This window comes from Vicugna pacos, chromosome 14 (assembly GCF_048564905.1).
Source record: "Vicugna pacos chromosome 14, VicPac4, whole genome shotgun sequence".
In the NCBI taxonomy this organism is placed as follows: domain Eukaryota; kingdom Metazoa; phylum Chordata; class Mammalia; order Artiodactyla; family Camelidae; genus Vicugna; species Vicugna pacos.
Window position 1 is genome coordinate 30124795 of NC_133000.1, and position 72089 is coordinate 30196883.

At 41.2% G+C, this 72089-nt stretch overlaps 1 long non-coding RNA gene across 2 annotated transcripts; it reads right to left on the bottom strand.

Annotated features, from left to right (window-relative positions):
• Positions 1-2232: 2232 nt before the first annotated feature.
• On the bottom strand, positions 2233-42236 carry LOC116283280 (uncharacterized). Of its 2 annotated transcripts, none has more exons than XR_012080167.1 (3): positions 33806-34030; positions 27021-27147; positions 2233-2481 (listed from the first exon to the last, which is right to left on the bottom strand). It is a non-coding gene; the product is annotated as an uncharacterized lncRNA (long non-coding RNA). The 2 variants fall into 2 exon arrangements; XR_012080166.1 differs by lacking the exons at positions 2233-2481; positions 27021-27147 and adding exons at positions 33441-33621; positions 42050-42236.
• Between the last annotated feature and the right edge of the window lie 29853 nt (positions 42237-72089).

Sequence of the window (72089 nt, forward strand, 5' to 3'; positions counted from 1 at the left end):
GAGTTTATTACATCAACTATTGCTTTTTGGGAAACCCATGTGCCTTGTCACTCTCTTTCATGAGATTTCCTGTGGAAATTTCAATCCCTCATTCAGGAAAAGTCTGGGCAAAATATCTGATGGAAAACTTTCATATACTGCAACACAAGAAAATGAAAATGACTGTGAGCAGCCCGTGAAGCCGGCAGACACACACAGCTCATGGCTGTGTTCCCGCCTCGATTTTCTGCAACCAGCAGGGAAAATGTGCATTTCAAGAAATAAACATAAACAATTTTCAGGACCTGATCACACAATTTCCCTTTCAGGGTTTAGTGGGCTTCCATTTAATTCTATGAGAAATATTTAAAACAACAGAACAACAGCTGAGATAGGTTTTAAAGTAGCTTTTATGTCTTAGTGAAAATAAAGCCAGCTGTTAGTTATCATTTTTACTTTATTTGATCTCAGTCTGTTACTTTACCTCCCCAACCTCCTCCACAAAATGATGCTGAACGTCCTCTCCTGGATCAGAAGTCTAAGTAGAAAATACCAATCAAATGGAGGTGTGCTTTGTTGTTTTATTTTTCAAAAGAAACATGTTTCATTCATGTTATTTAATAATTAAGATCAAGAAACAAACTCTATTCAATAAATGATAGCCAACACATGTCATCATAGCTACTCATTAGTTTTGACCCCACGTTACACACTTTTACATGGACATGTGCCATGTGCTGTCATGGGACACGGTGAGTGGGGACAAGGCCTCTGCTCTCACAGGGAACACAGCCTGGTGGGGGAGGCAGTGTTCAATCATTGCCCTTTTTCTTTTTAATGTACTTACAAATTATGGGAAATGCTATTTAAAAACAACAAAATGAGTCAATGAAAGTGAAAAATACAGGACTGTATTTAGGCTGAGGGAAGACAGGGAACCTCTCTGAAGAGCTGACACTCCACTGAGACCAAAAGGACAACTCCGGTGCTGCAGGTGAAAGGCAGGGACACGCTGATAAAAGGCTGATATCCGGAAGATACCAAAATCTCTTTAAACTCAACAAGAAGGATGAATAACCTGATTAAAAAAATGAGCAAAATGTCTGAACACACACCTCATCAAAGAAGGAATCTAGATGCCAGAGAAGTCTATGGAAAGATGCTCCACAGCATCTGTCATCAAGGGGATGCAGACTGAAACAGCGAGGTACCACTGCACACCTGTCAGAACTGCCAAAACGCAGAACACTGATAGCACCGAATGTTGGTGAGGATGTGAAGCGACAGGAATTCTCATGCATTGTTGGTGGGAATGTAAAATGGCCCAGATACTTTGGAAGATGGTCTGGCAAGTTTTTACAAAACTAAACGTACTCCTAACATATGATCCGGCAACTGTGCTCCATGGTGTTTACTCGACAAAATGGAAACTTATGTCCACACACAAATCTACATACAGATGTTAATAGCAGCTTTATTCATAATCACCAGAACTCAGAAGCAACTAAGCTGTTCTTCAGTAGGTGAATGTATAAATAAACTGTGGTCCAGCCAGAAAATGGACTATTATTTGCTGCCAAAATGAAATGAGTTATCAAGGCATGGAAAGACATGGAGGAACATTAAATGCATATTACTAAGTGAAAGAAGTCAATCTGGGAAGGTTCTGCAACTGTCTGATTCCAACTGTATGGTGTTCTGGAAAAGGCAAAACCACAGAGACTAAAAGATCAGTGGCTGCCACAAGTTAGAGGGGAAGGAGCAATGAATGAGTTGCAGCACGGAGCATTTTTAGGGTCACTAAGACAGATTACTCTGTATGATGCTGTGATGGTGGATACGTGTCATTATACATCTGTCCAAAGCCACAGAGTGCACACCACCAAGTGTAAATCCTAGTGTCAACTATGGGCTCTGGTGATGATGACGCGTCAGTGTAGGTTCACCCACTGTCGCAAATGCACGCTCTGGTGCAGGCGTCAATAGTGAGGAGGCTGTGGGGACAAACTGCAGTTCACACACCCAATCTGACCACAGCCACCGCTGTGAATAAAGCTCTGTGGGTGTGTGGATTGTCCGGCTGCTCTGGCGTCTGAACAGCAGAGCTGAGCAGCTGCATCAGAGATCAGGAGGTTTGCAGACCCTGAAATATTTACTCCCAAGCCCTTGACAGAAAAAGTGTGCTGAGCCCTGTTCTACACGAATCAGAATTCACCCTGATGAGACAGGACAGCAGGGCCCAAACCAGCATGGTTAATGAGACTGAAGTAATGTTTTATTTCCAACACCTTTGTTGAAGTCCTGCAGGTCCAGCGACAGACTGTAGCCAGGAAGCGTCTGCAGGAGGAGTCGGTAGCAGGCCTCCCCGCCAGGCTCCGGGATGCCAGGGGACGCGCGCTGCACGGGGGCCACCCGCTTGAAGAGGGCGGACTTGCAGTGGAAGCCGATCAACTCACAGAGCTCAGAGAGGATGCTGCACTGCTGAATTCTCTCCTCGGAATGCTGAAGCACAGGGAGAAAAGCAACAAGCATCTGAACGAAACATGTAAGTGAAAAAAGATACATAAAAAATGGTTTCCCATAAAACAGAGACCCGATGATACGGGAAGGAAGAGGAAGGCTGACTTAGTGCACTGACGGGACCGGATGCAGAAACACAGGGAAGCAGCGCTGTGCAGACGCTCCAGACCCCCTCTGGGCCCCACCTCACCGCGTTCAGCCTGTCCTATTACTAGAAAGGCCCGTATTCCCTGAAACAGAGGAATCTGCTACCTACATATGAGACACACAGAAGGGAAAGAGGAAAAGGAAGGGAAAGTAAAGAAATAACAGTTCATCTAGACCCTAGGGTTTTGGCGGGACTTTCACCAAACACACAACTTCTCAAAGCACAGAGCACACAATGAGAGGTTGACAGAATGACTGCGACTTCTGCTCCTTAAGCACCAGCTACCTGCCAGCACATCCTGCACCCCTTACTGAATCATTACAATCATCTCAGAAACTATTACTACCCCGGCTCACAGGCAAGGAAATCTGAAACTCGGGGAGGATTTGTTATCATCCTGGACAAAGTCCCACGGCCCAGAAGTGTCAGAGCAGCCGGCAGACCCTGGACTAAAATGCTCCTCATCACCACGGGCCCTGAGCCTCAGTCTGAGGCCACGTCAGGGCTGCACAGGCCCAGAGCATGAGTCTGTGGGACAGGGAATGCTCCCACTAGAAGTGCCAGGCCAAGTCCCTCAGGAACTATGAAATGAAACCAAATCCCCAAACTCATTTCCAACCCACTGCCCTGTCCGGGAGGACTGCTCAGCACATCTGCACTGTCACCTGTGCACAGGCTAAGCAAGGGGCCCAGTGACGTGACGTCCCAGTGGAAGTGGCTTGGAGTCCACTTCATCACAGGACAGACTCTCTTGGCTTCCAACGTTAACTCTCCATTCCATTTCTAACTGTAAAGTAAGTTTTCACTTGTTTTCGTCTCCTAGAAACAAAGAGAGTGGTAAAATCAGCAGGAAACTCAAGACAGCGGAAGAGTCTCCTGGCCATCTGGAAGGATAGGCCGCGGAGGGAACAGAGACAGAGATCAGAAAGACCCATGTTCCAGTCCAAAGTCTGCACGTCACTCGATTTGGCAGCTTCCTTATTAATACAGGTGATAAAATCTAATTATGATTGTTGGGAAAAGTAAGTGAAATAAAGTATGCCACTAGCATAGGTCTAAAATCCTCCATGAGTGTTCCAGAAATGGAAGTGATCGTGGTTAGTTACTGTCTGCCAAGTCTTAGGTGCTAAGCCCACATCAGCCAGCCAGAGATGTGCCAGAGAATGTCTCACCAGCCAGCAGCCTTGTCCAACTTGGAAACTCACAGTGTCTGAAGAACAGGCAATGGTGGATGATTTGGGACACTCTGGAGGTAGCACTCCAGTGATGACTTTAAAAAGCTGGGGAGAATTTAGGGGACCATACAGTTCAAATACAGAAAACACATTCCATGTCTACCCAGATTGATCTCTAGCCATGATGATTCAGAGAGAAAATACATATTCAAACTTACACCAATTTCCCACATAAGTGCATCAAAACAATTTGGAAAGAATGTAACTTTCTTCTCTAGATCACAAAGCGGGGATTACAAGGTTTGTTCTAAGAACCCTACTTGTAAAACATCTGCTAACATAACTGGGTCAACTATCAGTCATCATCATTTGAAGAGAAGGATGGAAAAGAACAAAGCCAAGCTAATACGCTCGTGTCTTTTGTAGGGTTACGATGTCACAGAGGAGACGGACAGGTCAACAAGGAACCACTCTGCCGTGATCACGGAGCCAGGGAACGGGATAGGCAGCAAGATGTATGATGCAGACCACAGCCATGCCCGCGCTTCTAGGCAGGTACCCAAAGTCACCTCAACAAAGTGTCAAACGCTTGTGCCCACGTCCTCATCATCTGACATGTATTTAAGAGAAATGAAAACCTATTAACGGGCAATACCCTTGGTGGGTACACCGTCCAAAGAGCAAAGTCACAATTTGACAACTGGCCATCTCGGTTCCCTGGGATTCATTCTTGGAGAACCTTAAAATCCACTCCTATGTCCTCAAGAAGTGCTGCCTACTTGTCCTATCATTGGCTCAGGGATACAGCACATTCACGTGGACTTTAATGTCTGCACAGATTTGACTGTCTTTCTCCAGGTTCACTTCTCAATTCTGAAGAGGCCTGAGTTAAGTCCATCCTCAGTAAGATCAATTCCCTCCCGTGATAACTCATTGAACCTGCAATTAAAAGCCAACTGAACAGGACTGTCCTCAGCTAAAAATGTCACCCACCCTTCACTGCTTTCTTAATCTCCTCTCCTGGCTAATTGCAACAGACAAACACCTCCCTCCACCAAGTTCCCCAACTATGTCAGTTTGTCTTCCCAAAGAGAAAGTAAGGTCCATAAAAGAGGAGACAACTCCATAGTCACTTCTGAATTCCTAGCATATAGTAATGTCAATAAATAGAACTATAATTATGGCTTATTTCCTTTAAAATCTTTCTGGTTATTTAAATGAAACCTTGGAAGAGAGGTGTTTGGGTCCAGTATCTTGATCCAGAAGACTCTGGAGGCCTTTTTCGGAATGGCTGTTCACTGATCCATTCAAAACACAACTTCTCATTCCGGGAGGAGCTGTGCTTTTCTGCCAGGAGTTTGTGGTCACTCTTATGACACAACAGCTTTAAACTAAATCCTTACTTTGGATTTGTTATTTTTCCCCTCTTCCAACAAAATAGAGTTTCCTTACTTTCTTGCCTTGAGGAATTTTTTTCTTTCTTTCTAACTCACCCTTTAGTAAAGCAGGCTTCTCAGGAAGTGCTTGACCTTACATAGGATCAGCCATCCAACTCCCGTGTGGGAGGCCTCGGGCTCACCTCCTGCCCTCCTGTCAGGGCAACTGAAACTCAGTTCAGGAGCCAACCTGCACCCCAGGGCTTCTTAGGCTCATGTATCTCCCAGAATCCCTGCTTTCTGGTTTCTCTTGGCTTCTGAGGATTTCCCCTCACTTTCTTGACTATTAGCTGTGTAGCTTGAAAGATGAGGAAGGAAGATTTTATTTCTTAATCAGCATTTTAAGGAACTTGTGTAATGAAGGTTTTCACGAGTTTCTAGAACCCTCCATTGCCGAGATAGAAAACACACTAGATATTTTCAAAATTTAGGTATCATGTACATTTTTTTCTTTTGTTTTCTTAACTGCTAACAGACAATTTTTAATTAAAAAAAATAAGTCCCCGAATAGGATAGAACCTTGAAGGGGCAAACAAAATTAAAGGGCAAAGACAGAAGAATGATAAGTACTCTACAAAGTTAATAGAATACATACACTAAGGATCAGATCAGCAGTTCTCAGTAACAGCTAATTGAAATATGACCATGTGGTAAAACTTCTCTCCAGTCAGGAGATGGCCAACAGAAAATAGAATTAAAACAACAAACTAAAATTCTAAGTCTGGCAATGTATAGAAGGCTACCAGCTAAATGTGTCTTCTTCTGGAAAAGAGGGAGGCTCACCAGGTCTTTACTGTGGAGCCTGAGCCCAGGAGAGGGTGGTAAAGTGAGCTCTGTAAGTACCCAATTAGCAAAGTGAGTGATGAATAAAGAGACGTGAGCTTTGATGACAGCAATGATACTACTATTCACTTGTCCTTAAAGTATGTTTTCACATTCCGTGATCAATACCTCAGGGTCCTCAGGGATTGAGATTATAGGAAAATGCACAGCCCGGTCCCAGACCTCCTCTGTGAGCTCATGATACTGCACTTAGATGTCTCAAGGGCACCTCCAACTCCACTTGCAAAGAGATGACTTCACTGTTCTCCTCCCATAGCCGTCCTGCCCAGGGCCCCTGGTCGGGGGGCAAGGTCTCCCTGCCTCTCCCAGCTCAGGCCCATCACTCACAGATGTGACTGGACCCCTCCTTCAGGGCCCAGATTTCCTCAGTCACCGAGTCCCACCACCCACACCTATCCTACCAGGTACTCATTGGCACTCACTCAGCACTGACTCTGTGCTGGGGTCCATGCTGCACACTGTGCACACGTTATCTCACTGGATCTCCACAGCAGTCCTGGGAAGTCGGTACATCACTGCTTTAATTGATTAGATAAATTGTTTCACTTCCTTGAGTGCGTCATCCAAAGTGACACGGTTACTGAGCCACAAAACTGGGACTGAAAACCACTTGAAAATTGAACACTGCTACTCCTCACATCCACCCTACTCTGACTCATCACATCACCTCCTGCCCAGCCTTCTAAATGTTTCCAAGCATTCTACAAGACAAAAGTGATCTACGAGAGCACCCCACTCCCCTAATTAAAATCTGTCAATGACGGTCCAATGTTCTTTAGAGAAAGCCCCACCGGGCCTCAGCACAGCCCAATGGCCTGGCATCCTCGTTCCCTGCACGGCCGCTCCGCCTCACCCACCACGCAGCTCTACAATTGCCGTGTCCAGGACAGGGATGCTGACTCTGTAGAACCCGGGGTTCGTCTCACTCGAACAATGATCAACCTCTTCAGTGGTCACTCTCTTCAATGCTGACTCTCCGAAAAATGTTTTCTCGGGATGAATCAGTATCTTTTTCCTTGCAACTTCCAGTCATTGATAATGAGCTCCCCACAAAAGAGAGAAGAGCTAATCCTCAACCTCCTTATCTGTAAAGTGTGAATAACGAGGAAATGTGTGAGATCTTAAGAGAAATAATATTCATTTGAGGCTGAGGGACAATTCCCAACATACAGTGGGCACTCAATATGTGCTTAATATCAATAAGAATAGATTCCATTCCAGCAACCTTAAATCAATGTTTTATGGCTTTGTCCAACAGACTAGAGAAAAACTGTTGGGCCAACCCCTTTGATAAGATCAGCAGAAGCTTACTGGGATAGATAAGCACTGACTCCAGTTATAGCTGCAGCCAACCAGCACTACGGGGCAGGGGCAGTTTGCTCAAACTCTTGCATGTTGTTTGAGCATTTAATTGTAGTTATTGAATAAAGACAGGTGTTCTTTAGTCAAAGCTCCTGAAACATAAATCTTCAGATTGATGCAAATTAGGTTTCAAGTACAACACTCTCACTATAAATTATTTGAAAATGATAGTCTTACCTCCTCTGCACATCAAAAGGGCATGTTCTTAATGTATCAGACTATATACACTGAAAGGATTGTTTAAAAGAAATTAAGATGAAGCCATCATGAATAAGCTCTCAGTATTATCTGCACAAAGCCCCACCCAAGGGTCTCATTTCTCACTTCCACATATGTGGAGCCAGCCGACAATCGATCAGGTCCAGAAATCTGTGCTGCAGGACTGAGAAAAGAAAGACAAGACTAAAAGGAAGACAAGACTAAAAGCTAGGGGAGAGGGTCTCACTCTAGCCCGCAAGACGCTAGGTCAAGAGTGGACCTCGTGTTTATTTCCAGCAGTTAATTTATATGCTTTTAACCCATAGGCAACAGTATCGTAGGTAACGGATTGTTTTTATGATCTCTTAACAATGTGTACTAAAATCAGTAACTTGTGCATAGTTACATACATCATTATTGTTTATATTTCTCATCAATCACGACTAACCGTTCCCCATGAGCTAACATTATTGATTACTGTTATTGTTCCTCTAGGCTAAGATTTGTGTATTGGTAACTCAGGTAATTGTCACTAAGATCACTAACTTATGTAACTTGTGTATAGGTAACTCAGGTGATTGTCACTAAGATCACTAACTTATGTAACTTGTGTATAGGTAACTCAGGTGATTGTTACTAAGATCACTAACTTGTGTGACCTGTATCTCTCTTTCCAGAAGCCCCTGTTCTTAATAACTCAATGGCATCAAGATGTTTTTCCGACTCCAAATGCACCTGCTGTTTTTCTAACAAAGGGGTGGCGGGACAGAGATTGTCTTTGCTCAATCAACCTTAGAGCCTGACGCCCTGCACTCTGGGAGTTTAGGCCCAGTTTCTGTGCTCGGCAGCCCTCAGGTCATGAGTGACCCCCCGCACACATAGGTGTTCAGGTAGCTTAACCTGAGTCTTGGTTTCTTATAGCACTGGGGAAGGAAGAGTTGTGGATAGATTTATGTAGTAACTATAAACCTGGTGTAATTGCTGAGAAGAAATCCTAGAAATAAACAAACTGATATATAGTCCCACCCTTAAGAAGCTCAGCCTTTCCATTTACAACAGCATTAAAAATAAAATGAGAGATACATTTAACAAAAATTTACAAGATTTGTACATTGAACATTTTGAAGTATCAATGAAAATATTTAAAAGATCTACATATATGGAAGACATCCCATGTTCATGGAATGGTAGACAATATTGTTAAAAATGTTAAGACTCCCCAAGTGATCTACAAATTCAGGGGATACCCTACCAAAATTGCAGCTGACTTCTTTGGAAAAATTGAAAAAAAGATCCCAAAATTCATATGTAATTGCAAGGTCCACAGGTCAGCCAAAACCATCTTGAAAAAGAAGAGCAAAGTTGGAGGACTCACTTTAAAATTTACTACAAATCTATAGTACTCAAGTCATTACGTTACTGGCATAAGTTTGGAAACATAAATCTATGAGACACAATAAAAAATTCAGAGGGGGGAAGCTTACATTTACAGTCAGTTTTCCACAAGGGTGCCAACAACACTCCATTGAAAGAATAGTCTATTCAACAAATGGTGCAGGGACACCTGGGTATCTGCAGGCAAAAGAATGAGTCTGGAATCTGGACCCCCCCTATTGTTTATAACAAATAAAAATTAATTCAAAATGGATCACAGACAGAAAGGCAAAAACTAAACCTATAAACTTTCTATAAGAAGACATAGTATAAATCTTTGTGGTCCTAGGATAGGCTATGGTTTCCTAGATACAATACCAAGAGCACAAGTGATAAAAAAAAACAAACAAACAGATAAACAGGACTTCATCCAAATTAAAACCATTTGTTACAAAGGACATCACCAAGAAAGTGAAATGAAAGGGGAAGGGGGTAGCTCAAGTGATAGAGTGCATGCTTGGCAAAAAATAAAAATGAAATAAATGAATAAATCTAATTACCTCCCCTATAAAGAAATTGTTTTAATTTTTCAAAAAAGTAAAGTGAAACGACAATCTGCAGAATAGGAGAAAAATTTTGCAAAGCATATATCTAATAATAGACTATTATCCAGCATATAAAACAAATGCTTACAACTGAACAATACAAAGAAAATTGACCCAATTTTTAAATTTGCCACGGATTTAAATAGATACACAGTTGGCCAATAAACATATGAAAAGATGCTCAGCATCACTAGCCAAATCAAAATCAAAATGAGATCTCATTTTACACCCACTAGGATGGTTATAATCAAAACATGGACAATAACAAGTGTCAGTCAGGAGGCAGAGAAATGGGAAACCTCAACATGCAGCCTTTGGAAAGGGGCAATTGTGCAGCTTCTTTGAAAAAGTCTGGTGTTTCCTCAAAAGGTTAGAGTTATCATATGTCTAAGCAATTCTACTCCTACCTATAGTGTCATCTCTCAGTATCCTCAGGGGGTTGGTTTCAGGAACCTCGCACCCTGGATTCCATAATCCAATGATGTTCGAGTCCCTTTACAATCAGCTATCTGGATCCATGAAGTGGAAACTACAGATATGGCAGGCCAACCTTTCAGCCAACAGAATGAAAACATATTCTCACAAAAATTTACACATCAATATTCATAGCAGTATCATTCGGAGTAGCCAAAAGTTGCAAACAATATCCATCCATCAATGAATGGATAAACAAAATTACCAAGAATAATCCCTCAAACTTTTGGTCATTGCATCTTTGACAAAGAAGTTGAGAACTTACAATGGGGTAAAGACAGCCTCTTCAGCAAATGGTGTAGGGAAAACTGGACAGCTGCATGTAAATCAATGAAGTTAGACTACTCCCTCACAGCATACACAAAAATAAATTCAAAATGGCTTAAAGAATTAAACATGTAGACAAGACACTATAAACCTCTTAGAAGAAAACATAGGCAAAACATCTGACATACATCTCAGCAATGTTCTCCTAGAGCAGCCTACTCAAGCAATAGAAATACAAGCCAAAATATACAAGTGGGATCTAATTAAACTTACAAGCTTTTGCACAGCAAAGGAAACAATAAGCAAAACAAAAAGACAACCTATGGAATGGGAGAAAATATTTGCAATGAATGAGACTGACAAGGGCTTAATTCCCAGAATATATAAACATCTTTTACACTTGATAAGAAAGAAAAACAAACAATATAATCCAAAAATGGGCAGAAGACCTAAAGAAACATTTCTCCAATGAAGACATACAAATGGCCAATAGGCACATGAAAAAATGCTCAATATCATTATCAGAGAAATGCAAATCAAAACTACAATCAAATATCACCTCACACCAGTCAGAATAGCCATCATTCAGAAGTTCACAAACATTAAATGCTGGAGAGGCTGTGGAGAAAATGGAACCGTCTTACACTGTGCTGGGAATGCAGTTTTGTGGAGCCATTGTGGAATACAGTATGGAGATTTCCCAGAAGATAAGAAATTGACTTCCCATATGACCCAGCAATCCCACTCCTGGGCGTATATCCAGAAGGAACCCTAATTCAAAAAGACACCTACATCCCAACGTTCAGAGCAGCACTATTTACAATAGCCAACACATGGAAACAACTTAAATGTCCACTGACAGATGACTGGATAAAGAGGTTCTAGTGTATTTATACCATAGACTAGTACTCAGCCATAAAAACTAATAAAATAATGCCATTTGCAGCAACATGAATGGACCTGGAGAATGTCATTCTAAGAGAAGTAAGCCAGAAAGAGAAAGAAAAATAACATATGAGATCACTCAAATGTGGAATCTAAACAAAACAAAACAAAATAAAACAAAACAAAAAAGACAAACATATCTACAGAAAAGAAACAGGCACAGAGACATAGAAAGCAAACTATGGTTACCAGAGGGGAGAGGGTGTGGGAAGGGATATATTGGGAGTTCAAGATTTGCAGAAACTGACTATGTATAGAATAAACAGTAAGTTTATACTGTATAGTACAGGGAAATATATTTATATCTTATAGTAACTTATGTTGAAAAAGAATATGAAAAAGAATACATGTATGTTCCTAAATAACTGAAGGGTTGTGCTGTAAACAAGAAACTGATGCAACACTATAAACTGACTAGACTTCAATGAAACTATTTTTAAATAGACCATAAACAAAAAAAAAGGAAAAAGATATTATTAAACCAAAAGAATAAATTACTGTTTCAGGCTACAACATGGATGAACCTTGTAACAGTATGCTAAAATAAGCCAGACACAAAAGAGAAATACTGCCCTTTTAAGTGAAGTGTATCTAAGTGTTCATTGTACTATTCCGGTAAATTTTCCGGATGTTTGAAGTCTATCAAAATAAAAATAAAGTGTATTATTCATTAAAAACATAAAACGATTCCTCACAGGAGGGCTTTAATATTAAATGAAGAAATGCATGTAACGGTCATGGAAAAACACTTTTCATGTCCACAGTCACTGCCGTCACTGCCACTCAGAGGGTGGTGCCAGTGCTGATGAGAGCTTCTTCCACTCACTCCCCTGCAGACAGGAGTGAGGGCCTGGGCTCTGACAGGCAGGAGAACCGAGAACCTGGGTCAGACACAGCCACGCCCCAGACTCTGCGTTACCCAACTTTCTTATACAAACTGCTACATGTAACATAAACATGCTAGAGGGATGTATCTTACAACACAGGGAATACAACCTATGTTTTACAATAACTATAAACGGAGCATCTATTGTAAACCTGAAACTTATATCATACTGTAAATCAGCTATAACTTTATAACAAATTAAAAAATAATTTAAAATGTTATCACTTTAATATTCAATTCGGTTATTAAGTAATTACTAAACAGCTTAGAATGTATAAAAGCATTTAAGTGTGATAAGTTTGTTTACATATTTATTTACTTTCAGCCCCCTGCTAAAAGAGAAATTAAACAATTTTTCAAACACAGCTCAACAACCATAACAACAGAAAGACAAAAGTGAGAGTGAAGAGAAAATGGAGATTCAATATTTAATGAAACCAGGGGGAGGTAAAGTCATAAAAATGGATGCCATGAAGTCAGGGTAAGTGTTAAAGGCCGACTAAAATTCAGCTCTAAGATTCTTGGCAGCTAAACTAAAAAGAATAAGATGATGGGGCGGGTGGTAGAACTCGGTGGTAGAGCGTGCGCTTAGCGTGCACGGGGTCCTGGGTTCAAGCCCCAGGGCCTCCTCTAACAGATAAATACACCTAACTACCTACCCCACCAAAAGAGCCCCAAAGAAAAAAGAGAAATTTCTTTCCAAAAAATCCTGATATAAAATTTAGATTAAATACTTTAAAAAAAAAAAGAAAAATAGTAAAAGATGAGTGACACAAGCAATAATGCCCGTGAGATAAATCTGCGGTGGCTGCTGGCAGGTGCCCATTTCCCACGTGGGAAAATCTGAAACATCCTTCTCACCACTCAGAGTCATCCTCAGCCCACACCACCCATCCCCCTGTTAAATGCAGGAGCACAGGCAGGGCCAGGCCTTTGCTCTCTCTGTGTCATCACAGTGAGACAGGATGGAAGGAGGCAGAGCACAGCCATTCAAGGAAGGCCACAGCAATTAACATAAAATGGTAAAGGATTCAACCCCCAATAGTCCTTGAGGCTCAGGATGAAGAGATTTAACTTCTAGCAGATCTTGAGCTTCATTATACACCCATTGTAATAGTAACATGGTGAATAACACGCCCCCAGGCAACATGGCAGTCCCAAGGCTAGCCACAAAATGTCAAAGGGTGTGAAATGGCCAACTCCCTGGGAATTCCATCCCCTTGCCCTTAGGCTGGTCCTTCTACTTATTAGCATATGAAACCACCAAGCCCATGAAAACCAGCAATACAGCGCCGCCTCGCGGTCACTCGTCTCTCTCCCTCTTCGGAGAAGGCCCACACTCTGTCTGTGGAGTGTGTACCTACTTTTAATCTGAGCATCCAACCACCACACCTCGTGGCGTTTCTCTTGCCTTTCAATGTCACTCTCTGAATAAATCTACCTTTACTCAACAGTGGCTTGCTCTTGAATTCTTTCCTGCATGAAGCTAAGGACCAACATCTGGCGGGGCACATCTCAGTGGCTCAACCAAAGCCTGGGACACAGCCCTTCTCATGCCCCACTTATTTTTTCTTGTATCAACAGGTCTGGGTTGTGAAGGGAGCTCTGAGTCCCCAGCTAAGGGACAGAAGTAGCATCCAGGGCTCGAATAGGCGGGCAGCCCCTACCCCATCAGGGGCCCTGGGGTCAGCCCGGTTCTCTGTGGTTCTCTGTTGTGCTGTCTCCCCATCCAGAGAGTGTTCTCCCTAGGCCTCTCCCCACAAAACCTTTCTCTCCAAAATACAAGCACACCATGTCACAGTCCTCTTGTTCAACCAGGAAATTTTCAGCCCACTTTTTCCTTCTCCAGTAAAGAACTTAACTGTCCTCCCTCCCATCCCACCACTTCTTTCTTTGTGAGAACTCTGCACTCCCCACACACCATCCTGAACGCAGGTGACTTGCTGGCTGGGTTGGAGATGTTTCAGTCTCACACAGCCTGCATCCTTTCATTTCCCCTTGCTACTTTAAAAAGCCTTTCCTGAGTCACCCACCCCACTGATTCTGAACTTCACAAAGTGCTGAGTTTGCAGTCACTATGTGCATACCTCCCAGGTTTTGGCTAGGTTTCCTTCCCAAGATCTTCATTAAGGAGCTGCATCAAGAAGTTTAAAGAGGCTATTCTTACATCTGAGTGGAGGAGACTGCAAAAAACTTAAATGGCTTTGAAGAGAGAGTTAACCAGGGACAGAGAGGTCGCAGGTCCTAGTCAACAGTGTCATGAGGCAAAATGTTCTTCAAAGGCTCAGAGTGGCTTCTGAACATGGAGTCGGCAGGGAGGAGGTGCCAGGGAGTGAGTGGGGTGAGTGACACAGGGTACACTCCCCCAGCTGGGGAAGAATTGGATTTTGTTCTAGTTTTCCAAACAATTTCTTATTACTTTTTTCTCTTATTGTCACATATCTTTTCCTACGAATTAAGAAAATCAATGTCAGTCATTTGGGCCGCTTGGGAGAAGCTACACGATGCCATTCACAGGGCTGGGACATGACAACCACACCAATCTTAGTTGAAAGAGCAGTGGGGGTATTTCCAAGGTGACCACGGGCATGCAGCAAACTCCCCAGCTTCAATTACCTCATCTCAAAGGTGGGGCCAATAAAACTACCCAGCAAAGTGCGTGATGATTATGACTGACATCTGTTTACTAGGTAAGTGCCCATGAAAGCTGCCGCTTAATGGGGAATGAGTATGATGTATGAGGCCCAGTCTACCTGGTCACACGCGCCCTGCCTTCCTGCCTTGGTGCAGCAGCAGAGCTTGTTTAGCTGAGATGAACGCCCCCAGAGCAGCCCCGACGAGAAAGCTCTCAGCTCTGCACCGCGAGACGTGTTCCTTTCCTTCTCAGAGCTGATCACAGTTTGCAGTCGTCTGTTTTTATGTTTATCCCTTTTGTAACTGCCTCTCCTCCGAAGTTTTTGCTCAAGAAGCACAGGACCAGGTGTGTCTTGCTGCCTGCTGGATATTCTTGGCTGGGTGATAGCCGACCCCACGTCTGGCTCTGGTGCTGAATGGAGAGGGCAAAAGGCCCAGGGGCCCATACTGAACCGAGGCCCCTTCACCCAAAATTATGGTCTGACTTTGGGCAAATTACACAGTCTTCTTTACCCTGAGATTCCTCATCTGTCCATGAAAATAACTGCCCATGGCACACAGAGTTACAAGGATTAAAGGAACTCACCAAATTCACAACCTATTCAAAGGGCTACCAGTGCATCCTCAACAGACAAGTGCTGCCTTTACAGCTCTGACACACGCCAAGCGGGGCGGCCGCACACAGTGAACACTGCTAAGTGCCAGTGTGTTAAGTGCTTCATGTGTGCTATAATACTCTTTACAACTTACAACAATCACAGGAAGAAACCAATATTATCATGCCCATTTCACAGATTCACCAACAGGTTAAGAGAGGTTACATTCTAGTCCAAGGCCCTACGGTAAGGAAATGGCGATTTAACCCTGAATCTGGGCCCAGGCCTGGGCTCCATCTCTCTCCCACCCACCTGACCACTTGCCTATGAAATCCACCTGTCCAAAACACAATTTTGCTGCCGGCCAGCTCTTAAATGCAATGTGTGCCACAGTTTCTCAAAGTTGGTTAATTACCATAAAGTGTTGTCAGAAACCACTACAGAAAAGAAAGGTGGACTCATGTCCCTGGCCACAAAGAAGTGGAATTCTGTCTTGCCTTCTCCTGTAATGTGCAGAAACCCTTCCCTACACCACCAAATCCTTTTCTATGCTTCCTCCATGTTTATGTTTGCACACGGCTTATTAAAGTAGAAGGTACCTGCAGTAATTCCACCTCGGTTCCTTTCCAAGTTTGCAGATTATCCATAATCTGTCTGTGAACGAAAATACTACAATGTGAATGAAAATACTGCAACCATGTCAGTAAACAAAGAATGCTGAAACCAAGTCATCAGTGGCTGCGGCCACCCCCCAGCAAGGACAGGCCTGCAGCCCAGCCTCTGCAGCCACTCACAACGGTGCCCTCTGAGCAGATTCAGAAAAAGAAAAAGAAAAGACAGGATACTGGCCCTAGATAGCTAGGTGCTTGTCTAAAGAATGAATTCGGTAAGTCCAAATGTTTGCTTCCTGCCATACATAGAAAAGCACTAAATTCTTGAACTTGAGATACCTGGCTTTCTTTAGATAACAAGCAATCTTTTATCGTTCCAACTACCTGGTCTTTGTTGTAAAGCTCCTATATATCCTAGCTCCTCCCTAATCTCTTCGGAGCAGTCCCTCAGAGCGATCTGAGAGGCTGTCATCCTGGCTCGAGTCCTCCCACCAAATAAAACATAACTCTTAACTTTTAGGCTGCACCTTTATTTCAGTGAACAGTTTTGGACACCACGAAGGGACCCAGAGCAGACTGCTCTCCACCTGAACTCTCCGAGTAACCGAAGCCTTGGTACCAGCAGTGGCCCTTTGTGCCCATCCGCCTCCTCGGGGAGTCCAGATGAATTTGGGTGAGTCTCTCCTGGTTCTCGGATCTCACATATTGGTTGATGATCCTGAGTTTTATTTGGCGGTGTATCCAGGTACCTGGCCCTCCAGTTGAAAGATACTGGGGGGAATTACCCACCCAGTGGAGAAATACTGGGTGGGGCCTGGTTGAAAGATAACGGGAAATACCCACCATGAGGAGACGTCCGAGGTGGGGCTGGTTGAAAGATACCAGGAAAATATTCACCCAGTGGAGACGTCCTGAGTGGGTCCAAGTTGAAAGACCTTGGGGTCAGGACTAAGTGGTTAGGTAAGAGGCTGGTCTAATGCTTTCCTCAATTTGGTTACCTCCATTGAATTTTTTGGGATAAAATAAAACTCATGAGGAAACTTTCAACTCCAAAAATGGGACCCTCATCCTGGCTGGTTACAGCTTTCTCGGGTGAAAGAGAAACTTGCAGGAGTGGTAGAGGCAAAGACTTCATGCCACAGAGTTGTCCCTGAGGAAATCTTACAAGCAATTTTATTCTGAGAACCCGACCTTACAATGGGGAATAGAACTTTCCAAAAAAAAAAAAAAAAAGAAAAGAAAAGAAAAGAAAAAGAAATGGCAGATTGCCAGCCTCCAACTAATACCCCAGCCAGGTGTATATAAATACAAAAGTTACAACATTAATTGGGAATTAGAAAAAGAAATCTCACTCTGAAAGTAAATAACCATGCCTGATAAAAATATTTTTTGGAATTCTGAACTTATAAAAACAAAGTCCCCTTTAGGGGGAACATGGATTTCTCTTCCTGTGTCCTTCAAATGTAAACGTTTTATCTTTCTCTTGGTATTTTTTGTTTGTGTATGTATGTATATATGTGTTTCCTTTTTTTAAAGGAAAACTTGTACTCTGCCATGCAAAAGGTACAAGTATTGTGTACATATCGTGGCCACGCAAATAAATTGGGATTCTCAACGATCCTTTTATAGTAACAATTTTCAGACATTTTGCCATCTTAACCTTTGTTGCATCAGCCTGGACCACAAAGGCATTTACCTTTTGGAGAGTAAACTTTTGAATTTTATTTAGGCAACACCCCCACTCTCATGTGGAAAAGCCTCTCCATCTTATTCAGTTAAAATCACTATATATATATATATATATATATATATATATATATATATATATATATATATATATAAATTAATGACCATATGATGGATCCTTTAATTTGGAAAAACTTAAATTCGTGAAAATTAAAATAGCTCTCATTATAAACAGCTGTTTTATTGGTACCTATTTAAATTAAGTTTAAAGGTAAAAAAATATATCTAATGGTTAACCTAAGAACTTAGATAAAAAAAGAAAAACTGGTTTGAAAAACTACATTTGTGTTTTTCCTTTCCCATCAATGATTTTAGAGATGCTAATAAAAACTTAGAATAATTATTGTTAATTAGGTTGAGTAACTGGAAAAAGGAATGTAAAAACGTCGAAAGATTTTTTCTTAATGAAAAAAAAAAATACCAACACAATGGGCTTATCCCAAATGGGAAATATTTTTAAATGGTTATTTTGAATGAGATAAATAAAATGGACATTTTTGGATTTAAATACAAGGTTTTGATACTACACTATGTAAAGTTAAAAAAAAAAAGACCAAAGAGATCACCTACTGCCCCCCCAACATTAAAGTTCAGACAAGTCCATTTTATTTAAAGTTGGCGATCTCAGAAACTTTTTTATAAAATTAGATACACTGCACAAAAAAAAAAAAAAAGAAAAAAAAGAAAAGAAAAGAAAAACGAAAAAGGCTTCTGGCACTCCTTCTAGAAATAAGAATTATTGATTAAACCTTATAAATATTAAAATTAAAGGTATAAGAGTTAATAAAATTGAGATAAATGTTTGTAAAATTGGTGTATTTAAATGGGCTTTATATAAACCTTTTGCTTTATTATATTGTGGGATAGATATGTTTCAATGGAAAAACGCTTCCCTTCTTGGTATTATAAGGCTGGGCACATATCTGTCCCTCAGAAAATAGTAGCTGAATAAACTATTGGAACAAATATTGTTACATGAGCCGTCCAATATAACATAAAAGTAAAAACTAATATTCAGTGGCTAAAAAAATATATAATAAGAGGTTAACCCTGGGTTTAACTTATCACTCAAGGGAAAGAGACCTTACTAAATGCCTTATGCAAGCTTTGGAAGACATGATAAAGAAAACCTTAAAGTTTAAAAACATGGAATTATTTATTTACAGTTCTTGTCACTGATACAAAAAAGCAAATTAAGGAGATACAATTGGGCCTAGGTGACTGAGCAGTTCTCTGGGGAACTGGAAGTGTCTGTCTTTGTCTTGCAGATCAGAAATGTAAATACAGCAAACAGTGACCTAGGACTGAGCCTAATTAGCTCAACGTGATAAAACTTAAGGCCAAAGAAATTTTTGACATTTTAAAACTCAGAACTCTGACGGGTCCTTCAGAATTTGTCAGGAAATCTTAAATGCCTTTTTCAAAAATAGTAAACCTTAGTGATTTGAGCAAGCAAATTCGGCTTACTCCAACTATTATTATACCTATCTCATAGGTAAGTTTTAAAATGAAACTATGAGATCCCTAGCTTTTGTCTGTTTATAAGCCTGTGTACACATTATAGATGTGAGATATTTCTACGGCTAAAAAAAAAAAATCAAAGTCAAAGAGCTCTGCTTAATTGATGTAAAAAATAAGAGCTTACAAATTAAGTATTTTTAAAATAAAAAAGGACCAAATTGACTTTCAGGTTCACATAAACTTGAAAATATTCAATATTAAGATAATACTTGGTATTAAGTCTAGTTTAAGTATGTTCTAATTAATATAGGCACCTTTAAAGTCATCAATATTAAGTATAATACCCTTACTGTACCTAGGTTTAGTGAAAGTCAAATAAGATCCTGTTATATGTGTGGCACATTTGTCAAAAAAAAAAAATAGTAATGTGGTGTGATAAAATTTTAAGTAAATTAAATGCAAATGAGAAGAGAGCTTTGGGTAAATTCTTTAAAATATATTTTTAAAATGTATGCTTAAAATAATCTCTAAATATTTTATATCTTTAAATTCTAGAGTTGTGCTAAATTAAGTTAAATGAGAGGAGTTGATTAAATAGGTATGCCATTTTGAGATAAGATAAGATTGAAATATGAATTACTTAACATTTAACTTCCTCTTACAGAGAAAATAAAGGTGTTTAGAAATATTAATAAATAGTTGGTGTCACCGTGAAATAGTCTTCATTATTAAGGGAAAGATCTCAGTATCCTACAAAAGTAAGATAAATGTGTAAAAGAAGATACAAGGAATGGGATAATATTTTGTTAATGAAAAATAGTGACTTTCTCCTGAAGCTGGTTACTTCTGAATGGAAGAGAAAATAAGGGACGCACTAATATGAGAATAGAAAGCTGTGGAAGGCTTGTGTAAGAGGAATCCTGAGGGAAAAGTTTTGTACTTGGTCGGAATTGGCTAAGTTTAGAATCAATTTGGGCAAAGTAACTGAATCTTAGAAGTAAGCTGGTACAAAACTAGATTTGGTTTTCTCTCTATTAAGAGGACAAAATTTTCTTAAAATGTTAATCCACCTTCAGTAACAGATTGTAAAACTTCTTATACCACTTAAGTGATCTGTTCTGCCTTTACCTTTGAAATATTTTCTTGTTAATGAATAAGTACTTCTTTACAGTGATCTATACGTTTATCTGATGAAGTGTTTTGAAATCTTTTAACAAGCTCCCCAATATCAATTTCTAATTAAAGGTCTTTTAATCTCCAGTTAATATTAGGATGCTACTGAGGGCCCCTGAAACTTCCCAAAGAGAGATTTTAAACTAGTAAGTTTCATTTGGCATGTTAAATAACATGGGAAGTATTGTCAAATGAATAGTAAATCTTCCTAGTTTATATTGTATGAGAAAGTATTATTAATATAGATATTCTAGAAATTATATGGACTCCCTAAAATTCTGGTATATCTGAAATGTTCCCAGTCATAATTCTGGTTATTGTGACCAGGTTTCTTCATCGATTATAGTGTAATGGTGTTTAATCATGCTGTTAAGTCTTTTGTCATTAATAGACAGGTAATTGTTTTCTTCTGATGATTTTGCAAAATGCTTTCTCTTCAAGGAGATATACTGGTTTATAATAAATTTCAAACTATAGCTCAGAACTAAACTGGGCAAGAAATTTTAAAGTTCTAATGAAAACTCTGATTAAAAGAATTAGTTACATGGGACTGAGTAAACTGATGAATATGGTTATAATTTTTGATTTTGTTTGAAATACTACTGGCTTTTAATCTGTTTCCCAGAAATAAAGAAACTCTTCTCCTTAAACTAGTTATGATTCAGGGTAATTTGATAAATTATACTATGTAAGCAGACTTAGATCAGTTATATTTTCTCTCTAACTGATCCCTCAAGAGACTAAAAACTCTTAGGTCCCCAGAGGCTCTATCAGATAAATTAGGAAGATCATCTCCTAATAGATAAAGGAATCTCAAGGTATTTTAAGGATTTTAAAGAGAAAAGAATTTATCTAAATCTGTAAGGCAGAAATCTATGACAAGCCCTTGACGTGGCTTTCCTGGCCTTAGAAAACCTTATTAACATTCTACCCTGAGACTCCTTATTAAAACTTCCAACACAGCCAATTTAAAAAAGCCTATATGATCAAATAATCAGACTTAACTTGTAAATAAATTAATCTTGATTTGGCTATATTTGAGAAAAATGAGGGTAACTTTAGAGAGAAAAAGTTTATATTTTAGTGGATACTAAATACTAGTTTTGTTAATTGAGGTCTATATTTTCTAGACACTTCCCAGATCATTCCTTGCTGTTATGTCACATTGCTGTAAAGGTTAATTGAATTATGAAAAGGATAATCTAGGTTTGTTTCTGAAGCTCAGTAATCTATCCTTGGGTAAAGTTCCAATGCCCCATGACCTGCAGCCAGGGGATTATACATACTGGAACACGCATGACTTAAAGAACTGTCTCCAACCTGAATGGGAGGACCCTTTATCTGGTACTCTTAAATAGACCATACACACCATAGCTGAAGGAAACGGACTTTTGGATTCATTTCCTATCAGAAACTGCCCCTGCAGTGCACTGGCCTATAGAGCACTGCTCATCTTAAAACAATGCCCAAATGGAGAAAAAGCTACCAGGCCAGGATGAGAAGACGACATCTGAGGTAAGACAGTTGACCCAAGTCACCGGACCAGGACTGTATAATAATTACTTTGATCATTTCTCCTACCTTTGATTATGAACTACTCCAATTGTTAAGTTTATGGTAAATTACCTATATCTAGTACTTCTGTGTTACCTTGGTAGGTTTCCCTACTCCAAGGCTCTAACTAGATAGCCCTCAGAAATGTTATTCTAAAAATAAATTATAGGTCTGTTTAGGCCACTGTTGATCTTACAAGGTGGGAGACCTCACCTGGCCAATTAATACCTGCTCTTAGCCTGACCATAAATATGAACTTTCTCATAAGATCACTCAAACTCAATCAGAAACACAAGCAAACTTTTAACCCAGAAATATAACTTCTCGACTGTTAAATTCTTACTTGTGGCTTTATTATCTTTACTAGCTATATTACTTATATCCTGTCTATTTTATAAAATTGTTCTCTTACATTTCCCAATGTGTAACTAGGCCTACAACAAAATTGATGATGGCTAAACATCTTGAAGTAATAGATAAAATTTATAATCCTGCATAAAAAATTTGTAATAGTGTGATTACAGATATGGGAATGAGCAACGAAGGGTGAACAATTCCTGGGTCATAATAGACTAGTAAGACAGGGTATCCAGAGAACTTTTAGTATCAACAGGGCCTGATAAAGCACCTAAAACCTTGAATGGCAGCTCAGAAGATTCTTCACCTGAACTAGGAATGAGCCATCCTAGCACCGTGTGACCAAATTGGTCATGAAATGTCTCTCAAAATATTGGTCGAATTTAGGACCGGGGGGAGCACTATGAACGAAAGTACTACAGTGTGAATGAAAATACTGCAACAATGTCAGTAAACAAAGAATGCTGAAACCAAGTCATCAGCAGCTGCTGCCACCCCCAAGTGAGTACAGGCCTGCAGCCCAGCCTCTGCAGCCACTCACAATGGTGCCCTCTGAGGGGACTCAGAATAAGAAAGGACAGGATACTGGCCCTAGATAGCTAGGTGCTTGTCAAAGGAATTAATTCACTGAGCCCAAATGTTTGCTTCCTGCCATAAATAGAAAAGCACTAAATTCTTAAACTTGAGATATCTGGTTTTCTTTAGATAACAAGCAATCTTTTATTGTTCCAACTACCTGGTCTTTGTTGTAAAGCTCCTATATACCCTAGCTCCTCCCCAATCTCTTCGGAGCAGTCCCTCAGAGCGATCTGAGAGGCTGTCATCCCGGCCCGAGTCCTCCCACCAAATAAAACTTAACTCTTAACTTTTAGGCTGCACATTTATTTCAGTCGACACAACTTACAACAAACCCAGGAAGAAGTGAATATTATCATGCCCATTTTACTGATTCACCAACTGGCTAAGTGAGGTTACATTCTAGTCCAATTTCCTATGGTGCAGAATTGGCAACTTAAACCTGAAGCTGGGGTGCCCATGCCTGTGCTCCTTCTCCCTCCCATCTACCTGATCACTTGTCTGTGAAATCCACCTGTCCAATACAGAAGTTTGCAGCTGGCCAGCTCTTAAATGCAATATGTGCCACCATTTGTCATTGCTGGTTAATTACCATAAACTGCTCTCAGAAAACGTTATAGAAAAAACAGGTGGACCCAATTCCCTGCCCACAAAGAAGAGGAATTCTGCCTTGCCTTCCCCAGTAATGTGCAGAAACCCTTCCCTCCACCACTAAATCGAAATGTATGCTTCATCCGTGTTTATGTTTGCACAAGACTTATGAAAGCACAAGGTGCCTGCAATAATTCCATCTTGGTTCCTTTCCAAATATACAGATTAGCCCAAATCAGATCCAGAACAGACATAACTCATCAAATCCGCAATGAAACACACTGGATCAAAAACAAAATGCGTGTCCTAGTCCAGAAAACTATGGGTCCCTCTTTCTTCCTGTCATTATACAATCCCACCAGAACTCATTACTTTGCTGTCTGCCCATCTGTCAACCAAATGCAGAGCAGAGTTAACTCAGCAGAGCACCCTCCTGGGGAGAACACCCCGCAGCAGCACTGCGGGCTAACTGCCCCCCCGCACGCTCTGCTGACCCCTAGTGTCCTCCGTGGAGACCAGGCCAACAGAGTTGTTCCCAACAGCAGCAAAGTCCCACATATTAAATAAAAACGTTTTATTTTATACGATATGTTATGTATATACCCATCTCTGAAAACAGCTTTGCCAGAAGCCCAAATCTTCAACATTAATCTGCAAAGGCAATTCCGATCTCCAAGGGAAAGCAAGCCTTAAGACGATGCTAAGGCCTCCAGAGTCCTCTCCATGACCTTCAACCAAACTGCCTGCAGGTCTGCAGCTGCAGGCGGCTACATGTCTGTTTTTAAAGCACTCCCTTCCTTCCCTCGTGTGCTACAAAGTCCCTCTACGCCCTCCCATCTCAGGGTAAGAGCAGCCGCTGCAGAACCTTGCAGGGCAGCACTGACAGGACTGGACACAGAGGATTAGAGCTAAACTAAGCTTTCTTTTCTTTTTTTTTTTTTTATATACTAAGCTTTCTGATGACACCAGCTTGTCACTCTGTCACTTTACAGATGAATATATATAGAGAGAGGTGGGGTGATCTTGCTCAAAGTCACACAGCTAATAAGTGGCAAAGTCTAAAACTCTGCTCCTCCCTCCGGCGTGACGCCCCAGCTGGGACGCCCAAAGGGTTCTCTCGTGCCTGCCTGAAAAGTCCTTGACTGTCACTCATGACCCACCACAGGGTCTGTCTGCAGCCTGCCTTTTCAGCATCTTTTCCCTCCAGTTTCTCAGGAACAAGGCTGCTCCGGCCACTGTATGACTTCCGGCTCCCCGAACCCACCGTGCTCAGGCCAGTCATGCTTGTGCATCCGGCCCCCGGCTCAGAGGATTTTCCGTACCTGCAGGTGGATTTTTCCACTCTCCGCAGGGACACCCCCTCAGGGGAGCCCTCCTCTCGCCCTCAGCATGGCAGGTGTCCCAGGCCACATCCCGAGCTGCCCCATTAAGACTCCTTGTGCTCAGGTCTGCAAGTCAGACCAGCAGCTTCAGAGCCCGGGGCTATGCCCGGGTCACCCGGCAGACCTACTGACCATCTCCCAGCCCATACCCAGCAGGTCACTTGGAAGCCACAGTAGGTGTCCCACCCAATCCAGAAGGCTGTTCACTTGCCCGCACCGCTGATGGCTGGTTTCCAATCTTTGATCAGTTTCACACAAAACAGCGGCTTTCACTTTGAAGCGGGGGGTTTTCCCTTCTGCTGTCCATCCTTACCAGAAACATCAAGGGAAACCAAAAGGCTTTTTCTCAACCTTTTTCTGATGACACATTTCCACCCACAATACTCACATTCTCAAGAAGTTTGGGTCCACGTGATTTTGTTTCCCTTACACTAAGTGGCTCAAAAGACTGTGGGATTCTTTCTCTTTTAAGGGTATTTTTTGTACTCAGTTTATCGGCTTTAATCTGTTTTTGTCTCTCTCTTCAGTGTCCCTGGCAGTTGCCACTTCTCACTCCCTACAGCAGCCTCCCTCCCAACTTCTAATCTAGGAAATCAGCTGTGATGCGGGGCCCGGGGGCAGTCACAGAAGATGGAACTAAGGCACAGAGGGGCTACATAATATGCCCAAGGAGATCAGCTTCAACCCCCAACAATGTGTGTCACGTCCCTCTGTTTAACTCTTATGTTAAATTAGTTAACTTTTAATAGATTATGGTTATAAACAGATGAGGTATCAAAATACATACAAGGACACACATCAACTCTAAGATGTTCATTAACTCCACTATTTTGCTTCTATTTATTTTATTGCTAGTAAAAGAATTAAGAACCTCTGCAGTCAATATAGCAAAATGTTAATGGGTTTTAAATCCAGAATATACAGGCGTAAGTGTATTACTCACACTCTTTTGTATATTCACAAGACAAAATGATTTGAATGTCTCTCTTCCCTCCCCCTTACTCACTACTGGCTCTCACCTGAGCTCCCAGAGCACACATCTAACAGCCTTTCACTTTACCCACAGCTGAACTCATCAGCTTTCCCCCAGATCTTCCTCTGCAGCTTTCCCCTCTCAGAGCACAGCAGACCATCATTTGCCTTATTAATCCACCCAGAAACCCTGGCCTTACTCCATCATACCCTAACAGACATCATTCATCCTTTCATTTTACCATCTAACATGTCTTCAATCTGTTCGCTTTTTCCCACTGACTGTCCCACCACTCAGGTGGAAGCCACCAATACTGCCCACATGGACTCATGAGTCTCCCAGTTTTCCCCAGCACTCTTCCCTACTTGAGACAAATGGGATTCTGTCACTCTCGTGCTTTTAAGACCCTTTTCAAACCCACTGTTCTGAGATGAAACTCCAAGTTCTTCACATGGTGAAGGTCTTTGCCATGAAACTATCTGCTCAGGGAGGGCAGGACCTGCCCTCTCCCCTCAGCCCCGTCCTTTGGCACAGAGACAGCTCGGGAGGACCTGCTGAGCTACACCAGCCTGTATTCTAACCCTGGTCTTGAGTTCTTAGCAAACTGCTTCACTTATCCATACAAATCCAAGGTAGATTAGAAAGATTTTAGATATTTAGCTAGACTTTTGATTTGGGGATTTTGCACTAGCAACCTGCAATTACATGTTCAAATAGTTCTGTCTTCTTAAAACCACACCCAGATTTAAATACTATCTGTGTAATGACTTCGGAATAAAAGGAACAGTACTTTCACAGACTTTATGTTTTATAATATGAACAACCTGGACAGGGTGACAAATGGAACCGCCTAACAAGTGACAGAAGACGGGTTAGAGGCATAAAGCAACAGGTCGCAAGGACGGTAAGAGCAAAGTGGTTTCTCCAACCCCCCCCTAAAATCCTGAGAGAACTGAAAATTCTGAATTTTGAAAGTAAAAAACTATCACATAAAGAAATAAAATAATCCTCTTCATCAGGGTTTCAAGATCTGACTCCAGAATTTTTAGCATGCCATACTGAATACTAGCACAGAAACATCAGATGGGCTAGTGGTGAGTAAGTTCCAGGAAAACGGCAGTAATTCCTCCACTTGTAAGAGGACACACACTCACTTGTCGAAGGTGATTGTAAACCACATTCTAGAGAAATTCAGAAGATTCAGGCTCCGCTTCTAGATGGTGAGGACACGGAAGGACGGCTTGGATGCATGCTTCTAACTGAGTCACCGGCATTCTTACACTGCAGGGGGAAAAGGAGGCCCCCAGTCAAGAGCAGAGATGTTCCTGTCATGTCTCGCAGGCCATGCCTCAGGGACTCACTGCCCTGTAGCAGTCCGGCCCCAGGCGATGACCCGCAGCGTGGCCCACCCAAGAAGGAGGGGCACTATTCTTGAGAAAACCCACCCCTGATGGGGGCAAGACGGGCTGGTGGGGTTGAATGAACCTATAAATGCCCACAGAAATACACCTGTGTTCATTCAAGTGATACAAGCAACAGTAGCAGGCTATTTTATAAAATTTCAATTGTCAGTGGAAATTTTACCATTCCTTTCTGCTGGTCCCCTACACTCTGAGACAGGCTTAAGCTCTCTCACACCTGCAGCTCTGATGCAATAGTTGTGAAGTCACTTTACTTTGCTGCGATAGTCCTCGCTCCCCGTGTCACTGTGTCTGTCCTCTCTTAACACAGTTGGATGTCTTCTTGGATCTCTCCCTGAGTTCCTTTCTCCTGCTTCTCAGATCCTAAGATAAAGGGCAAGTGAAGACACATGACGAGAAAAGGCACTGTGGTCCTCAGTGACCCCCTAGTTGAGTGCTGCCAACCCCTCAACTTCAGTTCTCAAGGTTCTGCCCAGGGTGATATCCAGCCAGACGAGTGGCCCAGGCCAATTAAAAGCTGTGTGGCTTGGGTGCGGGGACAGCTGCATGAGCTGTTTCCGGAGCCGGGCCCCTGCCCACCTCTGCTTCCCTCTCTCCCTAGGCCCCGCTGCCAAGCTCCCAGGCTCCCTGATCTTCTGCATTTCTCTCCTACTCTACTCCAAACCCTTTTCCTCTTCCTTTTTTCCCTAATTATCCCCAGCTGGTGTGATTTTTCAATCACACTATCTGGAAAAATTTCCTGTAGCCGAAAAAGAGGTCTCCAGAAGTCAATGCCCATATGCTGGCTCCTGAATAGAGCCCCAGGCTGGGGGGACCCTCACCAACACTCCTGGGGGCATTAGACATGATACGGGGTCAACCACCCTCAACAGGAGTTTGCTGATACCCCAAGGCCCGCACAGCACCCCTGCTCACAAAAATGTAGTCAGCCCACTAATCGGTTATTAAGAAGAAAAATGCAAAACTGCTTATGTTTTTTACTAAAATTATTTATGAGATGGAAAAAGAAATTGTAATAGGAAAGAAGAAATCTGACTCCGTGTTAGATCTGTTCCTTTGGCTTTAACTCTGTGCCCTGTTTTCTAGGCTCAGATTTGCTAGCTCTGCACTTTTCGTGAAAGAAAGTTGCCTTTAGCCTGAAATAAACAGGAAAGCCTATTCTCCGGGCTCTGATATTTAAGGATGTTAGCTCTTCTGCACTTATGTAGAGAGTTTCAAGTTGCAAAATTGAATATAACCTTTGTTTTGTCAGAGGTTTTACATGGGCACCATGATTTGACCCGCATGGACATCTACAAGAACAAAGGATACCAAGGACAAACAATTCGTACAGGAAGAAGTTTGCAACAACCAACCACACCCCCTCCCCTTTTCAGTATAAAAGGAGCCTGAATTCTGACTTGGGGAAGAGGGTTCTCCAGGACATGAGTCTTCTTGGTCTGCCAGCTTTTCAAATAAAGTAACTATTCCTTGCCCCAACACCTCATCTCCCAATTTATTGGCCTGTCATTCGGCAAGCAGAACGACTTTGGACTTGGTAACAAAATACATTGGAGATAGTATGTCTTCACTGTTTCCTCATTTCCAATATGTAGCATGCACATCATTTATGATCTAATGCAAACAATTCATCAAAGACAACAATAACAAGAAACTCATCTAGCTATCAACACTGAAGTCACAAACTATTATTTTTACATGTCGTTTAACAACAAAACCAAAAAACTTAATATAGACATTTGATACGATGGAAATAAAATTATTTCTAGTCCTTCAAATCTTTCTTTCTTTTCTATTTTCTTTTGTTTTGCTTATTGAAAGGAAAATAAAAATCAAATCATTTTATATCACGTATTTTTGTTATAGCTACATATTTTAAATACTACAAAGAGATTTAAATTGCAACAAAAAAGTTCATATATTAGTATAAATATATATACAATCAATGGGGATTAGGAAAAGAATGGACATTTACTAAAAATCCACTGCCCATCCAGTCTTTTACAAGCAGATCCTGGAATATAAGCTCTATGATCCAGGGGTCCCCCACCCCCATTCTCATTGCCAACTCCCTTAGTAATCAACTACCAAGGCACCAGCATAGAAACACGCAATCAGTATTTTAGGTATAAATGAGGGAATTAGCTCATTCAATTCTAAAACAAAAACCCTAAAATAAATACTGAACTTATTTACAGATAAAGAAAATTGGACACAAAAAGGTAAACTTTATTCATCAGGGTCACAAAGCTAGTAACTGGTAAAGGCAACATTTGAACTCATCTGCCTGATTCTAAAAACTAAGGTGGAAATCTCATTCCACTTGTGATGGTCCAGCAGCACAGCCTATCATCCTATCTTTGTTCAGATCTAGCCTTAGACAGCCTGAGACAGCACCCCATTCCTATGGAACTCGAGGGCAAATGATAAAAATAAGGATCTTATATCCAGTAGTTTTCTTAGCTCTCATTTACATAAAGCATCAGCAGGTCAGCAGAAAATCTCTGGGAAATATAAGTAAGTCCAGAGCTTTTTGCTGACTAGAAACTCAATCTATTCGGACAGAGTGACCTCCCCATGAGAGGCCACATGGACATAAACTAAAGGCAGCTGAGCAATGAAAACTAGCAGGACCCTGGAACTCAAGCAAAAAGGATCCCTGCCATCCCGCACCCAGTTGCCTCTTCACCCGTGTGGACACGATGGCAGTAGACCCAGGTTCTTGTCCAAGTTTCACCATCATGGATTCTCACTCATAAAAAGTTATGACTCTATGCTGTCTTAAATCCATTCCAACTCAAATATGATGACACCGATGTCTCAGCAGAATGTCTATGTCTCCACTTCCTCTCTTCTAATAGGAGAATAATTCTATGGCCACAGAGAAATCCAATAAAAAATGATGCATGAAGCCAGGATAAAGTCTGCTTAAGAGACTTTGCTCTCACGCTCAGTGAATGAAAACTCAGAAAAAGTGGTCCTTCTCCCTCAGCAAGTGGGAGGTAGCCTGATGTGTGTGTGTGTGTGTGTATGTGTAAATCAAATACAGTCAAGTCTGGGATGTGAACAGATTTTTTTTGTCACTCTTATTTCAAGGGGATGGGCCAAACTTTAAAGTAATTTGAATCTAGTGTTCTGAGAGAGTCTCAGGCTCTTTTGGTGAAGGAAGGGAAAGGAAAGGAGGAAAGAGGTAAATGAAGCAAAGGAGTAAGAATACTGCTAGGGAAAGGCAAAACATTAATTTTGTTCTTTCTTGCATCACATACAAATTAGGGACTGGCTTTGCCCCGATGTCTTGTCGAGCACTGAGTTGCAGAAGAATTGACAGCCTATTTCTCACTGAGCTTGTGACTGTACATGGCATCTTATAGACATAAAGAATTTACCCTGAACAAACACTCTAGCAGCAGGCTGTAATTCTCCTGTTTTGAGAGACAGGAAAACAGGAGTTCAAAGAGGGTATATAACTTGACAAAAGTCAGAGGACCAGTAAACAAGAGAGGATGAATTCAAACTCAGATCTGAATGCAGAGTCTGCTCTTCTCACTCCCAGGACTGGAAAACCCTTAACACATAGGCTCCCCGGGTTCCCTGCAGTGTTCCTGGAACCAAGCATTTCCCATGGCGATGGTTTCCAGTTCTCAGAGACACAGCAATCTGTGCAGCCAATGACCTTCAGCGGACCTTGATCATCTACCTGCCACGCCCACCAGGCTTCACAATAAAGGCAGGAAAGCTGGCTTTCAAGTGCATACAAAGTCACCCCTGTTCTAACCTGGGTTCTTCTGGGGCTTCTCCAGCCTAAAGGCAGCCATGAAACTGCTCACAGTTTGTAAATGAGCCATACTACCTCTCTCCATCTGTCTCCCCACCTATACTACTTAGCTATGGCCATTTTGATAATCTTGGAAACAAATTTTTAAAAACAGAATAGAAAGGATTCTGGAACAAGTACTTAATACTTCCAATTTTAAATGACAAGTTACAAAGTGTGTATTTACAAACCGAATCTGCCTTTCTAGATGTCAGTTTTAAGCAGTCAGAAAATACAATAGCAGATAATTCTCACTTACAAAATTAACAAAAACATAAACAATAATCTGGAATAAGCTCACAAATTATGCCCATTTTCTAAATGAAGAAAACTACCAGACTGTACTGAAGGGTAAAATAAGAGGTGTAAATGTAGAGACATCAACATATTGCATGGAGGAAAGCAGTTTTGTAAAGATATAAGTTTTCCTAAAGATAATTCAAAACTTACTAAAAAATCCCATGAAAACCCTTATCTGATTTTTTTTTAACTTGAGCAAAATATTTTTGAATTCTTCAGGAATAATAAAGTGATAATACTGGCCAAGAAAATTTGGGATGAAAGAAAAGAATCAAAAACAAATCACACCATTAAATATTAAATAAAATTTTACAATATGTAAGATATGGTGCTGGAATAAGAAAGGAAGATTGATAAAAAGGAACCATTGGCTCAAAAAGAGACTCTAGTGTACATAAGTATTTTGTAAACATGGGATTTCAAATCAAAGAGAAAAATATGAATTAAATAATTGTCCTGGGAAAATCAGAGAATCTCCTGGAAAGAATAAATTCTATTCCTGTCATAATGACCACAAGAAAAATTACAGATAGTGATGTAAATATTAAAAAGTAATAATAACAGTAAATTCAACACTTTGCTCATATTAACTCAATTTACCCTCACTATAACAAGTACTATTATCATCTCCATCTTAGAGATTAAAAAACCTACAGAAGAGATTTATTCCATTATAAGAAAGTATTTCCAAGGATAATGTCAAAGATAAAACCCATAAGGAAGACATTTGCTATCTTAAGAATATTTTGGGTCACAACGAAAATAAAAAAACCTACTTAACAAAATGAAAGACAAGAAATGAGAAGAAAAATCTCTGTGACACGTGTTGATGAAGACAAGAAGTTAATGTTCATAACATACAAAGAGCTGTCACAAAGCAACAAGAAGCTCCCTCACTTAACTGTGTGCAAAGAACAAAAGGGATCATTCATTTTTAAAAAGTCAATGGCTCAAGAGTGAAAAATGCTCAGTACATCACTGGTCATCAAATGCAAACTAAAACATTGAAAAAGCACTTTTGCTCATCATATTGGCAAATATTTGTAAAAGGTATTCTAGCTAGTGTCCATCTGTGAGAGAACAAACTGTGAACGAACTTTTTGGAGGACGACATGTCAATGAATATGTAAACTTTATAAAACGTGCATACACACCGACTCAACTCCACTTCTAGGAATCGTTTTGTTTAGAAGAAAAGACATCAGCTCAAAAAGATGTACTCATCAAGTCATTTACACAGCACTGTTTACAATGGTGGGAAGAAAAGCTGAAGTGAAATCATATCCAGTGATAGAGAATTGGTTACATAAGTAATTCTACATCTTTTCACTCCCCACTGGAGAAGGAATTTCTAGAGTCACTTGAAAGGAGCCTGTGATGAATGTAAATGTCACATCCAAGGACTAAATTTCTGAAGCCTTAACTAAAGGAATACTCATACAAGATCACAGGAATGTTTGTACAAGAAGGATGCTAGTCAAACATCTTTTCTGACAGTGGAAAGTGGAGAAAACTTAAGTGTCCACCATCAAGACAATTATGCGGTAAATCACGGTGAGCTGTGGGCTCTGAGGGGGCGGGCATTTCGGCATGGTCCAGGGCCTTGTCCACAGCACTCTCCCACAAAAGTTGTCCTTGCACAAGACACCACACCTGCACATCAGGAGACCCCTTCACTCTATCTGAAAGGACTGGGAGAGTCTGTAGTGGGAGGATGCCTATGATACACCCCTGAGTGAATGAAGTGAGCTGCAGAAAAATATACAGTGTGGTCTCATTTTTCAGTAAAGCATATATACACACACATATACATAGATTTCTCATATACGTGTGTGTGTTTGTATGTGTGTGTATATATATATATATATATATATATATATATGTCATTGGCAAAAAGGTTATGAAATATATACACCACATTGTCAACAGCTTTTACTCACAGGAAATAAGGGGAAGGGAGGTAGGGATCCTCCTGTACCACCGCTGTTCTATTTTCAGTATTTCAGTTAAGTATACTTGGAATTTAGAAGTTTATTTAAGTCCGAAGTAAAATAGACGATGCCTCCACAAGACAGAATGCTATACTGGTCATTAAAAATCATGCCAGGGGAGAGAGAACATTGTAGAAAAACATGTAATAAGCCGAATGGAAAATGGAGGTGTCCACACAGTAAACAGGCACAACGTGCTTGCTGGTTTTTATGACAGAGGTGATACACACTGACGAAAAGAAACAGAAAAAAGATGTTAACGTGTTAATTATTATCTCTGAGTAGTGGGACCAGGATAGCATCTTTTGCCCCTTTTTTCAGACTTATTATATTAAATACACATTGTTTTTCATCTGAAACAAAGCATTTTCAGATGTGTAGTACAGCACATTGGAAAATACACGTGTACTTACAGAAACAAGTAACTAGGTGACGCCGCAGCAGTGTCACACAATGTAGAATGGGCGATCCTGATTAACACCGCGCAGTTACATAAGGACCCACAAAATGAGAGCACCTGCTGTAACAGGGCGTGGCCCCTTTCTATTTGTCAGTTCTGTCTTCAGGGCTGAGGCAGTTCTGAGCACGGCCAGTGTCAGTGCTGGTATCTGGATTGATGCCACTGGAGGTGAGGGCGCCTGCAAACAGACAGGAAGAACAGAAAGCATCCTCTGATTTTTCTGTTTTGCTTCCTTTTTACTTTAAAAGAGATGCACAAATAAGATAAACTGTATATCTTGCCTACTGAAATTTCAGTAATTAAACTGTTTTTAAATCCTTCAGAGCTTATAATGTGCCTATAACTGTCTTTTCAACAAAGCATCATATTTATTAAATGTTAATTAACTCAGTTAATTAACTTCCTGTTGAAACCTTCTATTAAAGAACATGAAATGCACTACGTAAAACCACCACGCCTGCAGTGACCAGTTTAGCTGTCTTGACGGCAGTGCTGTCACCCCCACCATCCCGTGGCCATGAGCTCTTGATTCTGGTAAGAGAACACGCTGCCGCCTCAGATGGAGAGAAACTGTGAAAGCATTTTCTGAAGTCAACAGCACTGACAAAACATGACTGAAAAGTCCCAGTCACTTTTGAGGCTGTCATTTTCTGTTTCTGGCCAACACCCGTCAATGAGCAGAACCACCCCATTCCCGAGCCATGGGACTCACGTGGGAAAGAGTTTTGGAGAAATTTCCAGATATAGAATGTAACCAACTATATGTAGAACTCTGACAAAATAAAAGATGAAATACTCTGATTTTGGAAGACACTCAAAATATTCTCCTAAGCCTTAGTAGCTGGAAAGACAGGGCTTCTCCTAATCCATTTATTTATTTCACAGCCAGTGAGCATCTCCCACAAACCCTGTTTCCCTGTGTCTTCTGGGAGCCTCAGGCACACTCTTGCTGTCCATCTTATTAGTGACAGGGCAGAGGTGGGTGTCTCATGCCTGCAAACCTCACACAGGCTCGCCTCCTAGCCTCACTGTCTGAACTTGGCCCCATTTTCTCACCTGTTTATTTGGTATCTGTTCTGTAAGCTGCCTGAAATGCTTCTTGGAAAAAGTCATAAGAATGAGTGGGTAGAGAAATGGACACATGGACAGGTGAGAGATGGGCAGACAGACAGACTCCAAGAAAAGGTGAAGAAAGAAAATTTCCTATGCAAAACCTCTTCTAGTAAGGGAAGAAAACCATCACGGAGAAGTGTGAAGAGGCAGGTAGCTTAGGACTGTTTCCTGGATTCCATGAAATGTCACACCAAGAGATGAGAGGGTAGAACTATACATAATAAAAGAAAAAAAGCATGCATGCTTGAAAAATATATCTACAATATGTATTTTCTAAAGAATACATTCAAATAAGCAGGGCCCAGTAACACAATCCTTGGGTATTTACAGAAGTGAGAATCCCACCTCCAAACCACAAGGCATCCCTTCGGAGCACTGAGAGTCTACACGGGGCGGTCGTAAAGCTGTCTCCGCAAATCCATTCTATCCTGCACTTACGAGGAGTGAGCAGCTGTGCTCGGGCTTCCTATGAGCGTCATTTACACCCCACAGCACCTCTACGTGGGGGGGGACGCCTAGCGAGCCCCGTCTCTGCAGGAGAGAAAACAAGTCTGGGAGAGGCTAAGCCGACCTACCAGTTCAACATCTCACAGGGCTGGTCACTCCAGAGCAGGACTCGAACTCGGACCCACGTTTGTAACCACAGTACTACCGTGATTTATGTGCTTTTTGTGTGTATAATACATTTGTTTCTGGCATGAAAGGATATTTAATAAATAATCAGTTGTCTTGTCTATCTCATTAGCTTACAATCAATCTTTATACTGTTGAATTGTACTCTCTTCCCCTGGAGAAAGGAACGGAAAGAGAGGGGGTCAGAATGAGGAGGGCTCCATTCTTTATCTGGTACCTCATCTTATCCAAGTCCCCAACCAGGGAGAAGGAGCAACTGTTCTCTTCATCTTTTAAAGAGAGGGCTCCACTGACGGTGACTAACTCAAGTCCAAAACCAAGGCTGCGGGAAGGGCACATGCAGCAACCAGAGCAGTATCACCTGTAGGAAGGTGAAAGGCGCTCACCGGAGGGCTCAGGGGGCCAGCCTGATTTAATTTCAATCATAAAAGAATACCAGATTCTTAAAACACTAGCATGCAATGGATTTGCTCTTTCTTGACATCTAGCAAGTTTCCACAGCCCACATGTAACATTATCGTGAACCAGTGAAAGGAAGATTCTACAGACAAGAGAAATCAATGCCACAGGCAGGCTGAAACCCAGGCTGGAGTTTAAGATGAGAAAGGGTATAGTTAAGAAGAGGGGAAAGGCTGGGAAAAAAAAAATCATCACAGGGACTCTCAAGCATCATCCAACAATCATATAATCATTCATTCAAGAGAGAGTTACTGAGGTCCTATTTTGTGCAAGATTGTACAGAGTGTTAAGCAAGAGCACAGCGTCCACTGTGGCAGCAAGTGGCGGGGCTCAAATACACTTCTGATCCCAGTGCCTTACACACTTGTCCTCAGTATAAAGGCAAAAAAAAAAAAGTAAAATAATACTCTGTAAACTCAAAGCATTGTTGGAAAAAATTAATGAAGACCTAAATACCTGGACAGACAAACCACACATAATCCTGTGCCAGAAGACAATACTCTTGGAATGGCAGTGCTCCCCAGAGTGATCCGTGCATTCAACCTGGTCTCGTTCACAATCCCAGCGGTCTCCTCTGCAGAAACTGACTAGCTGCTGCTACAAATCATATGGGAATTCAAGGGTCTCCGTAACCAAAGTGATCTTGAAAAAGTAGAACAACTTGAGAGCACTTGTAATTCTCAATTTGAAAACTTACACCTGTATCTCCAGGTGAGGAGATTACAGGCCATTTTTAACTTATTTACTGTGTTTATCCTCATTTTCTAAATTCTGTACAATGAATATAACTGTTACAATAAGAAAAATAAAAAGTAATGTATCTTTGAAAACATGCACACTGATTCATTCATTGGGAAAAAAATTAACTATAAAGAGGTAAACAAATATCTAGTGAAAAAGGACTACTTAAAACAAGAGTGCATTTACATTTTTCATTAATTGAAAACTGGAAAGCACAAACACATCAAGTTTCTAGGTAGCCTGGTGCAACATAATAATAGTTACTTTCAAAAATTCTAATTGAACAATGAAAACCCAAGAAAGGGAAAATCGTGATTGACAGCCAACTTCAAACATATGGAGAGCAAAGGCCTAGAAATCCCAGTCCCTGTAGCTCTGCTACTAACTCATTAGGAGAGGAAATTCCTCACTAAGGGGACAATGGGATTCCGTGCATAAGACAGGATACACAGTACAAACTGCACTAGATAGAGGTGTGATTTTCTTAGAAGAATTCTAAAGGTAGAACATTGCAGAAAAACTATAAAAACACTGAAAGACAGTTTAAAACACACACCCATATATATTATATAGAAATGCATGAAGTCTGCTCCCATGTTGCATAGAAATACAAAGTTACATTTGTTCATTTATGGACACTGATTACTTTATTCCAGGTATAATATTTCAACTAAAACAAATAATCAATAATACACCCCTCTTCTTAAATTTAGTTAACAAGTTAGTCTGCTATGTAACCATAATTTGTTGAAGATAGATCTATAATTATTGAAAAATATCTTTGTATGGTTTCTCAAACTCTTCTCAAAATTCCAAGCTTAATTTTAAAATAGATCTAAGAAGTATTTTTCTATTATCTTTTCACTCTTGAAATGGACAACACAGTCTGTTGTCAAAATTCTGTCATTACAATGATTCACGAGCACCGTATCCTAACAATACTGCTGGACAGCAAGGCACTATCCAGACACTGTGACCAAACAAGTGAAACACAAGGAAGACAATGACCCTATTCTGGAGGGCTTATTATCTATGTCAACACTAGGGTTTTTATTTGATTGGTTAGCAAAATAAAATCAATCAAGTACTTTTTTTTTGAGCATTCTGTAAGTCATGACTCTGTTTTTAGTGTCATGAAGAGGAAAGAATTAAGCATGACTTGATTAGGTCAATTAGCAACAGCCATCACTGCAGAGTGTGTAATAAAAAGTTAACTGATAGCAATGCTTTTGCCTACATGAGACCTAAAATAAACCTACACTGAGCTCTGCAAGGAAAATGAGAAGATGAGGTCCCCAATGAGAAAAAAACTAACAAGAAATCAAAGAAGGAAAGACTTTAATTAACGGTGCCAGGAAGGAGTAGAGTATGGTGGTGAAGAGCACAGATGCTGGGGACAAACAAGAGGGTCTGAAATACCACAGCACCACTGGGTAGCTGTGAAACTGATATTCAGGGAAATTTTCTGCATCTCATTCTCCTCATCCATAGACTCGGGACAACAACAGCACCCATCCTTAGAATTGTCCTAAGAATTAAGTTATTTTATATATAAAAGTTTAAATAAAATACCTCATATCTTAAATATGACCCCAAAAGCACAAGGAACAAAGAAAACAGTGATAAACAGGAGTTCATCAAAATTTAAAACTTTACTGCAAAGGACACCATCCAGAAAGTGAAAAAAAAAACACACAGGAGAAAATTTTTTCAAATTATTTATCTGATAAGGAATTTGTATTTTCAAGATGAAAAAAGCTCCAACAAATCAACAATAAAAAGGCAACTCAATTAAAAAATGAATAAAGGATCTGAAAAGATATTTTTAAAGGAAACTGTAAAAATGGCCAATAAGCACAATGAAAAGATTCAATATCATTAGCTGTAAAGGAAACCAAGTCAAATCCACTAGGAGAACCTGCTTCACACTCACTACAATAGGTTATAATCAAGAAAAGAGTAACAAGCACTAATGAGGACACAGAGGAAGCAGAGTTCACAGCAGTTGCTGGTGAGGATGTAACATAGTGTGGCCACTTGGAAAACAGCCTGGCAGGTACTCAGAGAGTTGGAAATTTGGTTTCTGAATTACCCACCAATTCTGCTTCCTGGGCACACACGTAAGAGAACTGAAAATAAATGTCCACATAAAAACTCCTACAGGCATGATATGGCACTATTATTCATCACAGCCAAAAAGCAGAAACAACCCAAATGTCTATCACGTGATGAATGGGTAAACAGAGGGACCCAGCCATACAGTGGAATAGTATTCAGCAATAGCAAAACGAGGAGTACTGAGACAGGACAAAACGTGGACAAACTTGGACAAACATTGAAAACGTTACTCAGTGTGAAAGAATTCAGTCACAAAAGACGGTTCCATTTACATGAAGTGACTCGCTTTACGTGAAATCTCCAGCACAGGCAACTCCACAGAGAGAGAAGAGTGGCTGCCTGGGGTTGGGGGAGGATGGGGAAGATGGGAATGACTGCTTATGGGTACGGGGCTTCCTATTGGGAGGATGAATATATTCTAAGATTGACTGGGATGCACAATTCTCGGCATAGAGTAAAAACCGCAGTACATTTAAATCGGTGAGTTGTATTAAAACTGTTAAGAACAAAAGCACATCGGGCCAGTACCTTCCCATAGTAAATGCAAATTGCTAACTTTTATTACAGGAAGAAACTGCCCTCAGCATGAAAGCAGCAGATCAGCAAAAGTGAGTTAACCGAAATTGGACAAGAGCAGTTCACTTGAAAGAGTTGCTGAGTGTACACGAAATAATCAGAAATGACAAGGGAAATCAGTTTGACATCAAGAAGAAGAATTCTGCTTCAAATGCAGATCATGGATTCGGCAAGCCCAGCTGCTACAAATGACCAGAGAAGAAACCTGGTTCTTAAAACAAGCACCAGAGCCAAATATGAGAATGTGGTGAGGAAAGCAGGTGGCCGAAAATCTGGAACAGTTTGCTACAAATAATTTCTTCACTGAAAATTCAAAAATAGAATGAAAGTGATGCAATGCTGTGCTGGCCTCACATGAATGGGCTTCCTCCGGTGCTCGATAGTTCTGTAACCTGGAATGAGAGACTCAGGAGAATCAGCATGGCTCCTGGGTGTCCCCAAGTGACTGCCCACCAGCACGCTGACCACCATCACATCTGACCACAAGAGACAAACTTCTGAAAGTCACAGGAAATGTTGACAAGGGAAAAGGCTGTGGTCAGTCCTGGGACAGAGGCCCTGTGAGCAGAGGCCAGAAGGCTGCAGGTGAACTGGAGTGGACCTGGAGCAGGAAGGGACCACGGGGGAGCAGATCTCAATTCTCTTCTCTCTCTCCCTCGGGTAGGAGAGAGAAAGCCTGCATACTACTCACCTGGAACTGTGGGTTCTGGCTGTTAGAAGTCTTACCAACACGGAATGAATTACCCAAGACTCTGTGGAAAAGTTAACAGAGTGAGAGGGAGTAGGGAGCCAACTCCATGAGCCTCTCAAATGCTCTCATATTTATTGTGTATAATCAAAGGAAATAGTCATTAACAGTTGTGTGATAGTAAGCAGGAACTTGGGGAAAGGCAGAATGAGATAGAGATTGTAGAATCCACAATGTGTACAAAGGCTTAGTGTATCTTTAGGGAAGTCATGGGGTGAGGGGAACAAGATACATTCTTTAGATATGTGAATTACAAAGCAGACCACCAGACCAGCCAGGTCCTTGTTTTGGGGATAATAGACAATCTAACAGCACATAGGCCCGGCGTTTATAGCCAAGGGCCTGGGTCCTTGCTTTGCAATGAGCAGAGTGCTATCTAAAACCTCAACTATGCAAGCAAAACACTGTCTCTGCTTTTTAAGGCAAGGAGACAGGAGTGAGGATGCACAGGCCCCTGCTTGCAAAGCAGTTACTAAGCACAGTTTTTTCTTGTTAAAATTAACAGGCGGCTGGGGTCTGTTATAATTTGTTAACACAATCATAGGCTCCCACATGAAACCATTATGGAGAACAACCTGGGATGACAAATCCTGGCTCTGGGTCTTTTCCTGCCAGCTTCAGCCACTCTAGCAGGATCTAGACAACTCCCTGAATGACGATCCCACAGAACAACTCACACTCTTGACTCCTGGTGCTTGAAACTTAATAGTAGCTCTCCACAACTTAACGTAGAAAACTTTCAGAAATAAAAGATATTATATTCTTTTTATATCTCATCATAGGACTGATTTTTCTGATTGCTCTAAGCTGCTTCTACTTGGTAAAGCATCTAACTCTGCAGGTGTATTCAGTGCTTTCCATTGGGCATAACTAGCCAGTTTGGACTCGCTGAATTCTATTGGTCAAATACCGATACACCTAATTGATTTCATTGTTCATCGAATTCAGCTGGGAGGAGAGGGAGTGTCACTCTGTTCCTCAGCCCACCCTCAACTCTTTTCTCATCAGCAACTCAGGCCTCCTGAAAACAAAACAAAGCATTTGTTTCCCTTCTTCTACACTTTCCACAAACCCAACAGGAAACATCAGCCTGGAGAAAGAATTCAACAAAAATGTTCAAGCAAAAATCTACAAACATGAAGCAACTCCATCTCCGAATCATGATACACAATGACATGAGAGTGTGTCAGGCACAAAGCATGAGTGAGCCTGACCACCTGATTTCAATTCTTCAGAGGAAGGAAGGTTTTCGCATTTTTTATTATCACTCTTTGTCATTGTTTCTGATTAAGCCATAAAATAGTTTATTAAATAATTAAGCACTGCAATAACAGATTATTGCTGTATTAATTACAGAAGGCATTCAGAGGGGATAGGAAAATCCACCTCTGTAAAAAAAGCAAAATTTCTTCCCCTGTTAAGAACACGTATACAAAATGCAACAGAGAATTCAAATTCTTGTGGAGAGGAGCAAAAGCCACAGAATCAAAGCAAAGTCATTACTATGAGTTAATTCAAAATTCACTTGACAGATATGCTCAATGCATTCAAAGAATTTTAAAGGCACACTGCAAACCATGCACTTAATGATCTGCAGGCTAGAGGAAGAATTTCCCTCTTTAACAGACAACAGAAATCAATAGGGTGCCCCACCAAACAGGACCAAAGAACAATCAGATTTTTAACTGTTCTGACAAATCAGCATGTTCTAAAGATCAAAATCCATAAATTTTAAACATTCATTCACACCACAATGAAACAAGCAATTAAAAAAAAAAAACAAAGTAACTAAGCACATAGATCATGTACCTGGATCAATGAGAACTTCTTGTACCGCTGGAAGAAAGAACAAACTGTAGCCTTTTACTTGAAAAATAAAACTACTTTTAAAGATAAATGCTAAAACACATTTCATCATTCATGTTGCCTTGAAAAATCTGAGGCACTCGTATCTGATCAGAAAAGCAATTCTGAGTAATAGTATGTTACAATTCTGTGCCAGTTTGTTTTTGAAGAAAAAAGAAAAGCTACTGTTTCTTATATCCTGCACAAAGTGTAAAGTGCCACCCTGCCTCTTTCCCCTCCCATTTTCTGAGCTCATGCTCCCCAACCCTTCTGAAACCAGTATGAGAACCTCGTATTCCCACCAATATGCCAAATGACAGAAGAATATCAGTTTATTTGTGTAAATATATGCCTACACCTTAAACTGGAGGAGAAATGTATCAGAAGGCTATATGGAACTTATTTCTACCTTCCTGAAATCACACGCACAAATGTTCACACAGACACAGACACATACCCCCTGAAATACTGGGCACTTCACAAGTTTAGGACTTCCAACTTCTAGAAGATAACTTTGTAGTTAGTTTAAAATACAAAACAGTCAGCTTTTGAAAGCCTTGATCATCTGCTAAACCATCAAATTATCAACGAGACCCAATTAGACTTCTCTGTAAAATGTAATTTCCCATGATGGCAAAACAGACCCTAAAAAGTACTGGATTCAAGACTTACGTTTATCACTAGCTATGATCGTTTTTAAGCTCATTAACAGATTCAGAATGGTATGTCCCATCATTTATTCTTATTGAAATAGCATACGTGTTCAATTGTCTAGACAGATACTAGGCCCCATGATGGTGTTTAAGAGCTATTGTGTGTCTTGCAATATTTATTTTTAAGTGCAGACAAGGAGGGTGGGTATTACTCGGTTGTAGAGCACCTGCTTAGCATGCACAATGTGCTGGCTTCAATCCCCAGTACATCCATAAAAATAAATAAAAAGAAGTGCTTATTTATATATAAGAATAAATTTATAAAAAAATAAATGCAGACTAAAAACCACTGCAATCTAGGAGCCACAAGTATAATAAAAAGAACAAGTGTTTCTATCAAATACTGACTATATGCCAATCACAGAGACAACCACAATTCACACCTGACAACCATCAAGTGTGATTCTCCGCAACCCTACAAAGTAGACAGGGATGAGAAACCCAGCACTGCGGATGAGGAGACCGAGCTTGGAGGAGCCGGGGACAGTGACCGTCCTGCTCCCCGTGACACCACGTCAGCCCAGGACACACGCTGACAGAGTTGCACTGAGGGGACACCCAGCTGCATGGAAACTTGGGGCACTGGGGAGTCCCAGAAAACACTCAAATTCTTTAGTGAATAACCAGCTCAAATATATTACACTGTGCCCCATCCTTTAAACAGGTAACATGACTCAGACCTTTATGATGCCTCCGTGTCCTTTCTGCCATCATCAATTATTTGCCCTCTCAGCGCGACCAGAGATGAACTAGACCCAAGTGAAGTGCACTCACATGGCAGAGCTTTTAAAGCTGTTTTATGAAGCTTGTAAGACTCTGTCTATGCCTCACACAGGTGGTCACCCATCACTTCTCACCAGTGTGGATGGACTACATGAAATCACCCCTTTCTGCTTTTTAAAATCCCTTCATCTAATCCAGACTTTTCAAAAGCAAAGAAGTAGCTTAACCACAAACAATGGACAGCTTTTCAACAAATGGCCTCGAAGTGTCCATCGGACAACCTGGAAGCCCTTTACATCTATTAAACCCACTTCGAGGTACTTCATCGTTTTCTGATTTGTAGAGTTTGCCTCTGACTGTCTGGCCTACTCAGAGAGCTCCTGGCCTCACGTGCAGGGCTGAGAGAGGATGCTGCTGTCGGGAGATATCAGTGAGGAAGGGGGACATTCTCCAGCCAGGTCTGCATGGGTAGAAGTGCCACAAAGTGCTCAGAAATTATACCATCAGCATCCCTGGGCTCCAATGGACTGGTCTCACATTAACCAAACTGATGCAAGAAAACCAGACGTTTAACTTATTAATGTAACAGGAGACATGAAACTATGAACCAGACTAAAATATCAGAATTCAACCATGAGTACATTTTCTCCTCAACAGCCCAATTACGGGCAGTTGGTCATATGGCAAGCATGGACAGAAGCAATGCAGGGAGGGCTTCTAGATTAATTCAATGTTATACGAACAGACATGCTGCCTGGAAAACAACGTTAATCACGGTGCACTTTCCTGGACAGTGGCTGAGACACAACTGTGAACACCTGTGTTACTCTCCTTCCCCTGTCTTTTCTGGACCCAGGCATGCAGATACCTCTAAACACTCACAGCCCATCTCTGGGAGCCTGGAAACCAGACCACCTGGGTTTAAATCCCAGCTCTGCCACTTACTAATTCTGTGACCTTAGCCAACTTACTTACCCTCTGTTTGCCTCAATTTCCACACTGTAAAACTGGGATAACAATCAAACCTTCTTTACTCGCTTGTTGAGAAGATTGAAGGATTCATTTCTATAAAATGCTCAGGAAAGAATGTAGCATATTTTTGGTGCTCAACAAATGTTAACTAAATATTAAAGTGATTTACAAGTCTTCCTTCTAATCATCGTCAGGGTTTCCCGGCTAGACTAAGTCCCAAAAGAAATCCTTATTTCTCCTTTTATAAACTCTTGGGCAGCACCCTTCTGTTCCATCCCACCACCTGTTTAAACTGCGGGAGGGGATGCCTCCTCCCCACTCCTCTGGGCCACGGAGAGTGCTTCTCCCTTCACACCCCTGACCCTTGGCCCACAGCTAGCCCTTGTCACACTAACAGAGTGAGCTGCGAATCCGGGAGACAAGCAGGGCATGCGAAAATCTTTTCTCTCCTTTGTTGGCCACCCTCGGGAAGCACCCGGGATGCTCAGATCCATGGCAGGACAGCCCTGTGCATGATGGGGCAGATCCTCTCAAGGGAAGGCTCGCTGTGGCACAGAGCTACCTGGAACAGGGTGAGTCTCTAGTTCTGGGACACAGTATCACGACACACATTTTCCCACAGCCCTGAAGTCCATGGAGAACATGGCTTCCTCAGTAATAAAGGAGATGTTAATTGCCTGCCTCCTTTTCTGTGTCATCTCTCAGTTGGCTGCTGGAGAAAACATGTGTATAAGTATTGGGTCCCCTTTAGCCCCAACGTATACTAATTAACAAAAAAATTCTGTGGCTTAACGTTGGTTCAGGGTGACTGTGTAATGGTCCTGACCCTGCTGATTCTAAATTATGAGTATAGGAACTATGGAACCTCTTCAAATGTCTTTCATCATAAAACCAGCTTTCTTATTTTGCTATTTCTTAGAAATTGCCAAAGACTATAAAATGATGGCTTCATACAAAACAGGAGCTAAAGTTTATGAGCCCTCTTGAGATACCCACTGTGCTAAACACATTCCATAATTTCTAATTCTCACAATTCTACAAAGCAGATATGAGTGTCCCCATCACACAGAAGAGGGAAATACTCAGAACGAACTGACTTGGGTTCACGTGGCTCAGTGGCAGCGCGTGCATACAAAACCAAGTCAAATAGCTACACCACTTCCTATATATACCAAATCACCTCGCACCAATTAACACACAGCGGCAGGGTCAATAGTCAGGGAATTCAGTACACTTTTCAGCTTTAAGGTGCTCCAGAGGCCGCTTCTAGCTGTTTAATAAAATCCTGGTTCACTGGTTTCTAACACTGGTAGAAAAGTCCGATTTTGTCATTGTTTGCACAGCAAGTCTGAAATGTTCACAGTGAGATGACAGAATAAAAGTAAGAACTAAGTAGAATAATTTTTCCAGGTAGACAGACACAATAGACATTGTGCTATCCTGAAGCATTAAGCAAAGAAATCAAAATAAAATAACGTTGTTTAAGCCTTCTTTTACAAACAGGGAAATTAAGACTGTAAGAAGGTGCAACAGCGCCACCTATGGCTATAAAGGCTTTCCAGGTTGCTGGGAAAGATGTAACACAAAAAGTGCCTGTAGGATCAGAAACGAGAATCAAATAATCTCAAAATGGATTAAAGACTTCAACATAAGAGAAGATACAATAAACCTCGTAGAAGAAAACTTAGGCAAAACATTATCTCACATACATCTCAAAAATGTTCTCCTAGGGCAGTCTAAACAAGCAATAGAAATAAAAGCAAGAATAAACGAATGGGACCTAATTAATTTTACAGGCTTTACACAGCAAAGGAAACCATAAGTAAAACAAAATGACAACCTACAGAATGGGAAAAAAATTTTTGCAAAAGATGAAACTGACAAAGGCTTGATCTCCAGAATATACAAGCAGATCATATGACTTAGAGAAAAACAACAACCCAATCCAAAAATGGGCAGAAGACCTAAACAAGCAATTCTCAATGAAGACGTATGAATGATCAATAAGCATAGAAAAAAATGCTCAGTATAAGTAATTATCAGAGAAATGCAAATCAAAACTATAATGAGGTATCACCTCACACCTGTCAGAATGGGCATCATTCAAAAGTCCACAAATGACATGCTGGAGAGGCTGTGGAGAAAAGGGTACCTCCTACACTGTGGTGGGAATGCAGTTTGGTGCAGCCACTGTGGAAAACAGTATTGAGACTCCTGAAAAGACTAGGAATAGACTTCCTATGACCCAGGAATCCTGCTCCTGGGCATATAAACAGAGGGAATCCTACATCAAAATGACACCTGCACCCCAATTTTCATAGCAGCACTATTTACAATAACCAGGACATGGAAACAGCCTAAATATCCATTGACAAATAACTGGATAAAGAAGAGGTGGTATATTTATACAATGGAATACTATTCAGCCATAAAAATGACAACATAACGCCATTTGCAGCAACATGGATGCACCTGGAGTATGTCATTCAAAGTGAAGTAAGCCAGAAAAAGAAAGAAAAATATCATATGAGATCACTCATATGTGGAATCTAAAAAAGAAAAGAAAGGGACAAATGAACATAAATACAAAACAGAAACAGAGTCATAGTCATAGAATACAAACTTGTGGTTGCCAGGGAGGAAGAGGGTGGGAAGGGACCGAAGGGGAGTTTGAAATTTGTAGATATTGACAGGTATATATTGAAAAGATAAACAAGATTATACTGTATAGCACAGGAAAATATATACAAGATCTTGTGGTAGCTCACAGTGAAGAACAATGTGACAACAAATATATGCATGCTCATGTATAACTGAAAAATTGTGCTCTACACTGGTAATAGATACAACATTGTAAACTGACTATAACTCAATAAAATAAAATTTAAAAAAGAAAGAAGAATCAGATAACTGAAAGCTTATTTAGCACATACTGAATTCTGCTTTGGGGAAGAGAGTGGTATTCAGCATTTATTCTGAAATTGATAATACACCTGAATATAAACAAAAGACATGGGCATATGGAAACTCATCTTAAAAGAGGAAAGAATCCAGTCCAGCCTCTTCATTTTACAGGAGGGGAGACTGAGACCTGGGATCTGTCCTCCTGGCAATCAGCAGCAAAGCTCTCCTAGTCCTCATGTCTTGCACTATGTCAAATGCCAACACATCTGTACTAGGCCTATATTCATAAAAGTCACTTCTGCATTTTTCCAACAGTAGGTAATGTAAGTGTCTTGCAAAACAGTCTTCCCAAAGAGTCAGGAAATCATATCATTTTGTTGAAGTGCAAAAAGATTAATTTATGTACTAAAACATCTTGAGCTTTATTCTCTCCATTTAAAAAGTGACATGTCAAATCAATGTTTTGATATTTTAAAACCTATTAAGAGTACAGAAAAAAATCAAAATTTTCTTCAATCACAAAAGAGATAAGCTTATTTCCTGAAAATATTTAATGTTGATTTTTCTAAATTAATGGTTCTGGTCACATTCCTACAAATTTAAAAGTTCTAGTGGATAGTTACATGGCAATATGAATTCTGAGTTGTAAAAATACACATTCTGTGTAAATAATCTTCAAGGTCATCTGCTTAAGACAATTTAGTCCCTATCTTACAAGAATGACATTGATTTCATCAAAACTTCATACTGCACTAAAAATCAACTGAATCCTTATTACTGTAAATCATATTCATATATATTATATATATATATATATATATATATATATCAAATATGTATCAGAAATAAGCCACCCTCTTTAGTATTCAGAGTTGATTCTTCTAAACTGTCATTGTGACAGCACTTTTTTTTATTGAGCACCTCTTGGGTGCTTTGTATACAAGGCGTCTAACTCTCACAGTCAAGACAAGTTAACAGCATTACTCAAATTTCACAAATGAGGAAATGTATTTAAGCCATGAAAAATAACTTACATATTCATCATCAGGAAAGAAAAGAGTCAAGATTTTACTTTCAATATTCACTAACAATTTTTTCTTCCTTACTAAAACTACATAAAACCAGTTCAGACTTTGTAAATTTTTCTCTCAGTAAGCACCACTAGAGAAAAACAAGCAATGAGTCATTAGCAGAGTTTGGACTTTCAAAGCTCACTTTTCTTTTGCATTATAATCATTTTTAATATTTTGTTTTTAGTGCTTGCAGAACACTAGAATAAATAACACTAACTTTTTAAGTCATTAGCCGAGAATAAAACATTTGTGGAAATGTACAATTTTAATTTATGCCACTCTGTCTCACATTCTCACTGATGTCTCTCCTTTGAAGTCCTCATCAGGCTGAGATCACTAAAATCGGTCATTTATGAACTTAAAGGAGTTTGGGAAACCACTCAAAAGGAGGCAGATTAGAGGAGAAATTGAGAATGCATCCTGTGCAGCCTGGGTTCTAGCCCTGAGCCTGCCACCGCCAGCTGCGTGTGATTTGGGACAAGCTGCCCCATCTCTCAAGCAATCAGCTGCAAAAAAAGCTGCAATGAAGTAAAACATGCGTAAAGCACTTTAGTCTTTGGTCGGTGCCCATTCAGGGCGAATTTGGTCATTATGATGATGAGGATGGCTGTTAAAAAATTAAGCTAGACTAAAAAGTAGAAGTCACCATAAAGGAGAAATATTTTAAGTCAATGAGCTTTTCCTTTTGGATGGATTGCAGAATGTTCTATTGATTTTTTTTAATAAGCCAATTATTGCCCATTTTTTATAGACTCCCAGGTTCATGAAAAAGTCTCTAGAAAAAGAATTAGAGGCCTCTAAACTCTGAATACTAAGAAAGCAAAGTTTAAACAAATAGGTGGGAGATTATACCTCAGTTGGGAGAGTACGTGTTTAGCATGCATGAGGTCCTCAGTTCAGTCCCCAGTAACTCCATTTAAAAACGATTTTAGAAGAAATGGAGAATTAAAACACAAAGGTGAAGGACTACAGAATTCTTTTGCAGACTCAACTCAGATTTAAGTTGGGTAAAAAAGACACCCTTTTCTCAGAGGAAATCTTGAAAACTATGTAAACCGGATCTGAGATGTCTATCTAGTCTTTTAACATTATTCATGAATTCATATTTCCAAGTCTTAAAACTACCTGATAACCCAGAGTGGTGATACTGATCATAATCACAGCTGCCAACACGGATCGAGCTCTGGCTAGGACTGCTCTGTTCTGACATCTCTGCCCCTGAGACTTCACCAGGCTGAGATCATTAAATCCAGTCATTCATGAGCATGTTGTGAAAGTCCTCCATTTTTGCTTTTCACTCCCCCCTCACCAGCCCCGCTGAGGGAAGCACTGTTATCATCTTCCCCACCCGCAGATAAGGCCACTGATGCACAGAGACTAAATCTGCTTCAGGTCACATCGGCATTAAAGGACATCTGTATTTCTGCTGTTTTGGTTTTGACAAAGGAATCTGAGATATCAATTCAAGAAAGACTGTTAAATAATCAAGTCTGTCTGGTCTTCACCTCAAAGAGCAGATACTATAAATTCCTGATGTAGGATGAGGCTGCCGCCACAAACTGTCTCAGCTTGAAATTAATATCCAAGATGAAGCAGCAGATACACGTAAATATTCACGATTGTCAACTCCGCTCACGGGTCTGGGCCCTTCACTGCCTGACGGGGGTGAAAACCCCACCCGTGTCAGGGAGGGAAGCACGGCTCTTCCAGGTCTCATCCAGGCTTCACGGGCTATTTTCCCCCACAGACTGTCCTCAACGATTAAAAAGCTGTCAAGATTTTTACACCATGCAAAACTAAAAGACATTTCTGCAGATGGAGCACTTTCTCAGGCTTAAACCATTTTTGCCTACACTTAGCAAGGGGGAAAAATAAACATGACTCTGCAAAGTCTCTGAGTCTCACCACTCACACGAGTGGAAAGGCCTCAGCACAAGATGACTCTTCACATTGCAGGGTGAGAACAAAATAAAGCCGCCCCTACAACAGGCATTCCCAGAGACACCGCTAAGCAGTCTTCTGCACACTCACGTTTGTGCAGCCCTCACCAGAACACTCCATCTTCCCAAAAGAAACCCCCTGTCCACTAGTAGTCACTCCCCATCCACCCTCTACCCAGCCCCTTGCAACCAACACCTGCTCTCTGCCTCTGCATGTGACTATTCTGGGCATTTCAGATCACTGGAATCAACAATATGTGGCCGTTTGTGTCTGCTTCCTTTCACTTAACATGCTGTTATCAAGGCTTGTCCATGTTGAAGTGGTATCAGCATCTTTTTATTTTCTTTTTTTGAAAATGTTAAAGTTTATCAGAAGGTGGTAAGTACTATCAAAAAGAGTAGAGTGGAATATAAGGGGTGGGGATTCAAAGGGAAAAGGGCGGGTGGAGCAGTCAGGTTGGAGTTCCAATAGCAGGTAGCCGTTTTCATCTTCCCTTTTATTTTTCTTTTTCATTTTCTTCATTCTTATATCTGAATAATATTCCACTACATGGAGATACTACATTCTGTTCATCAATTTAGCAGCTATATATGGATGAGGTCCGGAAAAATATGTGTCAGAGGTGACTAACAGAGATGGCATTAAAGCAAAGGGCACGATATACTTTTTAAAAAGGCCAACAAACAGAGGCACAAGGAAATTCAGTGCGTTTCTGAGAAAGTGCATGCTTGCTTCAGCAGGACTGCTGTGTAGGGCTGTGAGGGAGTGTGACAGGATACACAGTGAGGGAGTCACCTGAGAAGATTCCCCACTGCAGGCAGCTCAGACAATTCTCCTCCCTCATCCAGTATTTTAAAGCCATTTTTCTAGGTTTCCTCTTATTTCAAGTAACAGCACTTTAACTACACATCTGATCATCTGCATCAGATCACCTTACCTCCAAGCAACAGAAAGTCATTCACTGTCTGGAACAGCTCCAGGACAAATGGTGATGGACCAGGGAATCCTACAGCATCCTGGCCAGGTGATGACCAGAAAGTAAAATGCACAGAAATGTCTTGCAGCTGGTGCATGATGTCTGCCCCCAAATTGCCCAAAAATCATGCTGGCAAAGCACTACTCAACCCTCTCACTTCTAAAAAAAAAAAAGCTAAGAAGGCAAATTTTGGCTCTGCCATTGAAAACCAGCAACCATCACTGCCAGTATCTGAGCTGGAATGTTCCTGACTTCGAAAAACACTGCATAGTTATTTTTCAAACATGAAAGGCATATATGTATTTCGCATACATAATATTACTGTCGGATTTTTCTTTCCAAAATTTCCAGCCACAACATTAGCACAAGAATGTTTATGTTTCAGCTTTAAAAAAATCAATTATGTTCCAATTTCTTAATTTTGAGCTTTTTGTTATTTTATAAAGACAGCTATGCTTCATATTATAAACCAACTCTTTGGCTTCTGCAAACAAGACTTTTATGACCTCACTATTTCAGAGCAATCTTTAGTCATGCTTTGAGAGGTGGAGCCTGGGGCGCTCACTAACAGCTCCTTAAATACTGACAAGGATATGCTATTAAGTAATGCAAAGGCTCTAACTCCACATCAACTCAGAAACCAAAGAAATTACACCAAAGCCTTACTTTAGCATTTTTAACTATTCCTATTCTTTTGAATATTAAATTTCTTTAAAGATAAGATTTTGTTTTTGAGAAAAACAGTAGCTGTATTCAATTTCCTCTCACCAAGAAAGCAATTTTTATCTAGAATAAAAACCCCTATGGAAATCCAAAAGACGGGGCATTTCTAGTTAAGTGAATGTGCAGATCTCAACACACACAGAAGGCAGGGAAGGAGGGAAAAGGAAAGTCAACCTGGTGGCCTCCATCTGTTTTCTTCCAGCCACAAGGTGCCGCTAGGGCGGCCCAGCGAACAAGCCCTCCCCATAAGGAGATAATACATCTTCACTACCCCTGCCGTCCCAAGGCAGCCCCGATGCCCCTCTCCCACTGGTCACCTCCCAGCCTGTGAATTGTATTCTAATGACCCTCTCACTTGGTGGCACCCTCCCCTTGTTCCCAACTGCACACACACACACACACACACACACAGCCAGAGCAGCCTTGCCAAAACACAAATTTGATTATATCACTCCCCTGCTTCAAACCCTTCACGGGTTCCCTAGTAGAGTTATAGCCCCACCCCCACCCCTGCCCCTAATTGCCCAGCCTCACTGCATTACCCAGTCCCCAGTGACCTCAGGAGCCCCCTGACCACCTACTACTTCCCACTCACCTCCAGGCTCATTTTCACATATCTAAAGGAAGCCTTCCCTGCCTGCAACCCCCGCACTTTTGGATAGGTGCCCCTGCTGTGTTCCTAGAACATTCTACGCGAAGTCAACTTCTGAAAATGCTAAGCTCGCAGAAGGCAAATAAGATTTTCTTACTACTGTGGGTTCATCCCTCTCCCCTACACACTCAGAAGTGCGCGTGTTATGAATAAATGAATGAAGGGGTGTGTCTCAAAGGGACAGACAGAGCTGCTATCGCCTGTCCCGACACCTTCTTTCTGTAGAACATCAGAAGCAAAATCAGGAGTACCTATCCTGAAGGTCATTTCCTGCTGACCCCTTCACTGCCTCCTGTGTCAGTTCCAATAAAACCCAAGCTCTTCCAAAGCCCTCCACCCCAGGCCTTCTCCAGTGTCCTCCCCAGCAGGGCACCCTCCACTCTGGACCATACAGGGCACTCTCCCCGAGTCCCCACCCCACAAGCCTCCAGGCCTCTTCCCGGCTGCTCCTGCCACCTGAGCCACACTCTTGATTCCTTTTCCTGGCTGACACTTACTCTGTCCTCAGAACTGAATGTAAAGTCCATTTCTTAAAGGAAGTCCTCTCTGATAATGTCCTTTAGGTCTTGGCTGGGCTACCTCTACAGCAGCACTGCATGCTGACCAACTGGGTGTTTGCCCACTCCTTTGAGACCACAACCTTTTGGGGGTCACATGGGAAGGAGTGAGAGATTACAGAAGGAGTGGGAGAAGAAAAAAGCAAAAATCACAGCCCAAGTCCCAAATTCGAGGATTCTTTCTCAGAAATAAGAATAAAATATTTCACACATGTGCAACTTGGCTACTATTTTTGTGGCTAGTGGAGAGCAAGAGCTTGGTGTTCTAGTCCAAAACCCAGGTTACATGCAAAGAAATGTGTATATTCATATCCAAAGTAAACCAAAGCTGCTCAACAACAGTTTGCAGTTAGAATTGAAAGGAACTTTGGTAAAGGCAATCTCTCTCTCTCTTCTATCTTTTCTGGCATCATATAATTTTAGAAGTAGTTGCATGACTAAGAGATGGCTACAGCCTGTGATTCTGCACTGTAGTGTTTGGGGCTGAGGAAGCCCAGATTATATTCACTGTATAAATGCAATCTCACCAACACACTGACAGGCGCCCTGGTGGTGGAGCTGATGTTCCAAAGCAGGCAACCTGATGCTGTAAGAGAACTCTAAATAGAAAGTAAAAAATGCAATGTTCTGTATCAATTTCATATGCTATATGGGCTAATAACTGATAGTATATCTTGTCTAATGAAACCCCAAAATAAACTGTCAACGTCGATTTTCTTCATCTGAACGTTTTATCCTAACTTTGGATATCAAACCCTCACTCCATACGGAAAGCTCAGGCCTAAGCTGCAGCACTGTTACATCCCGCGGAAGAAAGCTGATCAAGGGAGAACTGGAGAGTTTCCTTTCAGAAGCTGCTAAATCTGGTTTTGCACCTGTACGTCATTTGCAACCATGTCATCGTCAAAGGAGTGAGACCTTACCTCTGTGGGGCGTAAAGCACTGCGGTGCTTCCGAACCATTAAAAACACTGAGCTTTGTGAAACAGTCCTGAGGCACTTAAATCGCACTTTTTCTGAAAGGCTCCAAAACTGACCCACTTCACCATTCGACGTACAACAGGGAGGTACCGGAATTAGTAGAGAAAACACGCCCTTGAAGTCTGACAAGGCCCTGCTTGAATCCTGCTACAGCATTTACTAGCCGCTAAACGGACCAATTCCTTACCCCTCTGAGAAGGCTTCCCAATCTGCAAAAGGGGGCTGCCACCGCCCACCTGGGAGGCATGGATGTGAATGCAACACGCAAGTAGGGCGGCCAACTGGTACCTGACACGGGGCCTGGCTAGTTTCCCTCCGATGCCCTTCTCCCCATTTAAACATGCACTGTTCCCCCTGGTAAGGATCAAGCCCCCGGAACAGACTGCCCGATTCTTCTGTGTATCCCCGGGTACATGCCTTACACTTAGAAGGCCAGATAAAGAACTGTCTCCTCCCCAGTCACTATCAATGTTCTTAAGATTCTGAGTTTTTTAACTCTATTTTCAGGGAAACTATTCCAGAACTATCCAAGCACCATTCTCCAGGTTGGCTCCTCTCCCAGCGCCCATCCCTTCTCACCTCATATCCTCTGTCTGATTGCCTTCTGTTCAGGGGAAAGTGAGTTCGGAAGAGTGGGGACTCCCTAGGCCTCCCTCCCTCCCTCACAGGTGAGTGTGACTACCTTCTCCCTACACCCCACTCCAACTCTAGCTTCTGAGGAGTCTCCCCACCCGGACCCTGCAGCCTCTGCATCGTCCCAAGACGCGCACATGTGGCCACAACCCTCCCTTGAGATTTCTTCCTGGGTGGCCCTGCCCACCCCCCAGCCCCTTAAAGATAAATGCCATTGCTCTGAAAATCACAAACGCAGCTGACTGACACACCAAAGCTGCGTGGTCTGGGCTTTCCTCCAACCCAGGCACAGCCCTGCCCCCACTCAGCCTCAGTCTCCACCCCTTGAGATGAGCTCATTCACCTACACGGTTGTGAACACCAGCTAAGAATGACGACTCCCAATGTGTATCTCTAGTCCAGCCCCTTCACCTGAGCCCCAGGCTCATAGACCCGAGTGCCTCTTTGAAGTCCTAACTTGGATGACAAATGGCATCTTAAAAATGCCTCATGTCCACCATTTACTCTGGAATTCGATTCCTGACAGATACCTCGCAGGCTCCCCATTTTATTAACAGCCCGATCACCCACCTATGGTGTTTGAGGTCACATTCAATTTCCCCTGTTCCCTCCCCCAGCCCTGCCCTGGAATCAGTCCTGTCATTTCCGTTGCTAAGCCCATCTCAAGTCTGGTTCTGCAGAGACCGCGGCTGGAACCCCACAAGCTCACAGCAAGGTGCACTGAGTCACAATCCTCCAAAGGATGCTCCCTGGAGGGGGAGGCATCTCCTGGCACAGGTCACCTCAGAAGGCACTGGATTCTCACAAAGGATGTCCAGGAGAAGGGACTCAAATTTCTCCCGTGGTCTGAATTTCGAAGGGCCTGAGGTCTGGGGGAGCTCCTAATTAGCAGGCACACTTGCCAGTAAGCAGATGAGGATGGAGGAACCCAGGCAAGGGTGTTCTCACTCCGACCCCTGGGCTCTCCGGAGCCACGGGAAAGGCCTGTTTCCAGGGCACAGCCCGGCCATCACAGATCCCAGCCTGCATTTCCCAACCTGGACAGCCTAGACTTCGTCTACTTGCGACACTTACTTCTGTTCTGTTCCCCCCGAGAATATGATGGACTCTTTCAGAAAGTCTGACCTGTCTGAAACGAGACCAAGTCAGTGAATGATGAAGTGTCCACATTTGGACCAGAACATGAAAGGAGAAACAAGGTCTCACGGCCAGCATGATGGTGGTGGCCGAACCCTTTCCCCGGGTGAGATGAACCAGGGTTTGGGTGAAAATGCAAGGTCCTAGGTCGGTCAAAGCATCTCCCTTCACGGCTGACTGGGATGTTGGAGTCTCACTACCGCAAACTAATGACACGGCCGTCAGTGGTGGACGTCAGCTGCAACAGACACAGAGTCAGCTATTTACTGCCAAAATGAGTTAATAGTAAAGGCTAGTGCAGGGAGACCTGCACGGCTGCTGAGGCAAACCACAGACCCGGCTCTGAATGCCCACTGGCTGAAGCAGAGAGGAAGCTACGATCCCCGTTAGTGGTCTCTGTGTCCACCAGATCCAGGTGAGCCAGCTACTTAGCAGAAGGCCACATTGTCCTGATACTCAGTGAAACCAGCGTCGTAAAGGGAACAAAAGAGTGACATGGATTTTAGACCCACTTCTGCCCCATTATGAAGGCAAAGTAAAGTAAATGGCATGGGGAAGGCATAAGCAAAAGAAAACTGCTTCCTCCAACAGCGCTCCTTGTGGGCTGCTCACCCCCCTCAAGCTGGCTACATCCTCCCCAGTGACCGCCGGCCAGGAAGCGCCGTCAGGTTCATTAAACAGCGACGGCCAGGAAACGCGTGCCAGTAAAAGCCAGAATCAAGCAAGATACTGCAGACTTCGACTTTCCAAGTGAACATACCCATGAAAAACATCCCTCAGAAGCCATCTAATTCAATTCACATCTCACTTCCTCAAAACAAACAAATAAGCAAAGTTAATAATGGCTCATCTGTCACCAATATAAGGAGGACCAAACAGGCTCCTCCAAGTAAGGATTTTAACAGGTATCAAACACCAGTGCGTGATGTGTTAACAAAGCAAAAATTCCAAAATATTAGAATATAATAAGATGACTAGGATAATAAATGGATCAAGGCAGCTGTTAAGTTTTTGCTTTCTAAAGTGATGGAGGCAGCACGAAGTGAAATGTAGGTATTTCCGATGCAGGGTGTGTACAACCCACCTTTTCAGACCCAACAGCATGCTCACAGCGTAGTATGAGAGAAAAAGGAAAAGAGGAAGAAACAAAAGTTAGAAATACACAACAACCAATATAACTTCGACAGCATGAATATAAGAATTTACGTGAGTGTGATGAGGCCAGAGATGTGAGGACAGTGAGACCCACCCTCACCTCCTGCTCCGGGGAAGCCAGGGGCCTGAGGGGAGCAACACTGCTGTGGGGAACCCAACGTCGTCAGCGCCCCAAACCAAAACTCCACCTACATGCGCCTAGACAGCTTTTGATCTACAAAACTTGGTCGCATTTCAGGCTGGACAGCTTTACTCACTCCCACCAAGAGTAGCAGGAGAGAATTAGGCTCTGCTCCTGAAGCAAAGAATTGTTTTAAAAGTTGAGTGACTATGGAATAAAAGCAACAATGGAGTAAAAGTGATGGGAGGAGAATGTGTTTGACCGGAGCTCACTGGCTGCGTTATCTCACTGACGTTCAGATGCTGACCTAGCGCTTCTTGTACCAGAACAGACAGACCCAACAGGAGGGAGGTTTAATGTGCTGCTGTATTTTGATGCCCAGAGCTGTGCCTGGTGGACGAGGTTCTGGGTAAACAATGGTGACAGTGTCAATCACTATGCACTAGGCACACTGTCCTGAAACTAGCTCCTCCGCCAAATCCCAAGGACAGACTTCAAAAGGCACAAACAAGCTGGCAATCTCCAGTGGGTCCGCAGACTCATAGCCAAGCAGTTGCTGAGCAAAAATGTCACCAGTGCCTCCTATGACAAAAGAGGAGGCACTGGCCAGGGGGCTGGAGCAGGGCTCCAGTCTTCCACCGCTCACCCACCAGTCTGTCCAGGGGGACAAGTTGGCCCCTGCTGATGCTGCAGCGCTGTGTGCACGTGCAGCCCCACCTTAGTGCATTACCGATGTACCTCTCTCGCCTAACGCCTGGGGGCTTAGCAGGAGGTGACAGGTGAGGTGAACAGAGACAGCCTGCTAGTGGCCTGGTGATGTTAGCTGTGCCCTCAGCAGTGCCTAGGGCCCTAAACGTGACACCTCATCTCCAAGGAGCAGAAGGGGGCTTAGGTGTGTAGATCACAGAGCCCTGCGAGGACAAGTACACATCATGGCCACAACATGTCTCGCCATTTCCTTAAGCCATAGAGGCATGTCCGGCGAGGAACTGAAAATTCATCCAGAGCCCGCCAGTCATCACACGCAGGTGGGACTCAGGTCCCCTGTGCCTTTCACTCACAGGGCTGGCCGGGACTTTCTTTCAGTTCTCTGGTGTCTCCTCCTCTAACTTACCAAAACCCAGAAAGTATGGTCTGACCTTAGATAAATCCAAGAATTACGGATCCTCGACTGCACAGCGGGCCCGGTAGCATATTCCAGGACCACCAACCGTCACCTATGAGACCACCTTGCGTGCTCTCCAGTGCAGGGAGAGCAGACTCAGGGCTCGAGGCCCAAGGCCGGGGGACACAGCTTTCCTCGCTCTCCCCAGAAAAGTGGGACCACCTCTCAGCAAAGGCATCTTGCCCTTTTCTGCCCTAGGGTCGGCACGATGACCACAAAGGGAAGCAGAGCAGAGGGTGGCGGAAGGGGCCAGATGGCCCAGAAGAGCTTGTCTGCAATTCCGGGGCAAAGTGGGGCCACTGGCCTAATCACAGTGACAAAGAGGACGAACCTTTCCATACTCTGTCCCATACTCTGTGACACGCCTTCCCCTGCGTAAGGAGCTCCTTCGGAAATCCCTGGCGGTGTTTCTGATGTCCTAACCTGGCATGGTGGCTGTCGGGCTGGAAGAACAGCCTGGGAGGCAGGAGACACGGACTCCACCCCCAGCTCAGCTAGTGCCTCGATCTGCTGCGTCTCGGGATTCAGCCCCTCAACTATACATCAAATGGACGAGACTGTCCCAGGACAACGGGAATGCAATTAGAGTCACACAAAGAAAGTTTTCCAGTTGCCACATTTAAAAAAGTAGAAAAACAAATACTTTAAAGTGATTCGAATAACGGATCTAATTTAATGTAATATGTATTATACTATCATTTTGACATGTAGTAAATATAGAAATTATCAAGATAGTTTACATTCTTTTTTCTAGACAAGTCTCAGTGTCTGATGTCCATTTGACCTTCTGCACATCTCAGCTTAGACCAGCCTCCTCCCCAGCACTCCCACCCTCTTTGGCTGTGGCTACCCTATTGGACAGCAACTCCAGGGGTCCCACCAGGGGTCTTGGTTGGAAAGGGGGAGTAAGTATCCAAACTAACCCTAAATGGATCTCTCTGAACTAAAGATGAATTCATTTTTAAAACTTTGAAAACCGTCAGGCTGCATCTCCCTCCCCCGTTGGCTGCAAGACAGCTCCCCTTCTTGCTGATCCCTTTCTGGATGTAGGAAAGCAACCCAGGCACACAGCCAGGGCGGCTGGGACTCCACGTAGGCTTACCTGCTCTCTGTGTCAAGTCCCACCAAGTCCCTCTTCTCAAATGGGATGCAGAGGAGGGGGATCTTGTCCCCAAAATTGTTGGTGGCCCTCTCCAGGTGCTCGGACTCGAGCACGATGAAGAGCGACTCAATAAAGTCCTTGATCCTCTTCCCCACCGTCCCACAGTCCTCGTAGCTGGGGTACAAGGCCACATCAGTGTGCAGCTGCTCGGCGATCTCGCCCTTCAGCACAAAGACGAAGAGCCACGAACCGTCCTGCGTGTTGCCACACAGCTCCTCTGCACAGGGAGCTCCTCGATCTGCAGCCAGTCCTTGGCCAAGGGGTCAGTGATAGTGACGAGGCCGATGACCCTTCAGTGGGTCTGGAAGTCTCTCCACTCATTCTTGTATGCGTAGTGGTACCTGTAGCGGATACAGAATGACTGCTGGAAGCCTCACAGCCTGACCTGGCTTACTGAGGAGATCTGTTTATAGATGCATAAGAGATTCTCCTCCAAGATGATCCCCACGTGCTGGACCACCATGGGGAGAGTCTGGTGGTCCTTAGCACACTGCACATAGTCAGCAATGCTTACGTTGCAGGCCCTGCCAAGCGGGGAGAGGAGACTGTGGTACATGCTGTGCTGTGGGCTGCAGGCCCCTCTGGGATGCGGTGACCTGTGTGTACCAGCCAGAAGGCAAGGGAAGCCCAAGCAAACCTAGGGGTACAGTCTGTCCTCAGAGTCTGCACATGGCTACCGTAGCTAGGATCACATTATCCTGTTCTTGGTCTAGGCTTCCAGCCCCTGCAGAAAAGGGTCATTTCTTATTTTCTGTTTCCAACTTTTAGCCAGCCCGTGATGCTCAAAAGTGCTGAATAAATGAATGAAAAAAAGAACTGCTTCCCCAACTCTCAGCAGAATATAATGGAAAGAACGACAGTGGGATCAAAGGATCTGGATTTCTACTCCAATTTACTTGAACTCCTACGCTGCAAAATAATGGATAAGAAAACTCGCCCTGGGGAGGAGGGTACAGTTCAGTGGTAGAGCACATACTTAGCATGCACGAGGTCCTGCGTTCAATCCCAAGTATCTCCATTAAAAAAAGAAAGAAAAAATAAACTTAATTACCCCATAAAAATTAATTAAAAATTAAAAAGAAAAAACATTGCAATTAACACAACATTGTAAACTTGACTATACTTCAATTAAAAACAAAACAAAACAAAAAAAACAAACCTTGCCTTACAAGAATATATCTAGATCAAGGCAGACTGCAAATGCAAAATGCCTAGGTTACCACCTGCATAAAAAGGGGGGATTGCACAAATTTACTAATCCCTCCTTTATGAGCTGTATTTCCTTTGGGAGGTTTTATGACCTCTGAGAGTTAATTTTCACAGATGAAAAAAGAAAACATTAGCTGATTCTCAGTACTGCTGAAGAATTAGATAACTGTATGAAAGCATCTGACCCACAGAGGGTACTCAATAAATGTTTGTTGAATGAATGAATAAACAAGCAAGTGAATGCTGCTCCCTGCCACAATCATAATGGTACTGTCTGGAAATCCCAAGCCCATGTCCCACCCGACTCTACACTAAACATGTGAGTGACCTGGGCAGGTCTATGTCCTTCCCTAATCCCCAGTTTAATCACGAATAGAAATGAGGGTAATAACACAAACCTCAAAGAGTTAGTGAGTCAATAATGAATTGTACCCCAACCTTGCAAGATGGAACCATTAAGGAAATTTGGGCAAAGAGTACATAGGCCGTCTCCATATCAGCTCTTACAAATGCATGGGAATCTTCATTATATCTCAAAATAAAAAGTCTAATTTTTTAAAGAGGCTATTGAGATTAAATGAGCTCACTGTCTTAAGTAAGGAACACACAGTACAAATAGGACAATGCACAGCCCATGAGATACACTCAGTAAACATTCCCTCTGAACCTACTGGTCCCTCCAACACCAGAGCACAAGGATGGGTCCTCATGGCCAGAGGCCACTGCACCTGAAGCTAAAAAAGCTAATCATTCCAAGAGCCCCTGCCACCACCCTACGTCTAATTTTGTATTTGTAACTTTGTTTTCTTTTTCTTAAATAGGAACCCCCAATTGCATAGCCTCCAGGTCACCAAAACCTGACCACGGAAATCATGACAGCAGCCTCCCCAGTGAAACAATAAAATTAAAAACCATATCCATAAGAACTCTGTGTAATTTTAATGGCAGGAACTTCATCCTGGACTGAGAGGAAGAGGACTGGGGAGGAGGGGGCAATCTGGGGCACATAGACCCAGGGGCCACCTGACCCATGATGGACTTTAGACTCAACACTCACCCTCCAGGAACTTCAAAATACACATCGACAGCATGCTATGGACAAGGTTTTTGTTTTTTTTTTAAAATCCCTGACTCCCTAACAGGTCATGTTTCTACTGAGAAACTAATAACTTATGTGTATAATGTTTCATGAAAACCCTAAAATAATAACATTCCAACTTGACTCATGAAAAAATGGAGGAAAAGAGAGATTTATCACATTGTGCAAGATTAGAGAGAGACCACGTCAGAGGCTGTATTTAAACCAAAGCCCCTGCTCCAGCGCTTATACCAAAAAGTTTGACATACTGTCCCCCTCCTGCCCCCTCCCTGCAATAAATCTATGAAGTCTTTTCTGCACCACTTGGAAAGAATCAAAATCACATCAACTTTCCACGAAGAGCTGTGTCACCCCTTGGAGGACGTATCAAAATCTGAAGAGTTAGGGTGGGAGGAGAGATTTGAGTTCTCGGTTTCTCGAAATGAGACATGGGTTTAAAAGAAACCAAAAAGCACTTATCTAGTCCAAGCTCTCACTGTGCAGAGAAGGAAATGGAGTCTCAGAAGAAATGAGGAAACGGACTTCTTAACAAATATTGCCTCAGTGCAGCACCAAGCCAGCCCTGAGCGCTGCTGGGGGAGGATCTGGGAGGCCCAGGAGAATGTATGTTAGAAAAAAGGAAGGAGAAAAACTATATAAAGCCCTGTCTCTACACCACCATACCATGAAGTTCCATCAAATGATCCACTACAGGTGCAGCCAACATTAAGGTGGGCTAAACATAGGTTACAGAAACCCAGAAGTCTAAATCATACTGGAAATTCCAACCTTACTATGTTTTCTCCCAGTTCAAGCATGAGCTCAGCGGGAGCTCCGTGCCAGGCACTACACGAGGCCTGGAGTTCTCCCAAATACAGATCTCTATAAACACGTGTGCAAACCACATGCAGGCCCACCAGAAGAAAAACACCTACAGATAAGATGGAATTAATGAAAGTAAAGGCAGCCAACCAGCATATATTACTAGCAAAAAGGATGCTGCTAGAAATACTCATGGACATAGCAAACTGTGGTCAGCAGGTGGGAAAGGGGGGAGAGACAGATTAGGAATTTAGGATTAACAGATACACATTACTATATATAAAATAAATAAATGACAAGGACCTACTGTATAGCACAGGGAACTATATTCAATTTCTTGTAATGAGTTGTACTAAAAACACTCTGAAAATTATGTGTACATATGCATAAATATAACTGAATCACTGCTGTACTTCTGAAACTAACATTGTAAACTGACTACACTTCAATAAAAAATAAGAATTTAAGAAATAAATTAAATAAAAATAAAAGTAACACCATTAAAAAAATTAAATGGACTCTGTAATCTCCTTAGCTGTAGGAGGGAGAGAACACTGGTTGCAAGCACCAAGTCCACTGGGTCACTCCAGCACTGGCTGTCACTCTTTCTGACCATCAGGGAGGCACTTGGCTTCACTGAGGTTAGTTTTCTCTTCTGTGAAAGGCTACAGTCACAACTAATGATGTATATAATCTCATCATTCACAGATCCAAAAATTAGTAAGGACTTCCCATGGGCCACGCTCTACAGAGATAAAAAGATAGGGTCCCAGATATACTCATGAATAGAAAAAGTTTATGTCATAAAGAAATTAATTCTCCCCATTCTAATATATAGATTCAATGCAATTCTGATTAGAATTCCCCCCAGATTTTTCATGGAATGTAACAAGTTAATTTATGCTCAGAAACAGTCAAGAAACTTCTTTAGAACTGGGAAGGGTTGGATGGGTCATTCATTTCCACTGCTGATTTTGAAGCAATGAAAACATTCTGGAATAATGATGTTTGCACCACTGTGAATATTCTAAAAGCTGCCAAATTTTACAATTTAAATGGGTGGACTTCATGGTGTGTGAACAAAATTGCAATGAAACTATTATATGAAAAAAAACATTTCCTGACAACTATTTTTCCCTCTATACTACTAGTATGCCCCAAAATTTAAGAAAAACAAAAAAACAAAACAAAATAAAAATTTTCCAAGAGATCTTTAAGACTGAAATATTCTTGGATCTCCAATGCTTCTGGTGATGCTGTTCCTGTTAACATACACTAGTTGAGCTGGACTACTCAGGGACTGTGACTATCTTTTTAAAATTGACGGTCATATGTTTCACCCTAGGATCGGAGAGGATGGAGGATGTCTCATCTCTCATGCCCTCAGCTAATTTTTAACTGAACCAAGCCCTGCTTTCAACACTGTAATACCTCTTTCTATAAAAACACATGATATTGGAGTTTAGAAGCAAGATGGAGGAGTGGAAGAATGCTCGTAGGTCACTCTCACCAACAACTACACCAAAACTCACATCTACAGACCCACTCAGCCAACCAGAACACCTGCTGAATGCAGACAGAACATCACCTTCTTCAAAAGACAAAGAAGTGAAAAATCTGTTTTATTCCTGCATAGGCTTTAGGTAGATAAATAAATACACCCTGTAAGTACCACAATAGATAACTAATAATCCTTAAGTCACAGTGCCAGAGAGATATGAGCAATATGAAGAAGCAGAGGAACCACTCCCAATTAAAAGAGCAAGAGAAATCCCCTGAAAGCACAATCAAGGAAATAGACATTGATGGCCTACTAGATCAAGATTTCAAAGAAAGGAGTGATCAAAGTACTGAAGGAACTAAAAGAGATAGTGTTTAGAGATATAAAATATGTCAAAAATGAAATAGAAGGTGTAAAGAAGAACCAAGTAGAATTGGTAAACCCATTGGCTGAAATGAGAAGTGATCTAAAAGCTGTACATAGCAGGCTAGATAATGCAGAAGAATGAATAAGTGACCTAGAAGACAGGGCGACAGAAACCACCCAATAAAAACAGCTGAGAGAAAAACAAATAAAAAACAATGAAAACAATAAAGGGACATACGGGATAATAAAAACACGCTAATCTATGCATAATAGAGTTTCCAGAAGGGGAAGAAAGAACTAACGGGATTGAAAAGTTATTTGAAGAAATCATGACTGAACACTCCCCAAACCTAAAGAAGGAATCAGATATCCAAGTACAGGCGGCTCAGAGGGTCCCAAACAGGAAGAACTGAAACAGACTCACACCAAGACACATCCTAATCAAGATGGCCAGAGTCAAGGATAAAGAAATGACCCTAAAGGCAGTAAGAGAAAAAACAAAAGTGATTTATAAGGGAACCCCCATAAGGCTCTCAGTTGATTTCTCTACACAAACACTACAGGCCAGAAGGGAGTGGCAAGATATATTCAAAGTCCTGAATGAAAAAATATGCAGCCTAGAATACTCTATCCAGCAAGGCTATCCTTTAGAATAGAAGGAGAGAAAAAGAACTTCACAGACAAGAAAAACTAAGAGTTTAACAACACTAAACCCATGCTAAAAGAAATATTCACAGGTCTACTCTAAATAGAAAAGAAGTAGGATGCTACAAAAATGAGAAACTCGGAACTGGGAAGGAGATGACTGCCATGAATTACAAATAGAATAAATATAAAATTGTAAAAGAAGACATCTAAATCATTAAGAGTAGTAGAGGGAAGCAAGAAAACATACAGTATTTTGTTTTTCTTTCTTCTTTTAAAAAAAATGTGTTCTTGGTAGGATGGGTTTGAGCTAATATTACTATTTGTTTAGTACAAACATTTACAGTAATAGTTTAATAGACTTACAAAAAAGGGTAACCACAAGCCAAAAGCTTACAAGTGACTCAAACAAACTAAATGAAATCCAAGATAATACACAGGAAACTTACCAAATCACAAAAGGAAGAAGAAAGGAACAAAGAGAAAATGCCAAATCAAATGCAAAAATAAGTTGAAAATGACAATAAATACACATCTATCATTAATTACTGTAAATGCTAATGGACTAAATGCTCCAGTCAAAAGACATAGAGTGGCAGACTGGATAATAAAGCAAGAACCTTCAATATGCTGCATATAAGAGATACACTTTTGGGAGAAGGACACATATAGATTGAGAGTGAAAGGATGGAAAGGATATTCGATGCAAATGGAAAAGCCAAAAAAAGCAGGTGTCGCAGTACAGATTTCAGACAAAATAGACTTTAAACAAAGGCAATAAAGAAAGATAAAAAGGACATATTATAATGATTAAAGGAGTAATACAATATCAGGATATTACAATCATTAATATATACGCACCCAATATAGGAGTACCTAAGTATGTAAAACAACTACTAACAGAGACAAAGGAGGAAATTAATGGGAATACAATTATTGTTGGAATATTTGAACACCACTTTAACATCACTAGGCAGATCTTCCAGACAGAAAATGAAGAAGGCAACAGAGAAATTAAATGATACAATAGAAAAATTAGTTTTGGTGGGTATTTTCAGAGCATTGCACTCCCCAAAACTAGGATATACATTCTTTTCAAGTTCACATGGAACATTTTCTAGGATTCATCATGTACTTGGGCACAAAAGAAGCCTCAACAATTTTAAGAAAATAGAAATTATCTCAAGGATCTTTACTGACCACAGTGCCATGAAACTATAAATCAACTACAGAGAAACAAAGAAGAAAAAAAGGAAAGCATGGAAATTAAACAACATGCTATTAAAAAACCAATGGTTCAATGAGGAAACCAAAGTTGAACTTAATAAATACCTTGAGACAAATAAAAATGAAAACACAACCACACAAAACTTATGGGAAGCAGCAATGTCAATGCTAAGAGGGAAATTTACAGCAATACAGGCCTTCCTTAAAAAAGAACAATCCCAAATAAGCAATAAAATCCACCAGCTAAAAGAACTAGAAAAAGAAGACCAAAAACACCCAAAAGTCAGCAGAAGGAAGAAAATAATAAAACTCAGTGAGGAAATAAATAAAATAGAGATTAAAAAAAAAGAAAAAATCAATCATACCAAAGGCTGTTTTTTTGAAAGAGTAAATAAAATTGACAAACCTCAGGCCAAACTCACAAAGAAGAAAAAAGAGCACAAATAAGCAAAATAAGAAAGGAAAATGGAGAAATTACAACCAATAAACATGGAAATGCAGAATATCACATAAGAATATTATGCAAAACTGTATGGAACCAAAATGGATAACCTACAGGAGATGGACAAGTTTCTGGAAACATACAGACCACCAAGATTGAATCTAATGGGACTGACACTTGAAAAAACTGATCACTAGAAATGAAATTGAATTAGCAATAAATAACCTCCCTACAAATAAATGTCCAGGACCGGATAGCTTCACAAAGGAATTCTACCAAACTTACAAAGAGGAACTAATTTCAGCCCTTCTCAAACTCTTTCAGAAGACTGAACAGGAGGGAATATTCCCAAACTCATTCTTATAAAGCCACCATCACCCTGATACCAAAACCAGGCAATGCCACCACCAAAAAATGGAATTACAGACCATAATCACTGATTAACATAGATGCAAAAATCCATAACAAAATACTAGCAAATAGAATCCAACAGCACATTAGAAAGAGTACACATCATCATCAAGTGGGGTTCATCCCAGGGACACAAAGATGGTTCAGCATATGCAAATCAATCAGTGTAATACATCACATCAACAAAAGAAAGGAAAAAAAAAACATGATCTTCTCAATAGATGCAGAAAAAGCTTTTGATAAAATTTAAAACCTATTTATGATAAAACTCTCACCATTGTGGGTATAGAGGGAACATACCTCAACATAATAAAACCTATAGCCAGTATAGTACTCAACGGTGAAAAGCCCAAAATCTTCCCACTAAAATCTGGGACAAGACAAGGCTGGCCACTAACACCACTCCTATTCAATATAGTCTTGGAACTCCTAGCCACAGCAATCAGGCAAGAGAGAGAAATAAAAGGGACCCAGATTGGAAAAGAAGAGGTAAAAATGTCACTACACGCATATAACATGATACCACATAAAGAAAACCCTAAAAGGTCCACACAAAAACGACTAGAAATAATAGTAGAATTCAGCAAGGTAGCAGGTTACAAGATTAACATTCAAAAATCAGTTGCATTTCTTTACACTAATGGTGAATCAACAGGAAAAGAAAGTAAAGAAAGAATTCCCTTTAAAATGGCACCCAAAGTAATAAACTATCAGGAGTAAATCTAACTAAGGAGGTGAAAGACTTATACATGGAAAAGTATACGAACACTGATTAAGGAAATTAAAGAAGACTTAAAAAAATGGAAAAAATATCCCATGATCGTGGAGTAGAAGAATCAATATTGTGAAAATGGTCACCCTGCTCAAAGCAATCTACAGATTTAATGCAATTCCTATCAAATTACCCAGGACATATTTCACAGAACTACAGCAAATCATAATAACATTTATATGGAAGCACATAAGACCTAGAATTGACAAAGCATTACTGAAGAAAAAGAAAGAAGCTGGAGAAATAACCCTCCCAGGTTTCAGAAAATACTATAGAGTTACAGTAATCAAAATAGCATGATATTGGTACAAAAACAGACATATGAACCAATGGAACAGAATAGAGAGCCCAGAAATGAACCCACAAAGTTTTCATTAACTAATCTTTGACAAAGGAGGCAAGAACATATAATGAAACAAAGACAGGCTCTTCAGCAAATGGTGTTGGGAAAACTGGACAGCAGCATGTAAATCACTGAAGCTAGGGCACTCCCTTACACCATACACAAAAATAAACTCAAAATGGATCAAAAACTTAAACATAAGACAAGATATAGTAAACCTCCTGGAAGAAAACCTAGGCAAAGCATTATCTCTCATACATCTCAAAATGTTCTCCTAGGGCAGTCTACCCAAGCAATAGAAATAAAACAAGAGTAAACAAATGGGACCTAAGTAAACTTACAAGCTTTTACACAGCAAGGGAAACCATAAGCAAAACAAAACAACAACATACAGAATGGGAGAAAAGTTTTTCAAAAGATGAACCTCACAAAGGCTTGATCTCCAGAACATATAAGCAGCTCATGCGGATTAGTATGAATAAAACAAACAATCCCATCCAAAAATGGACAGATGACCTAAACAAGCAATTCTCCAAAGAAGAAATACAAGTGATCAATAGGCACATGAAAAAAATGCTCAATATCACTAATTATCAGAGATTTGCAAATCAAAACTGCAGTGAGGTAACACGTCAAAACAGTCAGCATGGCTATCATTCAAAAGCCCACAAATGGCAAATGCTGGAGAGGCTGTGGAGAAAAAGGAACCCTCTTACACTGCTGGTGGGAATACAGTTTGGTGTGGCCACTGTGGATAACAGTATGGAGATTTCTCAAAATACTAGGAACTGACTTACCATACGACCCAGGAATCCCATTCTTGGGTATATATCCAGAAGGAACCTGACATCAAAAAGACACCTGCACGCCAATGTTCACAGCAGCACTCTTTACAATAGCCAAGACATGGAAACAGCATAAATGTCCATAGAAAGATGACTGGACAAAGAAGATGTGATATAGCTATACAATGGAGTACTATTCAGACATGAAAATTACTATATAATGCCATTTGCAGCAACATGGATGTCCCTAGATAATGTCATTCTAAATGAAGTAAGCCAGAAAGAGAAAGAAAAATACTGTATGTTGCTCATATGTGGAATCTTAAAAAAACAAAAAACAGAAAACAAATAAACATAAATTTAAAATAGAAACAGACTCACAGACATAGAATACAAACTTGTTATTGCCAGGAGAGAGGAGGGTGGGAAGGGACAGACTGGGGGTTCAAATTTTTTACATACTGACAGGTATATATAGAATAGATAAACAAGTTTATACTGCATACCACATGGAAATATATACAAGATCTTGTGGTAGCTCATGGTGGAAAAGGATGTGACAATGAATAAGCGTATGATTGAAAAATTGTGCTCTACACTGCAAATTGACACAACGTTGTAAACTGAGTATAACTCAATAGAAAAATAAAATAAAAAGAATATTAAAAAAAATAAAACAGTTGTCCTGGGGTCCCCTACTCCACCCAATACCAGAACCCTAGGCTGGGGAGCCTGATGCTGGGCTTATAATTCCCACTCCTGTTGGAGGTTCATTGTGACTTATTCTTCACCTTGTGAGTTGCCCACAGTGAGGGATATGGGGTCCACATTTATCATGAGAATGCCCCTTTTACCATCCTGCTATGGTTCCGTCTCTGTGTTTCCACTGAAGATCTTCTTTTGCTAGGATCCAGTCTTTTTTTTTTTTTGATGCTTGTTTAGCAGTCAGTTGTGGTTTCACTGTAGTCATGAGGAGAGGCAAATAGTGGAAGCCTATCAGCTGGCTTTCAGCAGAGTCACTGCAGGCCAGAAGGAACAGCCATGATATATTTAATGTACCAAAGGAAAAAACCTGGAATCTAGGCCACCTACTCATCAAAGCTATTAATCAGAATTGAAAGAGAATTAAAAAGCATCTCAGATGAGCAAAAACTAAGAGCTCATCATTCCTAAGCTGACGTTACAAGAAGTATTAAAAAGTGTGAAAAAGAACAAGAAGTGAGAACTTATGTGAAGGGGGAAATCCCACTTTAAAGGCAAAAATGGAGCAATGGCTGTGAATCAAAAACTTAAACAAGCTACTAGAAAGACTAAAAGACAAACTTTGTAAAAACTATACTTACAATAAACACTTATAGGATGCATAAGAAGATGTAAACAATACAGTCAAAAAAGGAGTGGAGAGGGAGTCAAAGAGCAGATCTTTTTTGAACTTATGTCACCTTAAATGACAATCACTTTAAAACAATCAGATATTGTAACAAAGCAACTTATGTGAACCTCATGGTGTCCATAAATCAAAAACCTACATTAGATATGCAAAAACAAGTGAGAAGCAGAAATGTAACAATAAAGAAAATCAACTACCCTTAAGGGAAGAGTATGAAAGAAGAAGGACAGAGAAGAACTACAAAAACATGTAGCAAGGTGGCAGGATACAACATTAACATGCACAAATCAGTTGCATTTTTTACACTAACAATGAAATAGTAAGAAAAGAAAGTAAAGAAGCAATCCCCTTTAAAATCACAACCAATAAATGATAAAATACTTAACAATAAATCTGACCAAGCAGGTGAAAGACTTATACATGGAGAACTACACAATACTGATTAAAGAAATTAAAGATGACTTAAAGAAATGGAAAGAAATACTATGCTCTTGGATTGGAAGAATCAATATTGTTAAAATGGCCTTGCTGTTCAAAGCAATTAATGGATTTAATGCAATCCCTATGAAGTTACCCAGGATATTATTCACAGAACTAGAACAAATAATCCTAAAATTCCTATGGACTCATAAAGACCCAAAATTGCCAAATCAATATTGAAGAAAAAGAATAAAGCTGGAGGAATGACCTTCCACAACTTCAGATGAATCTACAGAGATACAATAATCAAAACAGTGTGGTACTGGCATGAAACCAGACATATAGATCAATGGAACAGGACACAGAACCCAGAAATAAACACAGACCTACAGTAAATTAGTCTTCAGCACAGGAGGCAAGCACACACACTGCAGTAAAGACAGTCTCTTCTGCAAATGCTGCAGGGAAAACTGGACAGCTGCATGCAAATCAATGATGTTAGGACACTCCCCCACACCACACACAAAAACAAATTCAAAATGGCTTAAAGACTTAAATATAAGACAAGACACTACAAGCCTCTTAGAAGAGAACATAAGCAAACCATTCTCTCACATACTTCTCAGCAATGTTCTCCTAGGGCAGTCTACTCAAGCAATGCAAATAGAAGCAAAAAATAAACAAACGGGATCCAACTGAACTTACAGGCTTTTGCACAGCAAATGAATCCTTAAGCAAACAAAACGGCAACCTACGGGATGGGAGAAAATATCGGCCAATGATGCAACTGACAAAGGCCTAAATTCCTGAGTATATACACAGCTCACACAAGTTCATAACACAAAACAAGCAACCCAATCCAAAAGTGGGCAGCAGATATAAACAAGCATTCCTCCAATGAAGACATAAGGCCAATGGGCACATGAAAAAATGCTCAATACTTCTCATTATCAGAGAAATGCAAATCAACACTACAATGAGGTATAACCTCACACCAGTCAGAATG